This window comes from Dermochelys coriacea, chromosome 5 (genome assembly GCF_009764565.3).
Source record: "Dermochelys coriacea isolate rDerCor1 chromosome 5, rDerCor1.pri.v4, whole genome shotgun sequence".
Lineage (NCBI taxonomy): Eukaryota > Metazoa > Chordata > Testudines > Dermochelyidae > Dermochelys > Dermochelys coriacea.
The window spans coordinates 44,784,955-44,845,902 of record NC_050072.1 but is presented as its reverse complement, the minus strand read 5'-3'; the positions used below and the strand labels follow the sequence as shown (position 1 = coordinate 44,845,902).

The following is a 60,948-nucleotide window of genomic DNA, read 5'->3' as shown; positions in this document are numbered from 1 at the left end:
TAGAATGTTCAGGGATGAAGTACTTTAAACAATAATATTTCACTTGCAATCATAAAAAAAAGTATAAAATGTTTATTTTACACAGTGGTTCAAATTGATTTTTCAGCCTCCCCAATAAACAAGAACACAAAATAGTGCAAGGGCAAAACTTGCAATTCTGTTCTTCCCTACATCCACACTGCTAGCATGAATACCAGTAGTGTTTTTTTTTTTTTTTAAACACAAAAAAGTTCTCTTGATATAAATTTAAAATGATAGCATCTATTTGCCTTGGTGTAGTAAAATTATGGTTAGAAATCAGTTTTATACAGGTGAATAAATATTAAACTGTATATTCCTTTTTGTATCTAATGAACTCTGCAAAAAGCCTTTACTTCATATGCAGTTTAAGTTTTACTCTTCATAATAAACGTGTAAACACACACACACACACACACACACACACACACACACACACACACTCTTCAAAATCATTTTGAAGGAAATAAAGTGTTTTTGGAGGCAATTTTGTTTCTCTTGCAAAGTGTTTTCCTTTCCCCTTAATTTTGACATGAACATGATTCTTAATTTGACATTCCATACTTTAGGGAAGGTCTGGAATACTTTTGTGCTCATCCACACATGTAGAAAGATTTCTGTTTAATAATCAAGTACAGTATTTCAGATTTACATTATTTCCACATATACAGCAAATGTTCTAGTCCATCTTATTTCCTTTATAAAAAGCACCCTGATCCAGTCTTAACACATTAAGCTTTTTTAAAAAATTCAAATATATACTATATTTGTTTCTGTACATTTATGTGCAAGTTCTCCTGACAAAATAATACAAATATTGAATACTACAGCTTATATCCCAGTGGTGAATGTATCTTCACATCACATGATGTAAGTGCCATCTTTGTAGTATTTCATGGATTCCATTTGTTGTGTCATAGAAATGACTTCATGGAATCCTGTACTGAGGCCAGACATATGTTGAAAATAGGCTTCTTTCTCCACCTGGACAGTTAAATTGTTCACTCCAACATCTTTCAGAACTGCTGTTACCTGAGCATAACAGAAATTCAATATTAAATCTCTAACTTGTGATTATACTCAGAATGGTAGTTACAAACACAAGCAAAAGGTCACATCAATTTCTAGATACAACATTTATTATGGCCCTGAGAAGAGCCAGTCAGAAAATTAAAATGACTTAATTTTTAGCTAGAATTTCTGGGGAGAAAAAGTCAAGCACTCAAAAGTTAGGAATCGCACAAGCAACCTTAATGCTTAATTGAGGGGGCTGAATTATGATATATCCTAATATGACTCCATATTTATTCCCTCAGAAATTCTGCCTCATTCAGTGCAAGAATGGACATTACGTTTTATCCTCACAGTTCAATGTGTGTCCTCAAGCCTTATTTATTGCACCCTATTCAAATCCTGCTCTGAATAAAGAATTATTAATTTCCTCACCGGCTTTACTATAGTACTCATCACTATGGTATCCGAGTGTTTCACAAACAAACTATCTTTATAACACCCCTATTTTACAGATGGGGATCTCAGGCACAGAGATTAAGGTAAAAAGAATTCAATAATTTTGGGTGCCCAATTTAAGATGCCTAGGATCGGATTTTTTTTCAGGGTACTTAGCATTGTATAGGACTTTATATGCTCCCATTGACTTCCATTGCACCGTGAGTGCTCAGGACTTCTGCAAATCAGACCCCAGGGTCTCAACGCAAGTGGCACCCAGAAAATGAGGAACACACAATTAATAGTGACTATGAAAGTTTGATTCAAATCAGTGGTTTTCAACCTTTTTTCATTTGCGGACCCCTAACAAATTTCAAATGGAGGTTTGGGCCCCTTTGGAAATCTTAGCCATAGCATGTGGACCCCAAGGCCCAGCCTCACACCCCAGCTCCTGCTCAGTTTCAGTCTTGCTCCCATGTCCTTCCCACACACCATTTTTTTCCCTGGCTCCCAGTTTCTTGCACTGTTTATCCAGTCAAAAGCCCCACACCCAAGCTCACTCCCAGCCCTCTAATCTACTTCTATTACCCACACTTGTCCCTCCTGAATTAGGCTGCTCCCTCCTCCATGCTGCCTGGGTGCCAGAAAAGGAAGCTTCAAGAACACCCCTGCTCTCAATTTCTAAGCCTAGTACAACAGCAACTCCTGGCAGCTACGGGCACGAGTTGCAGGGAAAGTACAAGGAAGGAGCTGGAGCATGCTCAGGATAGACAGAATCTTTGGAGAATTTACTTGCCAAATTAAGAAGTCTCTACTTAGCATGTATGAACTAGATTTTATTTCCCAAAGGCTTATGAATTGGGTGTTTTTTCATAGCAACAATAAGAAGCATATCTCTGATAAAAGACCACCTCTCTGCCAAATCTAAAGTCCTTGCTTTAAACCTGGAAGTGCTAAAACTTCAATAAAACAGATGTATGATGTTTTGTTTTTAACTCAAGGGAAACCATGGTAAATCATTTTTGCTGAAACTTATTTGTTTATTTATTTTTAAAGTCGGAGGAACACATCTAGCATGGAAAGTTTCAGCCCGAATCGTTAAAGTTTGGTAAAGTGACTAAAAACAGGGTTTTTATAATGAGAAGTGTCTGACAACCTCAACTACAGGCAGAGCTGGTAGCAATGCCTAGAACATAAAGATGGCCTGAAAAGGTTTTCTCATTTTTTAAAAAACATTATTAATTCAGGTCTCATCTAACTTGGAACAGCTTACAATGAGAAGAGAACCAGTGAAATTGTATTTACAAGAGTAAAAAAACTGAGCTGTTGAAGTAGTAAGGGATTTTTATTCAGACTGTTTAAAACCTTTGTTAGTACCTATTTAACTGGACTGATTAATGAACATTTTGGAGACAATGTCGTAAAAAACACATCACTCATGCCCCTTCATTTAAGGTGAGAGTTCCTAAAATACATCTCTGATTCCCCAGGAAGTCCTCCAGCAAAACAAAGGAAAACAGCTTAACGCTTCTGATATTTCTAAGATTAAAAACAAGCAGAAAAAAGCCTCAGACCACCCCTCCCCTCTTTTTTTTTTTTTTTTTTTGAGGAATTCATTTAGGCTTTTGTTATACCATGAAAAAAAGAAAAAAAAAATACAAAACTAGTTCCCCCCCCAAAAAAATCCTTTTGCAGGTCACTTTTAAAGCAAGACAAAAGAAACTGGCTGATCTGTTTTCAAATGTCAAAGGCCTGCCACCAAACTTTTTATAGAACAACAGCAGGAGGAGGAGCAGAACAATACTGACAAGGCCTGCCCTGGAACATCAGCTACTAGCTAGAGAAATCATTAAAATAGCAGCTTCAAACTTAAGCCTACGATTGAAATATTCATGGTTAATCTACAGGGGGTAAAAATATGAAGAGCCAACAGATTTCTGGAAGTGTTATACAGTTACCTGCTGTATAATTCTCTGTTCCATGACATCTGATATCACCTGTACATGTATAGTACCTGCCACAACACTAGCAGAGTGACACCAGAAATGAGGATCTCTGTAGGATATTAAACCATCTATTTTCTGGATCTGTAAAAAATTGCATTAACAGTAAGAATTACTTTTGCAATATTCTACTTTATGCCTTCCTGCATACTTAGATAGCTACCAAGGCAATTATTTCATGCAGTAGGTACTATTATACAGTAAAATAAACTGCCATCATTTAACATTATACACAAATTTTGTTATACAGAGAAATCTGTGGAATTGGGACAGTTTCCATCATTGCCAAAAATAGAAGGCAAAATGAAAAATTAGTGGGTAGGGGCTAAAAAGGAGGGACAAAGACACTGAAGTGGAGTCCCCAGCTGGTGGCCGGACTATAATAGCATCAAAGGAGAGACTGGATTTGGACACTCAAACATTTCTAAGGACCTATCCCCATGATAACCAAGATAAACAGGTACTTCAATATCCTCGTTGGACTTAATATGGAACCTTATTAGGTTATTTATTGTAATATTTCTTTATGAAGTTTCATACTGGTTATTTTTTTTCTCCCCACTCTTAGCATTTTGATTATTTTCTGGTTTTGTTTCTTGTTTTTATTTATTGCATCTCAAGGTCACTCACACTTGAATTCCCTCTTCTGCATCTCCCAGTCTCCTTTCCATCTCCTTTCACTAAATCATGTAAGTCCACAATCCTCACTTCCTCCTTCTTCCTCTCCATGGATCTCCCTCACCCAATTTAATTCCATCCTCTCATTCCCTGGTGGCTAGAATCTATTATCCCCATTCCCTGGTGATAGGCAGTGTTGAATACCCTTGTTGATGGAGTCCCCCTTCTACTCTTGTTGCTGGTGTCCTGAAAGTTCCCACACCAGTTTCCTGATTTACAAAGCTCTCTATGTACGTCAGGACTATGCCCATGGGGGTTCTGGGAAGGGCACTCAGAAGAGTCAACACTGGGAGCAACAATTAGTGGATAAGAGTTAATAATGGGAGTGGAGTGCTGCCACAGACTACAGATCTTGACTGATTTAGTAGGAGCAGAAAGCAGTCTAGACTAAACGGGAAGGAAAAAAATCTGCAATAAAACTGCAAATGGGAAGAAGAGAACTAGCTTCAGTTTTGCAGTCCCATTTGCTACAAGCCAACCTGTCCCACAGTAGACTGGAAAACTATCCAAACTGCAACTGCATTGCAGCCCAGGAAAGAATACTGCAGTCAAATGAAATCTGGTCATACTAGGGTTAAAAGAGACCTCTCCAGCTTTTATGAGATTTATTGGGTTTCATAATTAAAATTAAGTATTAAATAGTTCTCCCTCATTCTGCTGGATAGGTTTACAGAGTTACCAAGTTAGTCTAGGGTTCTGAGCTGTTCATAAAAGCAAAAGCAACATATGGCTGCCACTGTTATTTAAACAGTTGATTCCACAAAATTCATGGATTTTTAAAATTGCAAATGATAAACTAATAAAACCAAAAGATTCAAGTATCTCTATAAAACTGATGAACTTAGACAAGAAATTTGGGACGCCCAAGAGTCTTAGACAAAGATAACTGGCACAATGAGGAATGATTGCATTTAAAAGTTAATAAATGCAGTTCTCAAACTCACTATAAATCTAGACTGGATATAAAAAAAACAAACAAAATACAAGTTTAAGTTCCGACCTTTTCTAGCGCAACGTGCAGATCTTTCTCACATTCTGGTGGTAGCCTCAGCAAAAGTACTTGACAGGCATCTTTTATCAGTGGGATAACACTGAGAAAAATTAATGTAGCAATAAAGAGAGAGCACAGGGGATCAGCTATCAGCCATCCAAACTGTTGAATAAATATCGTAGATATGATCACACCAACACTACCCAGGGTGTCTGCCAACACATGTAAAAACACACCTGAAACAAAATAAGACTTTGAATGATTGAGTACCTGCATTTAGTTGCCATCAGCACATGGACTATATAACACGAGTATTAAAATAAAATTTTTCAGTACAGGGATCAAAATTCTCTCTTGGATCTCTGGTCTTGGACCTATGGTAGAAAAAAGTTTACTGATATGCTAAATAGTTTCTAATGCTGGCAAGTATTAAGTTGGAATAAAAACACAAAATGATAATGTTCTAACCCTGCTGTGATTTACATCTCTCAAACTGCTGCTGCTAGGATTAATGTTTTATATCATTTGAACTCTAGTACTCTGTTTGCATTTAGAAGGTACAAAACACACACTAATAGTTTGAGAGATTAATCCTGGTACTTCATCTCCCACTAAAGAATACGCAAGTAGCGAGAAGCTGAGCAGACTTTACAAAAAATAAAAAAATTCAGATGGGTAGAATAGTCTTCTAAGCTATTTGGTTGCATTCAACGTCTCAATTAAAAATATAGCATTGTGATAGTTAAATGCTTGAAACAATACATTTTACACACTAAAACTTCTTGTAGTAGACTCAAAGGGACAAATATTTGGTAGATATGGAAAAAATACAATATATAGCACACTATCAGGAGGATTCCAGCAAGTGACCACACTTATTATATATATATATAATATATTAAGTGTGGTTACTTGCTGATAATATATGATACACATATTATATATATATATATAAAATAATGCTGCCAGCTTTGTGTTTTAGGTTAGTCTGATCTTTAACAAAACTGACGAGAAGTATTATTTTATATTATGAATCAGTGACAAACACTGTTTACAAAAAAAAAGTTTTGTAGAAATTGTGTTGCAGGCTGGTTCGTAAAGGCAAACTATGTCAGCCTCAATGTCCCATTGGTCTACTTCACTCACAACCATCTCTATGACTTTGTTCAGACTACTACCAGTGTTAGCAACACACAGAATGACTTCCCAGTCCTGGCCCATCCAGTCACTACTCTCTTCCCTCAAATCCTCTCAAAATTCGCTTCTTCCTCATGGATCATAAGTAGCAAGTTAATTATTTTTAAAAACCCAACACTGTAGCTGAACCAGAAATTCAAGCCTATAGATGCTATCCCAGTGTGACAATCTATACTACTATGCTCATCACTTTTCATACAATTATGATAACACTTGTACAAAGTATGCCTTGTGAGGTGCAATTTGAAAATTTATAATCTGCTGAACATCATTGTCCTGTTGGTGTGGGTAGCATCAGTGTGTATGAAGTTATAAGATTCTATTGTATGATTGTTACTGTAATATGCTATACTTCTGGGTAATGTCCACAAATCAGTTTTTCAGAGTAAAAGGCACTCTGGCTCCAGCCAAGTGTGAAGAGCAATCATCGGCTTAAGCAGCTGTTCTTCAGCAACAGGAATTGTAAAGAAGAAATTTACAATTCACCTGAGGGACATCTGGCAGGGCATGTATGCAATATAACTTCTGATCCCAGGACCCAGGAAGGACTTTTCCAGTAAAAAGGGTCAGGATATAAGAAGGGGGCAACGGACCCCGATCACCTCTCCTCCCCCATCTCTACTCACTGCAGCAAGAGTGTTTGAAAGACAAAAGAATCATCATTGAACTGGGGGGAGTGCTCCTAACTGGAAGGTTTTCCAGTTAGCATGGACTGCTGAAAGTTTTGGGTGAGAAACCCTTTTGCTTTCAAATCTTATTTAGCTTGATAAAGTTTAGGATTTAGCTTGGTAAAGTTTCCGTGTTTCTCTTTTATTTCCCTTGTAACCAATACCGACTTTTATACCTTTACCACTTATAATCACTTAAAATCTCTCTTTAGTTCATAAACTTGTTTAATTCTTTTTGTCTAAACCAGTGTGTTTTGACGGAAGTGCTTGGAGATCACTACTCAAGTTAACAAAGGCTGGTGCATAATCATTCTTTTTGATAGAATGATAGACTTTTAATGAGCTTACACAGTTCGGGGAGAAGGGGAGGGAGTCCAAAGCAGTGCAAGACACATTTCTGGGGTCCAATGCTGAGACTGGGGGATTTGCGGGTGTTGCCCTATATATAGTTCATGTGTGGCTGGAAGAGCATTCATATTTTCAGCTGGGTTTGATTTTGCATGCTGAAGGTTGCATGTGCAGGCCAGAAGTGGTTGTTCTGATGGCAAATCAGAGTAAAAGGCACCCCAGGCTGGAGAGTTAAGGGGACACAGTGGCTCCCCAGTTCAGACTGTACCATGGGGCATGTCACACCATAAGTGACAAGTTAATTATTTTTAAAAAACCTAACACTTTAACTGAACCAGAAGTTCAGGCCTACAGATGCTACCCCAGTACAAATAATTAAAAACGTGAATGTGTCTAAATAGAGTAACTGTTTAAATGTATTGCTGTTAACCTTGGTTCTTCCACTCCCCATCCCTTTCCTAGTTATTTTAATCAACCAGCTGTCATATGCCATCTAAAATTAGATGCAGGGACTTTGGAGTTCTATTTGGTCTTTAAGATATGTAGTACACTTTGGGTACTGTAAAAATATGATGGATCAAATAATAATGAAAAGAAATAAATATTAAGAGCCTCTAGGACCCATACCATCACAAATCTGAGAACATTAAGTGTGAGGTAAGAAGCTAGTGGAATATCTCAAATTATGTTTATTCTTTAAAACATTTTACCTAGAAAAAGCTTTTCCAAAAAGCTCTATCTGTGCTATGTAAAAAGACTGCCAGAAAACAAGTTTTAGAGAGATTAAGAAAAGTGGACAAGGGATACTTTGATGTAAAGGTTTTTTGAAGGCTCGGTTACTTTTAAAATTAAACAATTTGTACTTACCTCTCATGTTGGCATTCATGCCTCCTCCTGAAAACCCATGAGAGTGTCCATGACTGTGATTGTGTCCGTGGTCACTGTGGGAATGGCCATGACTGTGTCCATGTCCATGACCATGGTGTGAATGGTTGTGATCATGTGAGTGACAGCCTCCACGAGAAGCCCCATGAGAGTGGGCATGGCTAAAGGCACAGATACCAACAAGGTTTACTATCAGCCCTCCAACCGAGACTGGCTATGAGAGGGAGAAAAGAGAAAAAAAAAAACACCCTTTAAATCCAATATTTCTTCCTAAACGCTCAGATTTGCTAGAAAGCTATATTTTTTTTCTGTTAACAGCATCTAACACACTTCCGTAGCACATCCAATTTGCTGCAGTTAACAATGACAATAGCAGGAGGATTCCTTTGCTGCTGAATGCTCACAAGTGAAACTTCTCTTCATATGAAGGATTTCTCTTTTCCTCTTAAAAATCTAGTATCAGCAGGTACAGATAAACAACTTTCAAACTTATAAACTTGCTTTCAACTGAGCGAGACTGAGTTTGTCTACTTCTCCCACAAGAAGCAAAGCTCTGAGGATAGAGTGAAAGTTCTCTCTTAACTCCCCAGAATCACTTATCAAGTAGAACATACAGGAACAGTTAAAAAGGACCTGCATGCTTCATCTTAAATTGTAAATGTTTTGGGGTAGGGACTATGTTGCCTTCTGGGTTTGAGCAATACGTTGTGGGTGCTACCACAATACAAATAACTCTCCACCACTCTTGCATGAAGAGACTGGAAAATTAACAGAAAAATGCCAGCTAGGAAGGAGACAGAAAGAACGCCCACCTGCTAGCAGAGGGTACAGGAATAGGAAGCTTTCCTTTGGAGAATGTGGCTACAGAACTCATCCTGAAAGCAGTATGAGAGATAGGATAGCAATGTTTTTAAAATAGGTCTTAACTCCAGATGACTGTCTTTTAAATTACACTATTAAAATTTAGTATTTAAAAAGTGTCTATACAAGCACTAAGAAAAGGAGTACTTGTGGCACCTTAGAGACTAACAAATTTGAGCATAAGCTTTCGTGAGCTACAGCTCACTTCAGTGAATGCATCCGATGAAGTGAGCTGTAGCTCACGAAAGCTTATGCTCATATAAATTTGTTAGTCTCTAAGGTGCCACAAATACTCCTTTTCTTTTTGCTAATATAGACTAACATGGCTGCTACTCTGAAACCTGTCATTATATAAGCACTGAAGGTCAATGCCTTCAATGGGAGGAAAGAGGTAACTTCACACTTGTTCAAAAGACAAAAACCATAAAAGTAAAATTTATTTTTGTTTAAGAAGTGAAGGCTTAAACTTAGGGAAAAAAAGCAAAAATTGTGAAAAGACAAGATCTACAGTTTTGATTCCATGATCCAGCTGTACCCATACATACATCAATGACTGTTTTAAGACTACTTGCGGTAATCAGAACCAGTGTTCCCTAGATTTTTTTACGTCCATATGTGGAATGAATTTTGTTATGTGCCCCGATATGGGGCAGAAGGTTTGGGGAGGGGGGAAGGGAGAAAGAGACTACCACTGGGGGTGCAGGCTCTGGGGTGGGGCTGGGGATGAGGGGTTCGGGAGGGGGCTCAGGGCTGGAGGAGAGGGTTGGGGGGAATGCTCTGGCTGGGGGTGCGGGCTCGAGGGTGAGGGCAGGAATGAGGAGCTTGGGGGTGCAGGCTGCCCCCCAGCCACAGGTGGGGAGAGAGGACTCCCCTCAGCCCTCTCTCGCTGCAGCAGCTCAGGGGAAGGGTGCCTCTCCCTGCCGCAGCAGGTCCCTGCTGGAGCCAGCGGGGTGTGGTGCCTCTCCCCACTGCAGCCCTGAGCCCCTGCATGGGGCTTAATAGGCAGCTGGGTGGCCGCGCAGCTTAAAGGGAACTTAGATCAGCACCTTTTTTGAACAGTAAGCCGATATGAAATCTGATCTATGGCTCCTTCACATCTCTGCTGAAGCCTTGAGATTTGTTCCATCCAATTTGAGCCTTGCTTTTCTTATAGGAAAAGCACAAGGTTGAAAGATTCCCATTGAAGTAAATCAGTGCTACTCTTTCTGCCCAAAGATTGTTACTGAACATACAGCACTTTTCTCTCCAGGAACTGAACTAATACTTCTATAATCATCCCAGATCTTACTGGACTGGGGATCAAGAGGCCGGAATCTGATATTGCTAGTTAATTCAATTTCAGTGAAAGGTAGTTAAAGTTACTGGGCTGATTCTAACCTACAGAAATCACAGAAACAGCCAATTATACTAACACAATTATATGGTTTGATGTTTTTGCAGCTGACTATGAAATTACCATTTTTCCAGCGATCAAAACCCTTATCTTGTTTTAAAAAAATTTGGTATCCAGCAGTATAATATACTGTATGCAGTAATAAAATAGAGCAAGGATAAGATACGTTATTATAGCTATACAATAACACACTAAAGTTACCAAGTACGATATATTTAGATGCTTCTATTGACCAACTCCAATGACCTGCTTGAACTGATTTAAAATGCATGTTAACTACTTATGGCTCCATCATGGTTTTAACTAGAGGCACACCTACCATACTGTATCTTAGCTGACTTTAGAGGTAACTCCTCACTTAAAGTAATCCCGGTTAACGTTGTTTCATTGTTATGTTGCTGATCAATTAGAGAACATGCTCAGGTAAAGTTGCGCTATGCTCCCTTATAACATCGTTTGGCAGCCGCCCGCTTTGTCCACTGCCTGCAGAAAGAGCAGCCCATTGGAGCTAGCTGGTGGGGGCTTGGAACCAGGGTGGATTGGCAGGCCTGTTCTCCCCCCCCCCACCCCAATCAGCTCCCTGCTCCCCTAAGTTCCCTGTGAGACAGCCGCCCAGCAAGCTATCAGTTGCCAGTCAGTTCAGCTGTTCCTCCCCCCACTGCCCTGTGCTGCTCCTGCCCTCTGCCTTAGAGCTGCTCCCAGGAGCCTCCTGCTTGCTGTGCAGAAGGGGTGGGGGGAAAGAAGGGTGCTAATGTCAGGGTGTCCCTCTGCCCCTTACTCCTAAACCTTACCTCCACAGAGTGTGTGTGTGTGTGGGGGGGGGGGGCACGACAGGGCTCAGAATGGAGGGAGCTTGCTGGCAGCAGCTGCTGTCTCAACTTGCTGATCTACTTAAAAATGCAATGTACTTAGAGTGGGGTAAGCATACTTAAAAGGGCAATGTGTCTCTCTCTCTCACGTACACTGTGTGTGTCTGTCTCTCTCTGCCATGCTGTCTCCCCTTCTTCCATTCCATTCCATGTAGCCTTTTGTCTGGTGAAAAAAATGTCCCTGGAATCTAACCACCGCTATTTACATTAATTCTTATGAGGAAATTGGATTTGCTTAACATTGTTTCACTTAAAGTAGCATTTTTCAGGAACATAGTGTTAAGCAAGGAGTTACTATACTCAATAGTTTATTTTGTAGATAAATGGATCTTCCTTCCATGTATGTAATAGGAGGATCAAATAATTAAAGCCTCGTTCACAAAGCTAATGACACTATCCCCCTTTCCAACCCACAAATGCCATTCATTGTAAAACTAAGATGGTAATATAAGGAATTACTTCTGTAATTTATCTATTTTTGAATAGGTTGAGATTTTTTTTTTATTTTTAAAACAGGAGAGGATAACATATTTAGAAGCAGGCAATTAACAGTTTTTATCTTTAGACATATGGACTTTTAATTCTGTTAGTCACTATATAATAGAAAGCAAAGAAACATTTTGAAGTCACTGAAAATAAATGCTTGACATTATATAATCTGAGTCCCACTAAACAGATAAGTGGATCTTAATTTTAAATTAAGGAACAAATATTCAACAGGAGTAACAAACTGTTTTTAACAGAAGAAAATGAAAAAAAACTTACAGTTAACATATTTGTATCTATGTCTGGAGGATCTACTAGTCTGGCCACAGACTCCATGAACACGAAGAAAGCTATTACCATTAGAAAAAGGCCATTAATAAATCCAGAGAGAATTTCTACACGGCCATACCTGAAAATGAACAAGTGTAATGTACATTTAAGAAAGATTGAGGAATAGCTAGATTTAGCATATTTGAAAATATTATTTGGCTTATTCATGCATTTAATACAGTATTTTCTTTTCAAGTCAGTTTGATTTTTCATAATGTTAAGACAAAGTACCATAACAAATATGTTACACAATTATTTTCAGCTCTGTCCTGTGGTAACATCACAACGTGGTAGGTGCTTTCCCAACACAGCACAGTCTCTACCCCAAAAAGCTTACAATCGAAGACAAAATAAAAAGAGATGGTAGGTAGACAAAAAGGGATAAAAGATGGCCATATGATAATTGGCCTTGTCCTCATAATACAAAGTTTCAGTGATACAATTAAAAAAAGTTCACTATACTACACACATTACGGCTGATAGTTGTCAAGCTGGCTAGGGAATTTAGCCACACAATTCTGCTAATTTCATTGGGAGTTACATGGCTAAATACCCCATTAAATTCTGAATCTCTCAGCGTGTACACACACAATTCCAAATCCCTTCCTGAAATCATGCTGATATAACTGCTTGTATTTTTCACATGTAATACCTCATTTTTTTTTTTTTGAAAAATTGACTGATCTAGACTAGCACAATGGGTTCATAACACTGGAAGACATTTTTGAGGGGGAAGGAGAAAGAGGAGGTATAATAAAAAGTGTTGAAATATTAAGTGCCATGAAAACATTTCATATTAGGAACATACCCCTAGTCCCTTGTGTTTAACAGGAAAAAATGAGGACCTAAAACTAACTAGCAGCATCTCTTCAAAATAATTATGTAAAAGTCAGTGTACATACCCATATGAAAATATGCGGGTTGCTTTCCATCTAGTCATTAGAGCTGCGAAAAGTCCCATAACTAAAGCAGAACAATCAAAAAGCATATGAAATCCATCTGAGATTAGACCAAGGCTATTGGTCCACACTCCATAGAAGAGTTCCACAAAAGTGAAAGCCTAAAACAAAAGAAAAAAAATGTTGATTTTTTTCTTGTAACACATTACGAGATTAAATTATGCTTTTATTTTGCATATGCAGTTGGCATGAAGCTCTGCCATAAGAGCACTACTAATTTTAGAAGGTTTAAATATTTCTGCACCAGTTTTACTCTAGTCTACAAAACAAAACAATGGATTGTAATATTAAGTTTTGTATTAAAAGTCAATGTAAATGCAGACATTTTAAAATTCCCCCTCTCTTCCGCACAAACAAATGTAATTTCTATAAAAGCAAGAGCATCTGTATGGGAAACTAGAATTCTTTATTTACAAACACATCAATATAAACAGTACTGATCAGGGAGTTTCATGCACACTGCCATGCCAATGTAACAACTCTGATCTGATCTCTTGGGCTGAAAGAGCAATATCATCGGCAAACCCATCTAGTCTACAGTGTGTCTATCAAAGCAGTCAACATGGGAAACAGTTCTCGTTAATTATGATGGTAATTATGTGGACATCTGGAAGCCAGACAGTTTACCAATTCATTTGGTGGGTGCTTTTTTAAGATCATGACTTGTCCATCCTGGAGGATTATGAATATCTGAAAATTGGACAGCTGCTGTTCATAAATGACTTGTATCAAAGCTAGAGCACGCCTTAAGTGGTTAGTGAGTACCTCAGACAGCTGGTATGACCAACCAGCATATATTGGATACATTAAACTCCTGCAGAAGAAAGTACTCTTCCTAAAAAGTCTTAACACAAGCCCTCTTACTCAATAAGATAATTGTCCTGATTTTGAATTCCTCCCAAGCAAGCATTATTTGTAACATATCAAAAGTTTGTCTACCCAAAGACTGTCACCTAATGGATGGTTTGTTATCCACTGAGCACGTTTCAAAAAGCCATTGCATTAAGATGTAGTTTAACAAAAGTGTTTTTCAATCACTACAAATTTTATTTATGGAGGTTGCTTTATAGAAATTATGTCAATTTTCTTTGCTAACTAATAGTTTTATGTAGTTTAGGAATTAGTCTTGAGGAGAGGAAGACTTACCTCATATCTCCTTCTGCATGACCCATTGTTATCTTTAAATCTGTGTCTCTATAAAACCAAGCTATCTTCCTAATTCTTCTCCAGTTCCTTCTTTCTCCATTAACTTCCCCATCCTCTACATTCATATCTTTGAAGTCATCTTTGGGTATATCTACACTGCAATTAAAAATCTGCAGCTGTCCCATGACAGCAGACACAAGCTTGCAGGGCTTTAGTTGCTGGGCTGTTTTATTGTAGTGTCCAGTGTCCTCCTGCCTGAGCTTTGGGATCCTCCCACCTCACAGGATTCAAGAGCCAGGCTGCAGACCATGCCCAGAAGTCTACACTGCAATTAAACAGCCCCTCAGCCAGAGCCTGATGAGCCTGAGTCAGCTGGCATGGGCCAGCCATGGCTGTCTAACTGCAGTATCAACATACCCTTTGACAATTTATTCCCCTCACATCCAAACTTTCACAATCCTAGAAAATTACTAGGATCTCATTTGCTAACATTTTTGTGCATTCTTTGATCTCACACCTCAATTACTATAATCTTAGTCCATGCAGCTTCCCCATTTCTCATCTCTATTCCTGTCTATTCCAAAATGACACTCTAAACTGATCTCCCTCTACTGCTGTTGTCATCCCCCTTTGAATGCCTTCAGCTAACTTCCCACTTTCTATCGTATCTGCAGGCACTCAAGCTCATTGCTCCTATTTCTAGGTCTTATGTGATCTCCCCTGTTCCCTCACTACATTTTTGATTTTGTTCCTACTGCCAATTACTCATTTTGTTTCTCAGTCATCTTTCATCTCCATCATCACATCATCCTGTCCCACACATCTGGAATTTTTTCCCAGTTCTTGTCCACCAACCACCCTCTCCACTTCTTCAAAACGATTTATTTCAGAAATCCTTCATACCTTGATCTCTGTCTTTCAACACTCATTCCTGAATTACTATGGTGTGTCTTGTGTGTATTGGATTGTAAGGTCTTCAGGGCAGGAAACAGGAGCCAGTCTTTGTAAATGCATTCAATGCTTTGTCAGGACATATTTATATTGCAGTAGAGCCCAGAAGAGTCAATGATGAGTGAGGCGCCTTTTGCTAGTCGCTATACAAATACATACAAGGTGCCATGACTATTCATATTAACCTGACAAGTACAACTGTAAGTCAAGTATCCTGACTCTCACAGAAGACCCAGCAAAAAATGTATCCGATCTCCATTACATTAACTATGCCAAAACTAATTAAGTTTTGTAAAAACTTAAATGTCAGAGTGGCTAAGCACTGGAATAAATTGCTTAGGGAGGTGGAGGAATCTCCATCATTGGGGATTTTTAAGAGCAGGTTGGACCAACATCTGTCAGGGATGATCTAGATGATACTTAGTCCTGCCTTGAGGGCAGGAGACTGAACTAGATGACCTGTCGAGGTGCCTTCAAGTTCTATGATTCTATGTTAAAGCTCATATTAAAAGTTGCCAGTAAATTTTAAAAAGATTGATCCTTTTTCTACTACAATTTGTCATTAGAGTTAAAAAAGTGCACTTACCAGATTTAGGCACAAGAAGTAGAAAATCTGTCTAGAGTCATACTCCTCAAGGATTTGTTTCAGTGACTCTTTAATAAACCGGGGTAACGACTGAGAACTATGCTGCAAAGCATCACCCATAAAATTATAGAGAGGAATGCCTTCAGGAGAATAGCCAATAAGAGTGCCTTTCTGCCCTTTCCTGGAGGGGGAGGACAGAATATTGGCAGCTGCAAAGAGAGGTAGATGTTTTTGTTGTTGTTTTTAACCTTTATGGTGGATTGATAATGCAAGTGTTTTATCAGTGATTAAAACTTCCACAAGCATATCAAGGTGGTGAAAGTCACCAGCTTCATTTTCAAGGCTAACACTATATTTTATTGTTATACTAGATTGGATCATCATTTCTACAAGCAGACAGATTTACTGTATCCTTTTTTGTAGACAATGAATTATGAATGTAGCTGTGGGTTTACAACACTGTGCTGTTCCCCCTCACCCCTGGAACTCTGGGGGAATTCTACAGAGAAATATTTCTGGTGATCTTCCAGTAATATATAAATAATTTTTAACTGGTTTATCATCATTTAAAGAGGAAAAAAAGGAATACGTACATAAAATGAAGAAAATGGCACTCACTACCACTCCTCCAGAGAGGACATGCTCTGTGATTTCATGGTGTGCTGGCTTGTTCATAGCTCGAAGCTGATCCGTTATCGGATGTGTCCAGAAGCTGCCAAAGAGCAGCGCACTAATCAAAATGAGCAGCGATCCATAACGGGCACACTTTGAGGCTTCCATCTTGACAGAACATATGGACTCCACATAAAAATCCAAGATCACGACGAAAAAGATAACAGTTACGAAAGGCATGATGAGAGAGGACCAGGATTCTACTTTACTCTGTGATAAAAACGAACAAATTCTGAGTAATATTGATCACAAGTTGGTAGATGTGTAACCTATATATAGTACCAGTTTATATATCTAGTATTTTGTCTATTGCATGTTTGCTATACATTAGACACTTTAAATAAACGGGTATTCACAGACTCCTAGATTTTAAGGCCACAAGGGACCATTGTGATCATCTAGTCTGACCTCCAATATAACAGATCACAGAACTTCCCTGAACTAATTACTGCTTCAAGTCCAATAGCTGTGGTTGAACTAGAACAGATCTTCTAGAAAATACATCCAGTTCGGAAATTAATGAAGTTAATTTTCTATAAAAATGTTTTCTATTGATTTAATTATCTCTAGATAGAAAGACAGTGGTGTAAAAGCCTCAAATTTAGAACAAACACGTATTCCCCAAGAAAAACAATATCTTCATCATCACTGTCTCTGTAAGGTAGTAGAGAAACCAAACTACTGTACACAATCCAATATATCCTCTTATGAGTCTTTAGAGAGCAAACCCCTGCCCCCAAAAATCACACAGACGAATGTATCAGAAACACTGTGCATATAAAAACCAATCTATTTTTCCAAGCAAAAATCTCAAGAAAAGTTGTTTCAATAATGTAAAATAAATTCTTGGAAAGGAAAAGGTATATGTTGTAGTTTACAAATGCAGTTGTTAGAATATCAGTCACTTTTGCTGATGAACACTTGCTATGCTGTTACCTCAGTTGTCAGAGATAGGACGATGACCCATGGGCATAACAGAAGGACGGAAACAAGATGAGACAAAGCTTGAAGACGCTTGGCTCCACCTACATCTACAGAGAGCTTTCGGGAAGCCATATGAAAAGCAACCTTGCAACACAATGCCAGTACCAGCAACAGCACTCCACCCTGGAACATAGATAGATCCTATTAGCAGTACTTAAGAGTCAACTACCTCAGTCCAATATAAGTAGCATTTATATGACAAAATATTAATATTCTTTTCCTTATTTCCTTCTTTTACTTATTAACATAAGACACAGACAAGGTATTTCCCTTCCCTCCAAAGATAAGCTTTATTTGCTAACAGCTTTATTTATTTGCTACGACTTAGTTTGCAACTCCCAGTATTTCTAACTGGAACTCCTTCAATTTCTCTCTGGCCATTCTCCCTTCTTCCACCCACAAAGTAGCACACTGGAAATGTTTGGAAATAAAATGGAGCCATCTTATATCACCCACACTCTTTGTATTTATTTATATTCATTCAAACCCTGTGTCATTTCTCCCAACCTTTTCTTTGGAAATTGTTCCCTAATCTTTACAAAATACATTTACGTGTACAAAATTAGCTTCTCATATTTCTTAGGTCTAATCTACCCTGTGCTGGGCTAACAAATTTCACTTAACTCATCTGTCTGGTTTATTTTTAAATAAGACCAATGTTTTCTAGCGGTGTCATAAATTCAGTATTTTCTTTTTGGCTTCTCATTTGTCAGTGCAGCAGTTCCAATAACAAGACTAACTAGCTGGACAGTTCAATCAAATACAGCAATAAGCCTCATACAGCATGATTCTAATACTTTACTCAGTAAAAAGCCCCACTAATTAAAATAGGACTACATAGAAAATTGGGGTACCACGCAACTCAAGCAAGGGTATCAGAATCTGGCTCTTAGGCTCCAAGTAGCATGGGAAAGAGACAGATACACAAGACAATGACTGATAAACACTAGGGAACAGAGGACTTGCCTATTAAGGATCATGCATATCTAAGTCACTGTTGAAATAAAACTTCAAGTAAAAAAGGAACAAATTTAATAGATACTTTCAGATTATGTATTAAAGCAAAATGCCGCTAAGTAAATAGTTGATAGGACATTTTGAATTAATGCAGTTCTCTTCACAGAATTTTTATGAACACATCATTCAATAATTCAGCATCTAGATTACAAAAGAAAGCAATTTTACCTTGTGATCGGCAACTCCTAGGAAAGCAATGATTGTATGAAGAACATGGGTAAGAGCACTGTCATGATGTCCCTCAGCTAAACAAATTAAGTTAAGGAAGATTCTCCAAATGAACCCTCTTCCAACTGCCCAATCACATCTCAACAGAATTAATAGGACCTCATTCTCATAAGGATCACAAGTCATTTACTGATATTAAAAAAAAAATGAAAACACAGCTACAGGTATACCGGAGGACCAAAAACTGTAAATACCATAGGAGATCAGTAGAGGAAACAATATACATTTAAAGAAAGTAAAATTTGAATCAAATTAAGCTTTGAAGTATTGATAATTCTAAAGTTTTTAACTATAGAAGTTCAAAAGTCTGTTGCTTCCGTAGGGAAAATATTAAAAATGGTGTTACCCGATGACAAAACTTTAAATATTTCACATAAGCTAGTCTTAATATTCATGTTAAATCTGGCAATTATTTGGACTAAGGATGAACCGGATACCAGAAATAAACTTAGATGAATTTTCACTGGAAGCATTACAGTATTTCTTTATCAATGAAATGTCTAAAGTATGAAACAGTCTATTAATAGACAGCTTTTGAAGAGTTTCCAAACAAAAATTTAAACTTGAGAAAAATTAATGAAATTGACAAATAAAAAGAGGTTTTAAATAATTTTAAAAAATTATTCCTTTTGAATAGGCAAAATTTATGTTTTAACTTAGAAGCATATGAAACTGGTCTAACAGAAAATGAAGGAAGACAATTGATAAGCTTGGGTGTGGATGAGAGACCGTGCAAAATAAATATGAAAATAAAGAATTAGAGTTATCTTAAGTTGGGTAAAGCGAATACAAGTTTGGTAAAGACCCTTACCAGCAAGTAGAAGGAAGTGTGTGAAAATAATGAGTTATAAGGCTAGAAGGAGATGTTGAGAGAAGTGTAAGGTTATGCATTTAGGAATTAATAACAAGAATTTTAGATATAAATTGGGGACGCATCAATTAGAAGTAACGGAAGAGGAGAAGGACCTTGGAGTACTGGTTGATCATAGGATGACTATGAGCTGCCAATGTGATATGGCTGTGAAAAAAGCTAATGCGGTTTTGGGATGCATCAGGAGAGGCATTTCCAGTAGGGATAAGGAGGTTTTAGTAGCGTTATACAAGGCACTGGTGAGACCTCACCTAGAATACTGTGTGCAGTTCTGGTCTCCCATGTTTTAAAAGGATGAATTCAAGCTGGAGCAGGTACACAGAAGGGCTACTAGGATGATCCAAGGAATGGAAAACTTGTCTTATGAAAGGAGACTTAAGGAGCTTGGCTTGTTTAGCCTAACTAAAAGAAGGCTGAGGGGAGATATGATTGCTCTCTATAAATATATCAGAGGGATAAATACAGGAGAGGGAGAGGAATTATTTAAGCTCAGCACCAATGTGGACACAAGAACAAATGGGTATAAACTGGCTACCAGGAAGTTTAGCCTTGAAATCAGACGAAGGTTTTTAACCATCAGAGGAGTGAAGTTTTGGAATAGCCTTCCAAGGGAAGCAGTGGGGGCAAAAGATCTATCTGGTTTTAAGATTCTACTTGATAAGTTTATGGAGGAGATGGTATGATGGGATACTGGGATTTTGGTAAGTAATTGATCTTTAAATATTCAGGGTAAATAGGCCAAATCCCCTGAGATGGGATATTAGATAGATGGGATCCGAGTTACTACAGAAAATTCTTTCCTGGGTATGTGGCTGGTGAATCTTGCCCATATGCTCAGGGTTTAGCTGATTGCCATATTTGGGGTCGGGAAGGAATTTTCCTCCAGGGCAGACTGGAGAGGCCCTGGAGGTTTTTCGCCTTCCTCTGTAGCATGGGGCATGGTTGACTTGAGGGAGGCTTCTCTGCTCTTTGAAGTCTTTAAACCATGATTTAAGGACTTCAATAGCTCAGACATGGGTGAGGTTTTTCATAGGAGTGGGTGGGTGAGATTCTGTGGCCTGCACTGTGCAGGAGGTCAGACTAGATGATCAGAATGGTCCCTTCTGACCTTAGTATCTATGAAAGTTTCTAAAAAGGTTGTAAATAAGTCAAAAAGAATCCGTCTTAAAAGGAGCCAACATGGACCCTCCCAACCCACATACCAGTGGTATCTTAAAAGCAAAGCCTATGTGAACCCAGGTGTAATGTAAAAGCTGTTGGTCAGCAGGAAGGAGGGGAAGAAATAAGGAGGAAGGAGGTTACAACTCTTATCTGGACAAAAACTGAAAATTAATGCGAACTGTCTCAGATTAGTTGTTAGCTAAAGTGGTAATTGGCTATTAGATCATTTGTTTGTTGAAGGGTATAAGAAGAGTTATGAATCTGAGGGTTCTTTGTCTAACAGTTCTGGAGCACATCAGGATGAGACAATTTTCCCTAAGTCTGGCCTAATTTGCAATTACTGTATACTGATCACATGCTTATGAACACTTTTTAACTGTATTGGGCGTAGTAACTGCTTATTTTTAGGCTGTTAGGCATGTTTAGAGCAATTGCATAAAATACTATTCAGACTTTGGACTTAAAGGAATTTATGATTAAATTAGAGTCTAGTAGTCTCCACATTAATATTAATACTTTACAATATAGTTAATAATTCCAACAGACCAGCTACACGAAGTTCAATGCAGATAAGACTGAAGTGATGAAGGTTTGGGGCAAGTCAACTAGAAGAAATGGTGGCAGTGATATTTATTCACTGTGTTACTGTTTTCCAGGAATCTTGTCTGTTACCTTTATCACCCAACAATGAATTCAATCTGCTCCAAACTGTGTTATATTTGAAGACTCTTAGGAAAGTTTAGTTAGTGAAGGACATCACACTAAGAGGTGTTTCACACAGGAAGCATATATCAACTTCCAACTGTAATTCAGAGTGTTGATCTTAACCCATCAAGCTCTTTACAGTTGGTTTTTTGAGCATTTTATAGGCCATCACTCTTCAAATTTTAATCTTGGGAGTTGAGATCACTTGAGACATTCAAGCAAACTCACTTTCTTCTCCCACATCTGAAAGGGCCCAAGATGGTTGATCTTCTGAACATGCTGGAAGACCCAAGTAGACACTCAGGTCAAAATTTTTAACAGAGGATGTCTAAAATTAGGCATTCCTACATATAGACACCAAAGCAGTGTGATTTTTCTGAGGATATGTTTACACTGCACAGTTAGTTTGGGCTGTTACCTTAGTTTTAACTTCCTTATTAGCCACATAGAAAAACCTCTAACTCAGATTTGGAGGTGCTTTAAGCATGGTCTATCTTACCTAGCTGAGTGTGTAGGTTAGAACCTAGGCTCCTCTTTAACTTGGGCTGAAACCTGCCAACTTTGCAGTGAGGAAGCATGCTAAATCACTCGAGTACCAACAGTCCTCTAATGCCCTTCCCACAATTCCTCCCAAAGGACAGATAAGCTCTCCTGCATCTAACAGAATGACTAAAAAAAGAATCTTTGAACACCTCAGCACAAGAAATCATGGGATGTACCCCAGACACGCATGGGATTGCGGAAACAGTGTGGATACAGCTTTGCAGTGGGGAGATTCACACCAGGCTAGGCTAACCCAGGTGCCAATCCATGCAGGTTAACTGCACAGTATAGACATACTATGAGGTGCTGAGCATCCACAACTCCAGGGACGTAGGCCTCAAACTTTCTTTGAGAGGAAAACTGAACCGAGAGGCTTCTATAGTTGAAGGGGCTGGGCAATTAAATTGGGATTTTTCTGTCATTATGTCATTTAGATTGTAATTATTTATAGCAAATTTATAGCTGATGCTGTTATCACTAAAGTAACTAATGACCGTGCATTTGACTGGATTAGTTGCTCAGAATGACTAGTTCATTTTCTTTCCAGTCATAAGTACAATGCTCTGGAGAGGAAAATGCAGTTGAAACAAGACTAACTTACACTTTTACTCCAAACATATAGTAAGAAAGGATACGATGTTCTGCAATTTTAGCCATGAGATCATCATTATCAAAAAGCAATAAGCAGATCACAGCAATGATGAAAAATGCAGCACCTCTTGTCTGGAAAGAGGACAAAAGGGAATCATTATAAAATGGCTTATTTGGATGACAAACATTAAAAGTTGCAAAAAAAAAATGCAAAGGGTGCATGCATGTAAGTGTGAACACGAGAAAAACAAAGTCAAAACAAAATCCTTAAAGCAAAAATTACATTTGGTGAAACTGTTCTTGCTTATATATATACACACACATATATAAACAACCCACCTATATTCAGCTTATATCAGACTTGTTAGGTGACTTTGGGGAAGTCACTGCAGTTCTGGGCCTCATTCCTCCCCCTCTCCCCCAAAAATCTGTAAAATGGGGATAATCATATTTGCTTCCTTTGTAAAGCACATTGAGATCTATAGATGAAAGGTATTATAAGAATCATTTGACTTGAGAATAGGCTATGGTCACTGTATGTGACCTTGGGAACGTCACCTAATCTCTCTGTACTTCAGTTGAAACATCCATAAGATGGGGATAATATTTTCTTGTCTCTCTGCTCACAGAGCTATGAAGCTTAATTTACTAGTATTATAAATCACTTTGAAGTCCTTGGTTGGAAAGTGCTATAGAAGTGCAAAATACTATATTTTAAGTTTTTTCTGCATACAAATGATAAACTTGCATCCCTTCATCATCATGAATCTCAAACACCTTTTCATGTTGTTACTCCTTGTATGTGCACCCGTTGCATATTTATTTCATTAAAAAAGGAAGTACATATTGTAGTTTCACCTACATTTAAAATTAAAATATACATAATTTACCTACCCCTTTTATGAATTTCAGTGAAACAATTAGGTTTACCTCTACTGTATTCCTAAATACCTGTAATATTTGTAACTTTATAAGGTATAACTATTTTCAGCAAAAAATATTTAAATACCTTTGTTGGTCCTCCTCCTGAACTCGTGAACAATACACTAAGCAGTGACACAACAACAACATCACTGTGCTCAAACAGCAACAATGTCCTACAAAACAAGAGACACCAATTTTTATCAGGTCCATTTCAATATGATGCAGTAGCTTGATATACCTGATTTCAACTAAAATTAAATGGAAGAGCGGTCAAGGATTTATTCAATGGCTTCAATAGGAACGTTGTACAATTCAAAAGAACGGTAGGGAACCTGAAGTCTCAACAGCTGGATCCCTGAACTATAGACTTTACCATGACGACAAATCAAATAAAAACACCTATTTTCTAGCTCAAACAATAGATCATGTACAGTAATTGAGTAGCAGTAACTACCTAAACACTTTTTAAACAGTAGCATGCTTTATTAGAGCACCAAGAATCAAACTTCTCAAGATGGAATTAATATTCATATTACAATAATGTCTGAAATCTGAAGTTCCCTGTTCTCTGGCTGGGAAAAGGACATTTTCTTTTCCTGTTAACTTCCGATTACTGAGGAGTTGATTTCCACTACTCTCCCGTCTCATACAATCTCCTCAATGCTGACAACGTATAGTTCTCACTTTTGGATCCTCATCCCCCATTCATAACTCCAGTGACTTCATCTACTGCTGGTAGCTTTCCCAAGCAGAAGTTTGAAAGTGACAGTCTGTCAGTTTTACAGATGTCCATAGTTTTCTTAATAGCAGCAGTAAAAGTGACTACAAGACATATCATTTTCACTGCTTCCGCTTGGGAAGACTTCTAGCATTCACAAAGGCACTGGAACTTTCAGCTGACCTGAGAACAGGGCAGTAAATTGATTCACATTTGGACATCTTTGCTATCTTAAGAGCTAAAAAAACAATTTTTAAGGCAAACAAAGCTTAACCTTTGCAGAATTTGATAGCTTTAAGCCCTATCTCCACACACTAACTATTCAGAGAGAGGCTTTCCTGAAGTTCTTCACCTCTGAAAGTCCCACTTCGTCATCTTTTTTCTGATCCTTTCTGAATCAGTCAAGATTGCCACTTAATGAACTAAAGGGAACACAACTGAATAATGCGAGGGACTTTTTCTATACAAAGACCTAAGAGTATTACCATCACCACAGTACGCTCAGCCCCTGCACGCTAAAAGAGTGAACTAGGATGTCCTGCAGCAAACCAGGAACTGAATAATGGCTGCTCATCTGAGGATTTATTTTTATAAACAAACAGAAGTACATTTCTCTCAAAACACATTTCATTTAAAAAGAAATTAAGTGTACAGAATTGATATTTCAAATAAACTATCAAACAAATTAAGTTAGCATACTTTATTTGTATAAAGTTTCAGGCATGTACATTACCTGAGAGGTCCACAAAGAGTGAGGCCAAAAAACCACAAAAGTGAAATGATACAGCCAACAACAGCATGTTTAACTATTTTGATCCACTATAAAAGAAAAAACATTTTATTAACATTTTCTGCCTGCTTTCCAAACAAACATCTTGCATTCAATTCACATACCAACTACTACATTAAAGGAACATTAAAATGTATGCTGTTGAGCATCTTCAGAAATTAAAACAGTCTGACTTGTCTTGACTACTTCACAATGCCCCATTATGTTTACTTTTGGAAAGACATTTTATGGCTGAAATTCTTTACTTTTATCATTTTCTATCACAGCAGCAAGTTCTTTCGATGTAGTTTTAGTGCCTTTTTTAAAAAAATCCATGGGTTACAGTAGTTAGGCTGAAGTCAAATTTACTTAGTGGTCAAAAAAAATGCTGACATTCAGTGTATTACACAATAAAATACATCTGACAAACATGCACAGTGCTAGATAAAGTTGTTCAACGTTACAAAACTAAGGCCTTGACCCTAAAAATATTTATATATGTACTTAATTTTATCCCAAGGAGTAAGTCTATTGAAGTCACCTGGAACTACTTACGTGCTTCCAATTAAGCATGCACCTAAGATTTGAACGATTAAGATTTTAAAAGTCTTAATCAGGAGATGCAGCTCATTTTTATTAAAACAAAACTACTTAGGATGTATTTTAGTGAGACAAGGTGGGTGAGAAGGTTGGTCCAATAAAAGATATTACCTCACTCACCAGATCTCTCTAATATCCTGGGACCAACAGGGCTACAACAAACACTGTAAACAATAGATGTATTTTCTAGTTTTAAAACCAGACAAACAACTAGATAAAGTTGGATGCGATTTTTATTTTTTAAATAATCCGCTCAAGTTATTCATGCGCCAAAAATCCAATATTTGAGTTAAGACCAAATTAAAACCTTTTAGCAGACAGAAAGATAGATTTTTCCTGATGTATGACAAAGCCAAGAAATTTGTTCCCCCTCTCACTTTCTTTTAAATTCTGTCATGAGCTTTCTCAAACCAAATTTGCCTTTAGGACATTTCCTGATACAATGGTTCAGATCCTTTATATTAAATACATTCCAAATTACTCTGTAATGGCACAATCAATTATTTTATTTATTTCATATAAAGATGAATGCGGGGAGAGGGAAGGGGTGATGACAAAAGTTCTTCCTCTCCATATTTCAAGCTCCATTCTGACAACTGCTTGGATTCCTCTGCACTGTGGGATCAACACAAAGGGGCTGAAAAGCTGATGGCCCAGACCCTCCCGCACAATACAATCCTCTGGGCCACCCTCCTCCTCCTGGTCCAGGAGGCATTCCGCTGGTTGCAGCTCAGGATCGATCTCTTCATATTTACAGCTATTTGCATGTTAGGTGGTAAAGCACAGAGTGCTCATGCAGGGTGTAATTTTCCATGGGACTAGCGCTCCTAAACCACTTAGATCATTTTGAAAATCCCAGCCATTTTCCAAATGAAACCAGAAACATCCCTTTCACTTTCAGTGAGCAACTAAATATTTTATTAGAGTCATTATTCATATTGTCCCAGAGTATCTAAAAGTGAGTGTTCATGCATTAAGTATAAGTCAACTCACCTGGCGCTTGGTCACAGTTTTTCCAGAAGAAAATGGCTTTTGAAACAAAACCATAAAAAATGCAGACCTGTTAGGGGAAATATTCTCCATCAGCGTACTAGTTCAAGTGCACTTTCAGAAAAAAGTTCAAATATAGCCATTTTATTATTCAGACTAGTTCTAGGCAATCGTTTCAACCCTTGTACAAGTAATTATTCTCCAGCTCCACTTGTATTTTAAATGAATGCTACCTAGTTTTTGCCAGAGGGAAAAAACAACAGTGACTCAATCTGTTTCTGTTCCCTGTAGCCAGGGGTGAAAGTAAGGCGGTATGGACCAGTATGGCGTACCAGTAAAAAGTAGCCACCAGTACCGGCCTGTACGACTGACTTTAAAGCACTTCTGCGGCAGCGCTTTAATGTCGCTGCCCCTTTTGCACCCCACATCGGCCACAGCAAAGGACCCAGCAAAGCCATGGCAGTGCTTTAATGTTGTTGCCCCTTTTGCCCCCCCCCCCACCTACCAATGGGGGAAAAAGTAGCAGCTGCCCTGGGGCCACGATTTAAAAGCGCCCAGGACTCCGGCAACAGTGGCTGGAGCTCCGGGCCCTTTAAATTGCTGCTAGAGCCCCAGGCAGTGCGGGTCAGGCAGCACAGACGGGCTGGCTGGGGAAGTTGACCCCAGCCCCACCCCTTCCCAGGGGGGCCAGAGCCAACCCTGTACCGGTAAGAGCTCAATTTTACTTTCACCCCTGCCCATAGCCCATTTCAGCTATTCAAGTAGCCATAAGGTTCAGTAAGCTTTTTGTAGCAGATGAATTTTAGTCCTGCCTACTTTGTCATCCACACAAGTCTGGCAGAGGACAGCCAAATGGTTGTTAATTCACACTTAGTATGGATCAAAATAAGTGAATGTGTAGAAAAAAATTGAGTTTTGAAGGGGAGCATGATTATATAATACTACTGTTACATTTTCATTTCTAAGGTGCCCCTATCTTGCATAAAAACCTAAATAAAGCCACTCACCCACACACCTCTACTAGAACTGGCCTGAAACAGTATACCCAATATCCTACCTTCCCAACAACCACAAAAAATAAACTAAAAAGAAAAAAAAAAAAGATTATGTTGTTCAGGAATAGTCAAGTGAAAAACCCCAAAGCGGAAATAAAATGGGAACATAAGCTAATTGAAATTAGTCAATGTTGTCAAGTTAGTTAGAGCACAGCTTTCACAACTCATTATGAGCCAAGCTTAAATTAGTATTGGTCCAGCTACCAACAAAGATATTAATGATGACAATAAATGTAGGAAGTAAGATTCTAGAGTAGAGGGCAGCTTAGCTTCCTTCCAAAGAAAAGGGTAGCACAAGGAGAGACCACACTGATTTCACTTGTAATTTTTACTTAAATGAAATATTCTAGATACAGATTTATTCTCTTTACTCAGTATTTGTCATTACATCATCTGTCTAAAAGTAACAACTATGAGCCCTTTAATGAATAAATTAAAAAAAATCCCCTTCTTCCCTATAGTTTCTCAAACTACAGTAAGTATGCTTAAAATATCAGGATTTAGACAGTATTGATTCCAATGAGGTATTCTTCCTCTTAAGTACAGGGGCTATTACTAGAACTTGCGATGATCATTTTAAATACATCTACCATTGTATTTCTATTATCAATTAAATGGTTAGTTTTGTAGCATCATACAGCTGTGCATCACAACACAAATCCTTTTATCACCCACGAATTACCCCCTTTATTTAACAAGAAAGTCAAAGCACAACAGCTACGCTCTAGACATCTCTACATCAGTACCTATAGATTCCACACTGAAAATGAAAATCTAAAAAGGAGTAAAGGAAAAGCAGGCCCAGTAGCTGGATAGGACAACACAGCATCTCAACTTTTTTTTTCCCTTGCACAACTATCTGTCAGGAGCTGTTGTGCTGTGTCTAAATGTACATTCCACCAGAAACAAGGAAGGTTTTGCCCCTTTAACAACCTCTCATGCAGCACACAAAAGGCACAAACTCCCTTGACTTATTACGAAAAACTTTTTGTTTCTTTCAGACTGAATCTTTTACAGACCCCATGGGAAGAAACCCAGGCATTCATTGCCAAAAAAACAAACAAAAAAACAAAAAAAAACCACACTATTCTCAAAAGAGAGAAGCTGCAGCAGTGTTTGTTATAAAAGGCTTAAACAGCAGCACACTTACCCCAGCTGTACTACAAAGATGAACTGGACAAGGTGGACCACTTTCAGGAGATCATAGGATTCAAAGAGTCCCAGAGCCTTTAGAAACTTGGCGAAACACAGCAGCGCAATGTATCTAGTCAGCCTGCAAAAGAACAAACGACCACAGGCATTTCCTAAGCAGGGGGCAGCACGGGCCGAGATCCACTCGGGGACGCAGGCTGGCTCAGAGGCCCCCAGCCCGCCCGGGCACGGGGTGAAACACAGCCTGACCGGGCAGCGCAGGGGCTCCCCGGCTGGCAGTTCCCAGTTCCCCCACCCCCGACCCTTCCTCGCGCTGGGAGCGGCAGTTACCGGGCGCTGGGCACGTCCACGGGCCCCAGCCCCCCGCCCCCGGCCAGGGCCTCGCCGCTGTAGGTCGCCTCCATGCCGGGTCTCAGGAGCCGCGGAGGCCGCCTCCCGCGCCGCGGGGCCTCCTCATCCTCCGCGTGCTGCGAGCTTGGGCCGGGCGCGCTCACACGCCGGGCTCGGGAGGGAGGCAAGGCCCGGAGGCCGCGGCCGGCAGCGGAACTTGCGCAAGCTGAGCCGGGCCAGCCACGTCCTCAGCGGCCGGAACCCCTCACTACAGCGCGGCGCGCGGGGGAGCGCCCGCGCCCCCCCCCCCCCTCCCCTGCCCAATGGACCGGCCCGGCTAGGGACAGGGCCCAGCTCGCGGCAGCGCCACCTGACGGCCTGGGGCGGATGCTGAGCGCACCAGCGACCCTCCCTCTGAGGAGCGCGGGGCAAGAGCCGGGGACGGGTCACTGGCACCGCCCGATGCGGCGCGGGCAGTGAGCGGGGACTCCCCTGACCGGCCTCCCCCTCGCCCCTGTCCCACTGACCCCCCTTCGCCCCCCCCGCCCTTTCCTCCTCCTCCTTCTTCCCCTCCCCCGCACCCTCACTGCCCCCTTGGCCCCTGTCCCACTGACTTCCCCCCGCCCTGCCCCACTTTTATAAGTCTAACACCTAACTGGAACAATACTAACATATACATGAGCTGGTCTAGTTTCCAGCTATGAATTTGCCAGTGCTCAGCGGATGCCTACAGCCTTGGCAAGAGCTGGCACCTGGTCTACCAGTGTCACAGGTCTCCTCTGCCCTGCACCCCTCTCACCCGTGCAGCCTGAGCCTTCCCCTGCCCCTGTGCCCCTCTCCATGCAGCCTCAGCCTCCACTTGCCCCTGTGTCCCCTCTTCCCCGTGCAGCCTGGGCCTCCTGCTGCCCTTGTGCCCTCTCTCCCCGTGAGACTGAACCTCCCCCGCCCTGTGTCCCCTCCTCTCCATGCAGCCTGGACTTCCCCCATCACTCTAAAGCCTGGGCTCCCCACTCTCCCAACAGCAGCCTGCCCTATGCCCTCCCAGGAACAGCCTAGCCTCTCCCTCCCCCATCTGCCCCCCACGTCAGCCTGGCCTCCCCCTCCCATCTGCCCCCCCAGTGGCAACCCAGGCTGTCCATCCCCCCTGGGGAGCTCCCTATCAGTCAATCCTCTTTCAGCTTTTCCTAGCAGCTTCTACCTCTCCTCCATTTCCCTGTGGGTCTGGCCTTCCTGGCATGGCTGTCACAGAGGACACGTGTGTAATTCGCAGCAGTTTGGTGCTCAGACCAAGGCACTACCAGGCTCAAGTTGAGCACCAAGAGCTCTCTCCTACATATGTGGGCCAGGTATGCTCACAGGGCTTATTTACATTGTGCAACATTGTAACTGACACAGTTGTGGAGGTTTGAGTGAGCTGACACAATGCTGACCATGTCAGGGTAGGCCAGGGCAAAGATTATGCAACGTGGTATCAACTAATCCTTGTTAAAGCCTGGTCCCAGGGAACTCAGACATGTTGGGGGAGGGATGCGTATGTGGGACAAAGCTGCACTGAGCAGGTGGTGGGCTGGTCGATGTACGATTATGTCTTGGCCTTACACATGGTATGGAGCACTTGCTTGAGCAAGGGTTGACTACTCTTCTGATTATGTTTGGATTTAGGACCTGATTCAGTGAGGTGATTAATTCTATTGCCAGTTCAAATGTCTCTGTAATTTGACATTAGATTACATTGCAAATCAAAGAAATCAGCATGTAGTTTTCTCACATAGGGATGATACTTTAACATCTGAGCATTCAAAATCATAGTCCACAAGCATTAAATTTTTCTGTCTTTATAAATAAGGTTACAGTTTTCAAAAATTAATAGAAAGGAAAAGCTGTGGGGTCAAAAACTTCATTAATCTTTTTTCAATTAAGATGGAAAAAAATATCTAACTACACAGAGACTTATATTTGGTTAACCTGCTAGCACAGAAAAATCTCGTGTTACATTAGGCCCTTTCACCTTTTCAGATGGGGGTTTGTTCTTTACTTTCATTAATTGCTTATTATATAGATCTATTTCTGTTGATTTTTGTCTGTGCAGGTGCTTATTTCTCAAGGCTGTCCATTGATGCTCCGTATCATTGTGTTTGCTGACATTTCAGACATGCTGTTAGATTCCTAAATTACTGCCAGGAATGTGACAACATCCACTTGTTTGTGGGAAAAGGAGGTGTACTGGTACATTTCACCAAACTTTTAATTAGTGCCACCTTCAGTTTGGCACCCATTGCCATATTTTGCAAAGATCACTTTCCTTTACAGCCTACTGTCTGCATGCTGATGTACAGTGGTCCTGTGTCCGACTGTCTTAGACTAGTATGAGAGCTTTGCCTGCACTGACTGATTGTTTCTCTTTCAGCCAGTAAGCACAGGACTAGCCAGAATAGTGATTTTTCTCAGTGTCCTGATTTATGTCACCCTGCTTCTTATGAGCTTCACAACTACTGTAAATGAGCAGCCTTTCCAATGGTTTTGATACCATTCTTCATGTTTATTTATACCATTCTACCACTAACTATGCCCACTGCAGCCTATGCACATGGGGTAGGACTGTAATTTCATCAATGGTACAGTGCAGCAAGAGCAACCCTCCTGTAATACAGCTTTGTGCATATCTTTTCCTTTGCATTTTTGTGGAGCACTTTCCTTTTATTTAAAAGGAATGATCTGGCCCTGTGTTTATCTCTGTCCTCTTGTCTCCGGGATTGAATAGAAATTGACAAGAATCACATAAATAAGGCACTGGAGATAGCACTTCAGATAAATTGATTTTAGTCATTTTCCATTGCTGCAGCCACTTCACCTCATCTAATGCTACTCAGAAACAATCAACCTGCATGCAGAACTGGCTGGAAGGAAAAAAATCATTTGAGATTTTGGGGCTAGTGTGTCTCTTTTGTGTTTTCTAAAAGGATATAACAACACTGAAGGGGAAGCTTCCAAGAAGCACTTGTAAAGCATCTATGCATGTTTAATCAGAAGGCAGTTGACCTGATAAACATGTAGATAAGTGAAACTAATGCATTTATTATGCATCAGATTATAAATTCTCCTTTCCTACAAGATTATTTCAAGTAAATTTATTGCTAATTAGGATACCTCATAACTGGGCTTTGCAGAATTTGATATTTTAAAATAATTTTGACCTATAATAATGATATTTATTTGAAAGCACTTTTAAATATTTGTATCTTAAAATTTTTACTGTTGCAGAAAATTATGGCGTTTATGCATTTTTTATTTTTATCAATTTAAATTTTTATTTTAATTTAAATTAAATTAATTTAAATTAAATGGCAGGAAAATTTTGTGGGGAGGGGGAAGTCAGTCAATTATTTAATGACAGCAGACACTGAGATTCAAAAAGTTAAAGCTTTATAACTGTTAAAACAAAATTGTTGACATCACATGTCAAAATTTAAAAAGGAAATAGCTTTAAATCAACAAATCATACCTGTTCATTTGCTAGTAGTCCATCTGTAACAAGCCTAATTCAAAAGTCTAAATCACTGGATTTTGTCTCTAATAAGTTCTCAGGCAGCATTTTTCTTTCTTTGCCTATCTGTAAATTTTGATGATTATTGCTAGAAATATTTTTATTGGTTTGTGTGCATACAGTGACATCAACATTTAGTGACATTTAGTGACAAAAATCAAAACCTTCCAAACCTACTAATAATATAAACATCTCGTTTTCCTGAGGATCCCCAAAGGGGTGGTGAAATATAGTCTGTTGCCAGCATTACAATACAAATGATATCAGGCAGGACACTAGGGTTGCTAAGTGTCCGGTTTTCAACTGGAAATTCTGGTCTAAAAAGGGATCTGGCAGCGTCCAGTCAGATGTGCTGATCGGACAACAGTTACCGCAGGGCCGGGGTAGGTACCAGGTCATTAACCTGTCCAAGTCCCAGAGCGGAGGAGCCCAGCTGAGGGACAGTGGAGATGATCCAGCAAGCAAGGGGGGATCTTGTGGGGAGAGATGGGGTCTTGGGTGTCCAATTACCAGCAATTGGAAAAGTGGCAACCCTACAGGACACCCAGTCTAAAATAGCAGACAACATTGAACTGTCACATTTACAATCATAATGGAGAATACTTATGCAAATCTTAGGGCAGTAAAAGGAGTAGACTGTAAGCGCTTCATTGTTTTTGCCCCTGATTGGGGCTTCCTAAGTGCTACTGCAATGTTAATTAACCACAACAATATTTAATAATGCGTTTTTTCAGCACCATATTATCTTGTTTGGATCATGACAAATTGTACCACAGTGCCAGCTCTTTCTCTCAGAGAAATTGCAGTGTACAGGTCAAAAACATCAGCCCTTGTCTCTTAACCCTTCAAGCTTTAGAAAATCTGAGATATTCAACACCGGAACTTGCTTGGTGTTAAAAAGAAACATCAAAGTTTCCAGCTGTACTGTTTTCTGATATGTGACTTTTTCATTCAGTGAATTGCACTTTTAAAACTTTTTATTGTTCCTGGTGCTTTATACACAGCACCGTACACCAGAGGATTTAAGTCACAAGCTGCTGTTGTAGCAAAACTAAGAGTGAAATTGTGAGTCACTATATTTTAAAAATGGTAAAAATATGCAGCATTTAGGACAAAAAAATTTTTTACAGAATTTTTTTATGCTTTCACTACTTCTTAATTAGATCTTCTGTTCTTGCTTTTGAGTATAAACTTATTTGTCTTTAAACTTGAACATGATACATACAGCTTTCCTTATCAAGTTTTAAAGCATTTTGTGATGAGGTCTAAATTACAAGTCCCCCTAGTACTCAGCTGGCTTTAGATTTTTTCATGTATTAAACAAGATTAGAATTTCGTGCACCCTATGAGACTGGAGGGATTTTCTGTCTGTTTCTGTGGTGTATCTGTTGCCTGTCTCTCACGCACACATCTCTATCAAACAGGCAGCCAGCCCCCAGATTTGCATTCAGCCTCCAGTTGATTGTCTCCACCCACACAGCTCAGATTCCTGGCATGTGACTTGTGATATGAGTAGTGGCATTTATTTTTTCAACTATCTTATTACTTAAAGGAGTTTTATTGTTATTTACATTTATTCTGAATGAAGCACAGCTGTTATTCCCACCAGCTTCACCAAGTTTTTACTCCCAGCGTAACAATAAAATCTTCTCACAGGGAGTACTTCATCCCCTAATGAAAAGTAGCTACATCTTGGATAAGAAACAAAGTATTTATTAGTTTACAGCACTGGTGGTTCTCAACCTATTTATCATTGTGGGCCGCATCCAATACTACCTCTATGGCCCTGAGGATGTCACATGGGCTGCAGCTCTGTGCTGATTGGGCTGCAAGTGGCCCACAGGTTGAGAACCACTGGCTTACAGCAACACTACAGAAGAGTTTAGGACAAGAAGTGAAGATTACAATAACCAAATGAAACTTCAGGGGGAATTTAGTGAGTAGGATGTAATTATCCAAACTGGATTTGGGCTAACGCCCTGCGTTAACAACACTAACTCTTGCAAAAAGTGCTGTGGAATTTTTAATTTTTAATGATCCCAAGAGGTGAGGATCTTGGTTTTAGCTCATCCATATGGCATCTCCAGCAGCGTGGTACCTTCTAACACCATTTTGAGGCATTGGGTCAGTACTTACTCTGGGAAAAGCATCCAAGTAGAAATTTCAGATCAATTGATAAATGAACTGGGAGAGGGGCAACAGTATGGACATTGATTAAATATTTCTCAGGGCCCTTCAACAGGGGCAGTGTGTGGAAAGGTCAGAAAAAGAGAGATTCCAGTCTGCATTTGTTTATCTTTCCCACCCTTAATTCTATTCCTGTGAGTACCGCCTACTGAATCACACTCAGCAGTCAGAAAAGGAGTACTTGTGGCACCTTAGAGACTAACAAATTTATTAGAGCATAAGCTTTCGTGAGCTACAAATTTGTTAGTCTCTAAGGTGCCACAAGTACTCCTTTTCTTTTTGCGAATACAGACTAACACGGCTGTTACTCTGAAACACTCAGCAGTGTTCAGTTGTTTCTTGGAGATCTTCTACTCAAGCATCAACCCAGCACAATACTGTTTAGCTTATGAAGCATGATGAAGGTATCAGAGTACATAGCAGTATGGCTGCTGGAAAATGAAAGCATTACAGAAATGGTTATGCTTTACAGAAATAATAGCAATAGAACCCGATCATCTTGTTGCATTCATAAACAGGGACATTATTAAAAGATTTATTTACTTATGCAAGGTGCAATTGACATGTCATGAGTCCTATGTCCAGAAGGGGGAGATGTTAACAAACAGCACAAAGTTTAGGTAGAGAATTATAAATTAGACAACTGGAAGACAGTAGCTGGAGAGTTGAAAAAGTTGGTGAATGACTGGGAGTTGAAGTGAGACATACAGTGGCTGTGGAAAGGTGGGAACAATGGGAAAAAGGAAGAACAAACATCCTGTTTCAAGAAAGTGAAAATGGGGAAAGGAAATTGAAAGGAAGTAGATAGGTACTGGGCATATTTTAAAAGGACCAAAAACAGGAGAAAAATCCATACTAGCAATAAAGACAGAAATATTGAAAATAAAAGCTTTTAAAACAATGAAACAACAACATTATAAAGACAATGGAATACAGGAATTCTTTCACAATATTGCACAAGGATTATAATAGATGGGTATGTATTCCACGTATAAGTTGTTCAGTCAATGCAATCATTAAGTATTTTGTTCAGAAAATACCTTTATAGCTTTGTGTTTATTGAGTAATGGCAATTTGGACATCCGATCCACAAAAACTTGTTGGGATTAACTAAATAACCAGAGTGGCAGAGGATGTCTGTCTCTCTCTTCCCTCTGATTCAGAATAAGGGGACACAGAGTTTGCTATGACTTCACTTCTTATTCTTCTTCCCATTCTAATGCAACCACGCACACTTGCCTTTTTCAGGTATGAAAGCACAATAAGCCACTGCAGAGAAGCATGCAAAGGACTACATTCCAGGGACCTTGGCTCAGTTCTTATTGCCTGCATCCAGTAATGAGATCTACAGCAAGTGGTGGAGAATTCCAGGATTGGCATCTGTTCTAGGGGGGAGGAGGGGAATGGGGGGGGGCTGTTTCTGAAAAAGGATTATAATGACTTTGTTTACTGTGCGTCTGATTCTCGTCTCACTTACACTGTTGTAAATCAGGGGTAACTCTGTTGAAGCTGGTGGAATTATACTGTTATAAGTGAGAGAAAAATCAGGTCCTATACATTTAATTTGTTTAGATAAAGGAAACCATTTAATAAGAAAGCTTTACGGTTACTTTAAAATCTGACATTTTCTGGTTTATAAAGCTCCAGTATTGACTCAGAAGCAATAGCAGATTGAGAAGGCAAAAGATTTGATGCAAAATCAGGAAAGCTCCTGAAAATCAGTCACTTGAGAGGATTTTGTGATTTCCTGTAATGTGACATAACCCATTTATTGTGGTTTTACTGGGAAATTATCAGTTGAGGTCAATGTAGCAGAAAATAAAACAGTAGAGAAAACATGCTCAGACTTGCTGAGATGGTGTTTGAGCTCTGTTCCTTATCAAATCAGTAGCAGACTATAGTGCCAGATCAAATTTACATAAAGCAAATCCTGCTGCATCTATCATCCCACATTTTAATGTGTGTTATTTTCTGTCAGTTTAATTTCATATTATCAGAAAACTTTTGTTTAACAATAAACTGATCTTGGTACTTGATTTTATAAATACAGGAATATACCACTGATTTTCCTTTCTTTCCTGCCTGCTCATATACACCGTGATACTCAGCAGTACTAAGCAACTACAATAGTCTTTGGCCCAAATCCTGCCTTCCTTGCCTAGGGGAGCTCTGATACTGAGTGGGCCTAGTGGAAGGCATAGAGAAGATCCTCAGCTACTCTGCAGTCTGGACCTGCTGCATGCCAGAAGGGGGGCAGATTACCTCTCTGCCCCTCCATCTACCTTTTGAGGATCCTGCTGCTCTATCTAGTACAAAGGAGCCAACAGACTCCTAGGGTTGCATGAACCCTTGCATTGCAGCCTCCACAGGGAAGGCAGAGGGATGAGGAGGGGCTCAGACACAGCACCCCCCCCCCAAAACTGGTATCTGTGAGTGGGGATTTGGTGGTCCCTAGGGGCTCTGATGCTCTCTCTTGTAATTGTAGTGTCCTGCAAAAGTGGGTTCCCTTAATTTCAAAATTTCCAGGCTGACAGCTCTGGTTTGGAGCTGCCAGATGGCTTTACTGGCAAAGGACAGCAGTATTTTCCTGATTCGTAGGCATTTGGAGAGAGCCTAAACCATATGCAGAACCATCAGAAGAGATATTGCCTCTCTGTTAATTCACTCCTTAGCAACCTCCATGGACGTATAGGACAGTGGGGGTGGAGTTACAGGCTCAGAGGGGTGGGCAGCTTTGAATCAGCTTTGCTGCTGCGGAAACCTGCCCTCTCAGGATGGAAACTTGCAGACATGCAGGGCCCTGGCCACCAGCCTGCACACCTGATCAGCAACTGCTTCTGAATTTGACTACTGATGTTAATGTGAGATGGGAGCTCAGCATCTCTCAGGATCAAGTGCTCAGTTTATTAAGAAAACATTAATAATTGTCTTTAGCCAAGGCAGGAACTCATGAACTTGTGCTAATAAAACACAGAGCAATTTAGTGACTTTCCAGAGGTCACATGGGAATCTATGGCTGAGTTCGCAATTGAATCGAAACCCCTGAGTCTCAGTCCAGTTCCTTAGCCATGAGACCAAGTTTCCACTGTGTACCAGTTTTTGATTTGATGTATAAACTGAAATAAATAATTGAAATCCCCTCAAGTATTTTTGTAACTTTGCACTGTAAACTAACTGGGTGCTGAAACCAAAACTCCTACTCCTTTTTTTGTCTGAGTACACCTGAACCATTAGAAATGTTTTACTTCTTCCCTTAGAATTGACAAGATACATGTTTGATAATACCCCTTTTTGCTGGCAGAGCTGAGTTCTGCCCTAGGTAACCTGTGAAGCAAGATCAGTGTCAGCAGAGACAAATGACACTAACTCTGAGTATTAAGGCTGTAGCTTTGATTTGGTTGTATCTTACATCATCTCTCCATTGTGATATTTATAATTTCAAAATAATGAGGAGCACATGCTGTCTAGAAACTGAGCCTCATGCATCTGTCTGCACTAGCTTTTTACTTCAAATTTCCCACCCTTCCAGTATCACTGGCTGTAGCAATGGTGGGGAAATTAGAGTAGGAAAGCCACTGGCATTGTATATAGCAACTTTCTAGACTCTAAGCAGCTTTCGATGACTTGGTAGTTAAAATAGCAGGTGTCAGTCTACACTAGTTCTCCCACAGTTAGTACCCTGGTTGCACTGCACTGGTGGGAAATTTGAAGAAAACTAACAGGGTAGACATAGTCACACAGAGTCTATTGTCAGGACACAGAGATAAATGAAAGCTGTAGAAAAGAGATAGAAAGCAGAGCTCAGACTACAATCTATTTATGATATTCCTGTTCATATTTTATTTCCAATTATTTTAATATTGTCATAAAATGAAGTCAGAATCCATGTTATACATTCTTCTCCCCTTCCGCAGACCTCAAGAGGATCAATACTGCTTTATCATGATACAGAGAGAATAGACGACCATTATCCATCATATGCACTTTCTCTCTCTCTCTCTCCGTATATATATGAATGAGCTTGGGTCCAGATCCTCAAAGGTATGTAAGTACCTAGCTTCCATTGAATTCAGTGGAAGTTAGGCCACCTAAATGCCTTTGAGGATCTCAACCCTGATTCCCAGTGGAAGCAGAACATATACTGAGGTCACACTTCTGTCCCTGACAGAACATGTTATTGGCCTTCGGAAATATCTTCATGAAAGCACTTAAGGTGAGAAGAAGGAGAAGGAAGGAGAGAAATATTGAGGCATTGAGAATAAGGGAACATTTTAGTATCAAATAAATAAATAATTATTAATACTACTTTGGATGTCGAGAATGACTTTGAGATCCTCAAAATCTTTCCAAGCATTAATTAATCAACCAATTATTTAAGCCCACAAGCCTGTGAGGAATGCAAGAGGTATAGGGATCACTTTACCTGCCACTGAAATGCAGCCCCCTCTGTGGTAGAATATGGCAGCTGTTTAATAGTAAATATCAGCACTTCACAACAGAGTAGGATGTGAACTGCATATAACTGAAACTGCCAGGCAGATTATAATGACCAGAACTGGATCCTGAGAAGGACATCCCAGTTCTTCTAAAAAGTGCCATGGGATCAAAGTGGTCAGGACATGGGTTACATCTCATTTAAAAATTATACATCCAGCAACCATGTGCTCCCTAATACCATTCTGGGACTTTGGTTCGGTTCTGACTTAGAAGGGAAAGTGATTCATAAGAACACCACCAGCACCACTTCCTCCAGCACCACTTCCTCCAGTTCCTTGGAGGTCACCCATCTCATTGCTGAGGCCAACCATACTGAGCTTGTGAAATTTAATGGGATCAAAGTAGGGTGGAACGGAAATCTTGCTTAGAAAAACAGGGAGAATTGCTTAGGAAGAAATAGGAATAAGAAAATATAGGGGTTGTTAGGAGAAGGAATTATAGGGAACTGAGGCTGTGGTTGAAGAAGGAAGTAATGGAAATGAAATCTGAGGGAAGAGATGCTGAAACATGGAAGGAAACAAGAGAGGAGAAGAAATGTTAAGGAAGACATGGATATATTGTGCTAAACTCCATCTCCTCTACCTCTCTTCCCTTCAAAGCCCGATGTGCAGCTCTGATCTCATTTTCTCCTACTCCTAACTGGCTCTATATGCTCCCATTTTGTCAATGGTACGTGTTAGAGAGAGAGCATTTGCATGCTTGGGCCTTCAGAATCTATGCCACAGACAGTGGCTGGGATTGAGCTTTCATTACATTTGGCTTGACAGGCTCTATTTCCCCCTCAATTCAAATAATTTTTCCTTTTACCACCAAATATCCATCCAGACAGGTGACAGCCTCCCTCTATTAGATGAATGCTGCAGCAGAATCCTACAGCCAACAAGCTAGACCTTTATAAAGCCATAGCTTCTCACTCAAATTTGCTAATGATGGATGAGTGTGGGAATGACCAGAAGCAATTCCTTTTTTATATGACAAAAAAAGCCCTAGCAAAACTTCCTTGAATTTATGTGTGCAGGTGCATGTGTGTGTGTGTGTAAAGTGCCAGTGCACATTTTGCATAACTATCTAAGGTTTTGTATTTGTTACATACTGTAAAAACTAGACAGGACATAGCCAGCAAGATGATGCCCCAGATAATTGTACAAATGTGTTAAATCATATGTTCCTGTGAAACAGTTTGTTTCTTTATGCTAGTGGTCAGGAAATTTATTGTAACGACTCTAAATTGTCTCAGCGTGCCATGATACTAAACATGGTGAGCATCTCGCCTTGAAGTGGCTTTTCTTGCTTGCAGGAGGTGAATTTTTAAAAAAGGATTTAGTCAAGGGTATTAGAGCAGTCTAAAAATCACTGAGATCAGAAGCACCACATACACTACTAGGTAGATAGTTACTTTTTATAGAACTCATGTGCAACGAGACAATTACAGTCTAGGTGCCACAGGTTAAGAGCGCTAACAGTGAAAGGCAAATTTCACCATTGGCATAAGGATGTTCAACTCCTTTGAAGTTTGATAGAATTTACCTGTTTATGCCAGGGCTGAATTTGTCCCAATATGTTAAGAAAAATGGGAATGGGAGAGAAGGGGGTTGATAGAATTTAGAAAATGCTTGCAAGCTGCAAAGAAACTATTTTAAAACACCATAACTGAGGTTTAAACCAAATTAAAAACAACAACAACAGTAAGAGGACCAAAAATGCCATGATGGCTAAACAACGGAGTAAAAGAGGCAGTTAGAGACAAAAAGGCATCATTTAAAAATTGGAACTTGAATCTTACTGAGGAAAATAGAAAGGCACATAAACTCTGGCAAGTCACGTATACAAGTATAATTAGCCAGGCCAAAAAAAAAAAAAAATTTGAAGAACAAGTAGCAAAAGACACAAAAACTAACAAACCATTTTTTTAAGTACATCTTAAGCAGGAAGCCTGCCAAATATTCAGTGGGGCCACTGGATGATCAAGGTGTTAAAGAAGCACTCAAGGAAGACAAGGTAATTGTGGAGAAGCTAAATGAATTCTTTGCATCAGTCTACACTGCAGAGGATGTGAGGGAGATTCTCACATCTAAGCCATTTTTTTTTTACAAAAAATGACAAATCTGAGGAACTGTTCTAGATTGAGGTGTCAATAGAATAAATTTTGGAACAAATTGATACATTTAACAATAATAAGTTACCAGGATCAAATGCTATTCACCAAAGAGTTCTGTAGAAACTCAGATATGAAATTGCAGAACTATTAACTGTGCTATGTAACCTATCACTTAAATTAGCCTGTGTACCAGATGGCTGGAGGATAGTTAATGTAATGCATTTTTAAAAAAAGGCTCCAGAGGTGATCCCGGTAATTACAAGCCAGTAAGCCTAACTTCAGTACCAGGCAAATTGGTTGAAACTATAGTAAAGAAGAAAATTATCAGACACATAGATGAATGCGATTTGTTGGGGAAGAATCAGCAAGGCTCTTGCAAAGGGAAATAATTTCTCACCAATCTATTAGAATTCTTTGAGGGTTTCGACAAACATGTGGACAAGGGTGAACCAGTTGATATAGTGTAGTTGGACTTTCAGAAAGCCTTGGACAAGATCCCATACTAAAGGCTCTTAAGGAAAGTAAGCAGTCATGGGATAAGAGGGAAGGTCCTCTCATGGGTCAGTAACTGGTTAAAAGATAGGAAACAAAGGGTAGGAATAAATGCTCAGTTTTCCCAGTGGAGAGAGGTAAATACCTGGGTCCCCCAGGGGTCTGTACTGGAACCAGTGCTGTTCAACATATTCATAAATGATCTGGAAAGAGGGGTAAAGAGTGAGACGGCAAGGTCTGCAGATTCTACAAAATTATTCAAAATAGTTAAGTTCAAAGCTGACTGCAAAGAGTTACAAAGGGATCTCCCTGAACTAGGTGACTGGGCAACAAAATGACAGATGAAATTCAATGTTGATAAGAGCAAAGTAATGCACATTGGAAAACATAGTCCCATCTATATACATACAAAATAATGGGGTCTAAATTAGCTATTACCATTCAAGAAATATCTTGGAATCATTGTGGATAGTTCTCTGAAAACATCTTCTCAATGTGCAGCAGCAGTCAAAAAAGAGAACAGAATGGTAGGAACCATTAGGAAAGGGATACATAAAACAGAAAAAAAGCACATCTACACCTGGATACTGAATGCAGTTCTGGTCGTCCCATCTCAAAAAAGATCTGTTAGAATAGGAAAAAGTACAAGGAAGGGCAACAACTGGGGTCTGGAACCGCTTCTGTATAAGGAGAGATTAAAAAGACTGGGACTGTTCATCTTAGAAAAGAGATGAATAAAGGGCAATAAGATAGAGGTCTATAAAATCATGAATAATGTGGAGAAAATGCATTCGACAAGAACCAGGGATAATCCAATGAAATTCATAGGCAGGAAGTTTAAAACAAACCTAAGGAAGTACTTATTCATCCAACACACAGCCAACTTGTGAAACGCTTTGACAGGGGATTTTGTGAAGACCAAATGCATAAAAGAATTAAAAAAATAATTAGTTAAGTTCATGGAGGACAGGTCCATCAGTGGCTATTAGGCAAGATAGTCCATGACACAACCCCATGCTTTTATGTTCTTAAATGCATTGAGAATAAAGCTAGCTTTTCCAAACCTCAGATAATCAATTTTGTTCCCTGACTCCTGAGGCAGTTATAAGCTATCACTCTGATATCAGAGTATTTTTTATGGAGAGATGTGTTGTGTCTCACAGATTCCCAGGCCAAAAGGGACCTTTGTTGATCATTTAGTCTGACCTGCTGTATAACACAGGCAATAGGACTTCTCCACTATAATACCTAGAGTACATCTTTTAGAAAAAAACATCCAATCTTCATTTAGAAATTGTCAGCGATGGAGAATCCACTACAACCCTTGGTGAATTGTTTCAATGGTTAATTTCTCTCACCGTTAAAAATTACACCTTATTTCCAGCCTGAATTTGTCTAGCTTCCACTTCCAGCCATTGAATCATGTTATACTTTTGTCTGCTATATTGAAGAGCCCATTTGTTCCCCATGTAGATACTTATAGGCTGTAATCAAGTCAATCTTTAATCTTCTCTGCATTAAGCTAAATAGATTGAGCTTTTTGTGTCTATCACTCTAAGGCATATTTCCTAATCCTTTAATCATTTTTTGACCCTTCTCTGAACCCTCTCCAGCTTATCAAGATCCTTCTTGGATTGTGGGTACTAGATCTGGACACAGTCTTCCAACAGCAGTTGTACAAGTACCAAATATAGAGGTAAAATAACCTCTCTACTCCTACTTGAGATTCCCCTGTTTATGAATCCCAGGATTGCATTAGCTCTTTTGGCCACAGCATCACACATTTTGAGACTTATCCATTAGCCAGCTTTTATCCATTTTGTCTCAATAGTTCTGGTTGAGCCTGACATGAGGCTTATTTTCTCACATCTCTAACTTTTGGTTACAAACCTGAAACCACTTGACATCCACAAAGCCATATCTTAACATGACATAGTTTGATTCTTATGTCCACTAAGTCTGCCTTATGCCACACCCTGTGCAAAGCAGTCAGAAGCTTGGCATACCCAACTTCTTGAGCATTCTTCTGGTGTAGGGGAATCTTTGGGTGGTCTAGTCCTACATCCCCCCCTGTTTACATGGGAGTGGGGGGCATAGACAAGGCATTCCTGTGCTTCACTGATCCCTGGATGTAGGAAGAGCCCCTGGGAGCTAGGACAGCTGGGCACAAAGTAACCTGTAGAGTAATAGATGAGATGGGCAAAGTTAGACAGTGAAACATTCAAAGTCAGCGTAATTGGTTGTACTGCAGAGATGGGGAACATTTCAACTAGGAAGACAATTACAGTGGCCTAGGAAAGCTCTGCGATGAAGGGTGTGCTATGGTGCAGGGGGGAGCATGGAGAGGCATGTGTGCTTATAATAAAGGGGAGTACTCTGGGCCTCATTCTACCATTCTTACACTCAATTGCACCTTACTAGGTGAATAGCCCCCTTGAAATTGAGATGGTCTTTTTCTTCTCATTCCCACTCCAAAAGCTTTAATGGCATATTGCTCCCCATTGCACATTGCCCTAGTATTTGCTACTGCATCCTACACACAGATAAGCCCTTTAGCTGGATGTTTCTGCTGAAAGGATCAGAAGTGAAATATTGTCATAGCTGGGTTCAGAGTTAAAACCCCAGCGCTATATTTGAAGCAGTTCAGACCTCTCTTACAACTATTATTTGAAGCTATTTGCAGAATCAGGAAGACAGCAATGCACAGGTTTGCAGAGAATTCCTGTTGGGAAGGTTAGCTCTGCCACAACATTGAATAGAAACCATATATTTTTTAAATGAAAGCTTAGATTCTGGAGCGTAATTATGTGGCAAGTGATAGATTCTGCAGCCAAGGAATCACTGAACAGATGGGGTCTTGGATACTGGTGTTTGGCAACCACTGTTCTAAAATGTAGGGTCAGAGTCTCTGTTCTGATCTGACCCCTTTATCATAAACAGCACAAATGGGATGGGTTCTGGCTGTAAAAAACTAGCAGAAAATTCCTCTGGCAAGGGGAATTCCCTACTGGCACAAAGCCAGCAGAACCACCTCCTAATGCGTGCTGTCCCATCTCCCTCTAGGCATAGGGATATGGGTGGGTGGGTTTTGGGAATGGAGAGAGGGAGTCATAGTTAATCTCAGCTCTGCTAATCCCCTACTGATATAACTCAGAGCAGTCCCACAACTGCTTTACATCATGCTGGTACTAGGCCAATATAGAATCAGGGAACTATATAAACAGCTCAATGCACGTCATCCTCTTCTCCGTGTGCTGAGCAGAGGTCAGAGATGTTCTAAAGATGAAGTAGGTTTTGCTTTATAAAAAACATCACCCCAGACTTGGTATCATTCTACTGACAGGCTTCATCCTTCAGGGACTCTCTTATAAAACATAGTTCACTGAAGGGCATCAACACATTTACGTGTGTTGACACTGTTATATAGCATCATTTTTTATTTACACTATTCAGAGTTTTATTGTGTTACAGAGACTAAGGTTTCAGGGCATAGGGAAGGGGTATGAGTTAGAAAAACAAGCAGTATCACAGCGCAAGTCACGTTTCTTTACTGTAAACACAAAAATTCTTTGCTAACAACACAATATGATAAAAGCAAACTTTGATAAAACCAGAACTCAGGGATGGCTGATCCAGTGCAGATAAAATAAAAGCAATGCTGAATCTTCAAACCATATTCAGACCAGACAAAACCCAAAGCTTTCTTGGCTGTACTGTGGGGATCAGGTACATTGCAACCATGAAGGCAATTATATCTTCCTATTTTTTTGAGCTGTGTAAAAGATTTGGTTAGCATTTTTTTTTCATTTTTGTATCCCTGTGCACTTCCTCATTTCAGACATTACCAAAGTGGAACAAAAGTTCCATGAGAAAGACTGTTATTGTGGTATTTCCAGCATAGCTGAAACACGGAAGTGATGGAAAACTCCTGAGCAAATCTGATCATGTGAGAGGGTCTCAGTCTCATTTCCAAATGAGGTTTGGATAAGTTCAACAATGTTTTAAATCTTTTTCCAGGTTAATGGAAGCTCCATGAATACAAACACTGAATTTTCTGTACTAGACTATTGAGTTAATAGGTTTATTGAATGTATCTACCCTGACAGGGTCGGGCCAGATGGCTATAGGAGAGTAATAGAAGGCAGATATATTAGCCCCAGGCTAAGTAGGGTCCCTTTTCCCTGGGTAAGGGAACAGGGAAGGTTCCAGAACAATCAGGAACCTTCTGGAGACAATTAAGACAGGCTGATCAGAACACCTGCAGCCAATCAAGAAGCTGCTAGAATCAATTAGAGCAGGCTAATCAGGGCACCTGGGTTTTAAAAAGGAGCTCACTTCAGTTTGTGGTGTGTGTGTGAGGAGCTGGGAGCAAGAGGCACTAGGAGCTGAGAGTGAGAACGCAGACTGTTGGAGAACTGAGGTGTACAAGCATTATCAGACACCAGGAGGAAGGTCTTATGGTGAGGATAAAGAAGGGGTTGGGAGGAGGCCATGGGGAAATAGCTCAGTGAGTTGTAGCTGTTGCACAGCTGTTCCAGGAGGCACTCTAGACAGCTGCATTCCACAGGGCCCTGGGCAGGAACCTGGAGTAGAGAGCAGACCTGGGTTCCCCCCAAACCTCCAAACTCCTGGTCAGACACAGGAGGAGTTGATCTGGACTGTGAATTCAGAAAAATGGCCAAGCTGAGGGCTGCTGTGAAGCTCCAAAGCGAGCAAATCCGCCAATAAGCGCAAGACCCACCAAGGTAGAGCAGGAACTTTGTCACACTACATTACATGAATGCATCCGATGAAGTGAGCTGTAGCTCATGAAAGCTTATGCTCAAATAAATTTGTTAGTCTCTAAGGTGCCACAAGTATTCCTTTTCTTTTTGCAAATACAGACTAACACGGCTGCTACTCTGAAACCTACATTACATGTGTATCTAAATAACGGTGATTAAAATCCTATGGTCTCATTTACATGAAGGCCCCTTTATATCACTCTAGCAGTATAAACACGTTTTTAAAGTGGGAGTCAATCACATTTATATAAGGGCTAAACATTATTACATACAGATCAGTGTGGTAAATGCAATATTTCTGTTTTACAAATGATAATCAATATAGAAATTTTTAATTTCCTAGTGAAGTCAATGGAAATTTTGGGTGTGCAAAGAATGCAGGATCAGGCTCTTCTTTTGTGATATCTATATTGTAAATTCAGGTTCAAGTGGTACCTAAGGGCCAAATTCTGATTACATGGAAGTCAATGTTAGTTTTCTCATTTACTTCGGTGCAACAAGAATTTGGCTCTCAATCTCAATATGCACTGTGTCTTTAATAGTTTTGTTTCTTGCATATGTTTAAATTACCAGAGATCATAAGATAGGCATGAGGAGAGGGAAAACATAATAGGGATGGTTTAATTTATTTCTGGGTCTGCCAAACATTTGTGTTGATAGTATTTTTATGTTCTTAGTTTTCATTATAAAATAAACAATAACACTGATGGGAGATTTCCTAATTTCCTGTTAATAGAGTTTAAATTGAAATGCATTTTTCAATGGGAATGCTGCCCATTTAAATTATAGATGGCAATTATGTTGCTTTTTTTTTTTTTTTAAGCTCTTCTCTTCTGGCTGGAGATCCTTGAGTCATAAGGCATTTATAGCTTCCATAACAATATATAGCAGTGATAGGGCTGCCATTTTTGCATCATATTGTATATATGTATAAAGATGTTAACAGCACATTGCGATTATAACAAAATAACTCTGCAGCAGTGCAGAGCAGGCAGTGCAACACACTTCATGGAGAGCTGTGTCTACAATGCAAAACACAACTCTGACGGGAAATCCTAGCTCCACTGAAGTCAATGGCAAAACTCCTATTGACTTCAACAGGGGCAGGAACTCCCCCAGTAGGAAAAACAAGGAGAAGGAACTGATTAGAAAGGAGAAAACCTGATGACCAATGTCCAGAAGAAAGAAAACAGGAAAAGTACAGGACGGCTTAATGAGGCTTTAGTTTAACAACACATTTTATTCTGTTCAGGTTTGATGTAGTGTGGCAGTGATTTTTCAACTCTGAATTTATTTGCTTGTATTGGTTTTGCATCACTGTCATAATTTTATTGATTTTTTAAAAACAGTAGTATCGTTAAAGGCTGGGCAGGATTGAATCTGGGATCTCTGGAGCTTAGTGCATGAGCCTCTATTGCATGAGCTAAAAACCAACTGGCTATTAGTTAAGGCTGTAGAGTAAACTCATTTTATCTCCTCATTAACTGGTCTCAGTGCCACTAGATGGGACAGAACACCACACCCACCAGGTGTGTGGGTTACACTATGAAGCTTGCTGCAACTTAATAAATGTTCAGTACCCTATAGGTGACTGAAAATGGGATAATCTGGGTATTCCTTTATTGGTTCATTTTTGGTATAAAGGATCCCTCCGATTACCGATGCATTATAATTATCAATAATGTGTCCTAATTGTTCATATGGAGGTGGATATATAGTAATCTATACCAAACTTGTTAGGGTGCCATTAATCAACAAATCATTGACAAGGTAAATACTTATGTCTCCTCTTGTGCCTTTGGATATGAAGGAAAAAGGATGAATGTTACAGAACTGTTATGGGGGAATAAACAAGCATTGCTGATTTCCTGGGGAGTTTGTATATTTTATTTGTGATGGGGCCACATTTTCTTTAATATCTTTGCCCATCAAATTTAATAGGTACGTATCAGAGAACGTTTTGCTGGCTGCATACCAATTGCCAAAGCAATTCACAAGATGCACATTCAAGATTTTATGGAAAGGAAAAGAAAAATTGTTTGGGGCAGTTTGCATGGATCCTGGGTTTGGATTGCAAATGGAATCCTAAACTTGCTTGGAGAGCAGACTTAAAGGCTCAATCTTCTCTCCTAGGACAGGAGTAGCAGCTATGCGGCACATTTGACTGTTGACAATGGAAGATGTGTTAACCCTTCATAACCTCAAGACAAAAACTGGGTAAGAGAAACCTATTTTATCATTTGACATAGGGATATGGTTATCATTTATAATCCAACATACTTGTAATTTGCATTCTAATACAGTGTATTCACTGAAGTGTTGGCTGTTTTAGTGATTTTCTTAGTTACATTTTCAAGCTCGGTTCAATCTTCCTTTCCTAATGGGGTATTTAGCCTTTTGCTAAAGTTAGCGATTTTTAAATAAATGTTCTCTTTCTATATATTTTCTCCCACTTTGTGAGACTGTTTTGTTTGAGCTAATAGAAGCAATAGACCAAAAACGGGGAGGGGACAGGAGAGAAAAATGAAGCTAATAATCACATTTGAAGCATGCTACTCAATATTATAGAGTGATGCAGTGAAATGTGCTTAGCCCTGGTAAATTTAAACACTGACTCCGGGACAAAGCCTTAGTTGCAATATATTGGTTCAGCTCCACGTACTTCAAATTTACACGACCAGAAAATTTTACCTTAAAATCTGCTCATCCCTGGTGAACTTCAAGCAATCAGCTGGGCAGCACAGCCCAAATCCTTTTGTCTCTATTACCTTACACTGCTACCAGAGCCACTCATATTCTGTGTCCACTGGCTCACAACAGCACACTGCAATACGGTAGAGGCACAAAGGCCCTTAGGCACAAAAGTTAGATGCACTAAAACTCTTTACCCTACTGCCACTCATGTATGTGCTCTAACTTTAAAGGTGACTGACTAGTCCCACTGGTATTAATGATTATGCAAGGGCTTACAGGTAAGCAAATGAATAAATATTTGAAAGACTATGGCCTAAAAACCTCACAGTATCGGCCCTTAAATGAAGAAGGAAAAGGCATCACAAGCTGTATTTTATTCGTTTGACAAATGTATTTTCGTTTTAATTATTTATAACATTTCAGAGGTTATTAGTAGACATGCTAGGTGCTGCACAAAGGCATAGTAAAATATTCGTGCCCCAAAAGACCTGCAGTCTAACTGGGCAGGTAATAGTAAAATAATATTTTATCACTCCCGTTTTACAGCTGGGGAGCAGTAGCACAGTGGCTACTTACTGATAGGCACACTCTCATGACCAGGTGTGATGTTACCTCTCTCTTGCTGGGCTACAGAGTAGCAGCCGTGTTAGTCTGTATTCGCAAGAAGAAAAGGAGTACTTGTGGCACCTTAGAGACTAACAAATTTATTTGAGCATAAGCTTTCATGAGCTACAGCTCACTTCATCAGATGCATTTGGTGGAAAATACAGAGGGGAGATTGATATACACACACACAGAAAACATGAAACAATGGGTTTTATCATACACATTGTAAGGAGAGTGATCACTTAAGATAAGCCATCACCAGCAGCGGGGGGGGGGGGAAAGGAGGAAAACCTTTCATGGTGACAAACAAGGTAGGCTATTTCCAGCAGTTAACAAGAACATCTGAGGAACAATGGGGGGTGGGGTGGGGAGGGAGAGAAATAACATGGGGAAATAGTTTTACTTTGTGTAATGACTCATCCATTCCCAGTCTCTATTCAAGCCTAAATTAATTGTATCCAGTTTGCAAATTAATTCCAATTCAGCAGTCTCTCGTTGGAGTCTGTTTTTGAAGTTTTTTTGTTGAAGAATAGCCACCCTCAGGTCTGTAATCGAGTGACCGGAGAGATTGAAGTGTTCTCCGACTGGTTTTTGAATGTTATATTCTTGACGTCTGATTTGTGTCCATTTATTCTTTTACGTAGAGACTGTCCAGTTTGACCAATGTACATGGCAGAGGGGCATTGCTGGCACATGATGGCATATATCACATTGGTAGATGTGCAGGTGAACGAGCCTCTGATAGTGTGGCTGATGTGATTAGGCCCTATGATGATGTCCCCTGAATAGATATGTGGACAGAGTTGGCAACGGGCTTTGTTGCAAGGATAGGTTCGTGGGTTAGTGGTTCTGTTGTGTGGTGTGTGGTTGCTGGTGAGTATTTGCTTCAGGTTGGGGGACTGTCTGTAAGCAAGGACTGGCCTGTCTCCCAAGATCTGTGAGAGTGATGGGTCGTCCTTCAGGATAGGTTGTAGGTCCTTGATGATGCATTGGAGAGGTTTTAGTTGGGGGCTGAAGGTGATGGCTAGTGGCGTTCTGTTCTTTTCTTTGTTGGGCCTGTCCTGTAGTAGGTGACTTCTGGGTACTCTTCTGGCTGTGTCAATCCATTTCTTCACTTCAGCAGGTGGGTATTGTAGTTGTAGGAATGCATGATAGAGCTCTTGTAGGTGTTTGTCTCTGTCTGAGAGGTTGGAGCAAATGCGGTTATATCGTAGAGCTTGGCTGTAGACAATGGATTGTGTGGTATGATCTGGATGAAAGCTAGAGGCATGTAGGTAGGAATAGCGGTCAGTAGGTTTCCAATATAGGGTGGTGTTTATGTGACCATCGCTTATTAGCACGGTAGTGTCCAGGAAGTGGATCTCTTGTGTGGACTGGTCCCGGCTGAGGTTGATGGTGGGTTGGAAAGTGTTGAAATCATGGTGGAATTCCTCAAGGGCTTCTTTTCCATGGGTCCAGATGATGAAGATGTCATCAATGTAGTACAAGTAGAGTAGGGGCATTAGGAGACGATAGCTGAGGAAGTGTTGTTCCAAGTCAGCCATAAAAATGTTGGTATACTGTGGGGCCATGCGGGTGCCCATCGCAGTACTGCTGATTTGAAGGTATACATTGTCCCCAAATGTGAAATAGTTATGGGTGAGGACAAAGTCACAAAGTTCAGCCACCAGGTTAGCCGTGACATTATCTGGAATAGTGTTCCTGATGGCTTGTAGTCCATCTTTGTGTGGAATGTTGGTGTAGAGGGCTTCTACATCCATAGTGGCTCGGATGGTGTTTTTAGGAAGATCACCAACGGATTGTAGTTTCCTCAGGAAGTCAGTGGTGTCTCGAAGATAGCTCGGAGTGCTGGTAATGTAGGGCCTGAGGAGGGAGTCTACATAGCCAGACAATCCTGCTGTCAGGGTGCCAATGCCTGAGATGATGGGGCGTCCAGGATTTCCAGGTTTATGGATCTTGGGTAGCAGATAGAATACCCCAGGTCGGGGTTCTAGGGGTGTGTCTGTGCGGATTTGTTCTTGTGCTTTTTCAGGGAGTTTCTTGAGCAAATGCTGTAGTTTCTTTTGGTAACTCTCAGTGGGATCAGAGGGTAATGGCTTGTAGAAAGTGGTGTTTGAGGGCTGCCTAGTAGCCTCTTGTTCATACTCCAACCTATTCATGATGACGACAGCACCTCCTTTGTCAGCCTTTTTGATTATGATGTCAGCCACACTATCAGAGGCTCATTCACCTGCGCATCTACCAATGTGATATATGCCATCATGTGCCAGCAATGCCCCTCTGCCATGTACATTGATCAAAATGGACAGTCTCTACGTAAAAGAATAAATGGACACAAATCAGACGTCAAGAATTATAACATTCAAAAACCAGTTGGAGAACGCTTCAATCTCTCTGGTCACTCGATTACAGACCTGAGAGTGGCTATCCTTCAATCAAAAAACTTCAAAAACAGACACCAACGAGAGACTGCTGAATTGGAATTAATTTGCAAACTGTATACAATTAATTTAGGCTTGAACAGAGACTGGGAATGGATGAGTCATTACACAAAGTAAAACTATTTCCCCATGTTATTTCTCCCCCCCACCCCACCCCCCATTGTTCCTCAGATATTCTTGTTAACTGCTGGAAATAGCCTACCTTGCTTGTCACCATGAAAGTTTTTCCTCCTTCCCCCCCTCCCCCCCGCTGCTGGTGATGGCTTATCTTAAGTGATCACTCTCTTTACAGTGTGTATGATAAACCCATTGTTTCATGTTTTCTGTGTGTGTGTATATCAATCTCCCCTCTGTATTTTCCACGAAATGCATCCGATGAAGTGAGCTGTAGCTCACGAAAGCTTATGCTCAAATAAATTTGTTAGTCTCTAAGGTGCCACAAGTACTCCTTTTCTTCTTGCTGGGCTAGCGGCCCCTGACAATGGTACCTCCTGCATGGTGGCAGTTTCTCTGCCTGGTAACTCTACCCTCTGGTAGGTCATCAACTTTAGTCCTCCTCTTCTGGGGTCATAATTGTCCCAAATTAAGAGTCCAAAAATGCCTTAACAGAAACAAAAGAATCTTTTTGCCCTCTCTGGGTCTCTTTCCTAGCCAGTCTTCTGCTCATTCTGCTGCCCCCTTGCAGGACTTGACAGCCCTGACAATGAGTATGAATGCCCCCTTCCATGGGGCTGGTAGGGGAACCAGTCTCATTCCCCAGCCCAGGGACCTGTATCAAAGAGCTAGGTTTGCTCCTTTATCCTTGGCTGTGATTTTCCCTGGGCCACTTCCTACCTCTCTTTTCAAATTCTCTGGGTCTCCCAGTCACTTCCCTGGTTTATCAGAATCTTCCTCAGTCCTCTCAGCTTAGAGAGCTTTTCCCCCCTCACTCTCTTCCATGCAGCTTCCTTTCTTGCTCTGAGCTTTCTCCCCTGTGGGCTCTTGCTCCCTCCAGTCTCTATAGACACCTCTGCAGTCTCCTTTTATACAGAAATCACCTGATCTCTCACAGCCCCTGTAATCAGGATTGGCTTAGGCTCAGGCAAGCTACCCTGTTATAGGAACCAAGGCACAGAGAGATGAAATGACAAGGCCATTGCCAGTTACAGGACTAAATGGACCATATTGATGCAGTACAGCAGTTCCTGTGTTCTAACTGAGCCCAGCTCAGTCCAGTGCCTTAACCACAAAACCACCCTTCCTTTGGGTTTCAGTTAAGTTCAGTGGAGTTACTTTAATTCACACCAGCGCAAATGAGAGCAGACTCAGGCCCTTTGTAGCTGGCCCCACTCTGTATTACAGGTGGCATCAACACTGAGGATCCAAATTTCCCTAATCTTTAGGAAAAGTCAGATTCAGAACCAGACCTGGCTATGAATTTTGGCCTGTTGTCCTGTCTTCAATATGCACCAAGAAAACAGGCATTTTGAAGTCATGATATGGGCTTGCTATGTCATTTGATAATAAATTGCTACATATTTCTTCTCTCTATGCTGCCTACTGGATGAAACATACAGCTATCTGTGGGTATTACAGTGGCAGTGAAGATGAAGGTCAGTACTGATTGTCATCTACCAGCAAGATTTTAAAAGGGGTCTTATGAATGAGTTAGGGTTCCCCATCAGCTGGGAAAATTTTATTGCTACCACATTTGGTACATATCTGGGGGGTCATCACCAGGGTGATGTAGATGCCAGAAGTGGTGCAGTTTTTCTGTATCATGTAAACATTACTGAGCACCTAATCTGAATTTTTTTTTAAAATCACAAAAAGCGCCATAACTTGAAGAAAATAGTCTAATTGTGACCAAAATTGGCAGATCGGTTCTAAATATAATTGGTAATACAACTATGTACTCAAAATAGTACTGTTTTGGAAAGTTTTGGAAATATTTAGCTTCAGATGATATATTTTATGCATTTTCCCGTACTTTTTTGCCTTTAGTTAAAGCAACAGTCAGTAGCCACACGACAGCATGAACTTGTTTGTACCATGTAACACATGAAAATATTTGTCATTATTTGTAGAATGGACTGATTTGAGAAAAGGTTTTCTGTCTATTCTTTTTACAAAATTATGCAGATAAAAAGACCTCCTACCCCCTAATTATAAAATGACAGACTTTCTGAGCCAATCACTCCACCAGCTCATGGTCATTTATGTTACCCAAGGAAAAAGCTGTTCAGATACATAATCTTCCCAGAACAGAAATGTAACGGATTTCTCCCAACTACCCATGGATCACATAGTGGCAAAGAGAGACAATAACAAGTCTCTAGAGCTTGAGACATTTGCAAACATGATTTCAGTAGACTTCCAGGGTGGTCATGTGAATTGTGCTAGATGTGTTTATATAAATGTAGTAGAAGCCAGACTTCTGGAAGAGAAGCCAGATATATATCAGACCCTAAATGATAGTCAGGGAGCAGTGCATCAGAATGCCAGGCCTTTCAGTGGTGTATGGCATGATATGGTCATCAAGCAATCTCTCATCAAGGACTGTGGGAAGCATCAGCACTTTTGCACAAAAGATAAGGCTCTGACCAAGTATTACCTGACTGCACATATTAAGGCAGCTATGACAAAACAAATGTGTGGAATGCTGCTTTCAGTAACACTCTCTGCAAAGAAGCTACTGCCAAGTTCACAGCTGCAGAAGGTATGATAAAAGTTGTGACTGAAAGAATAACAAACCATTTTAGCATCGAACCTGGAACAAGCCCAGACAACAGACAGTCACGTGTACACATTGCAACATCTGTTGTGGCCCTACCTGAAACTGCAGAAACTTTGTGCATGATAAGAATGACGCACAGAAGTTTGCAACCAGTAGGCTACAAAGGGGTGAAATACAAGTTTCCCCCTGGAATTTCAGTTTATGGGAAATTTAGAATTGTTTTTGGTTTCATTCTGTCCCCAAATGGAAGAAAATTTGAAATTGTGAAACTCCTCCAGAACAAAAAATCTAGTTCCTGCATAGCTCTAGAATTAAGTTTCATATAATCCTTGGGTAGTAAATATTATCTCCATTTTACAGATGGAGAAATTGAGGCATGGAGAGGTTAAGTTGTACTTTTTTAGTATCCACTAACTTTGGGTGCCTAAACTTGGTCCTGAATTTTAGAGGGGCTCAGCACCCACAATTCCTATTGAAGTCAGAAGGAGCTGTGGATTTTCAAGGCCTCTTAAAATCAGGCTTTGTGTCTCAGGCTGTGTACCAAAAAATTGAGGCATTGGAAATTAGTGGAAAACTTTTTGAAATTTTAGACCAAAATTACTTGTGCTCATCACCCAGAAAATCTATGGAGGACTTCAGAGTAGAACTCAGGCCTCCTAATGTCCAATGCCTAGGCTGTAACCACAAGACTGCATGTTCCATGACCCTCCCTGACCTTCCATCTGCACTGATCATGTTCCTCCATTCTTACAGACTATAAATTCCAGATAGGACACCCATGCAGCCCCTTTAGATTAGGAGAAGATTTTTGGAGTGGGATGCCACTAAGAGTTCTAGTCTCATCACTTCTGCTGTCTGGTGTTAATAATGCTGTGTTTTTCACAGAACTTCTTACTGAGCATGGCCTCCTACCCCTACCTTAGGAGAAAACAGAGATGTTGTACAAGATCACTTCTGGTTGTGCAAGCCTCTAGAGAAGTGTCTTTTGCATCTCCCTTTAGCGGTTGGTCCAGAGAAGGATGACAGCTTACTACTTCTAACAGTTAATTTAACTCAAGTGGTAGAGAACACAAAGGGCCTTGGTTCATACCCTGGTGCTGACCCTTGCAGGGGATAGCAATAAGTTCCATATGATGGAATTTCTGTCCTCTTTTTCAAAAGTGAGGAAATTACATAAAATAATAAAAAGCTATGTTAAAAGAATGTTAAAGTTGCAAAGTCAAGCACTCTAAAGCTAAAATTTACAGTGACTGAAAGGGACTAAGGGACTAGACTGCGACTCAGGAGAGTTGGGTTTTATTCATAGCACACACACTTCTTATTTAATGGGTAAGATGGTAGCAAAATGCATTTTACAAGGGCAGCAAATGAAGGTTGCAAGGGCAATCTTAATTCCGGCATTTTCTATTTTTTCAATGCTTGACATCGCAAGCTTAATATTCTCTTAACACTTGTTTTAAAATATAATATTATATATTGTTTAAAAAAGTATATGGGCCAGATTATGTTCCCCTGTTGCGTTGTGGCCCCGTTTTAACCCAAGTTAATTGAGTGCCAATTAACTCAAGTTAACTAACATGATTGTAAATGTTAGTCTGGACCTCCACTACAATTTGTTGCAGAACACAAACATTTGTTGTTTACTCTCAGCAGTTTGCTGGCTGCCAAAGTCTATGAAATTCCACCTGATGTGGCCAACGGGATGAAAGCTGTGATAGAAAGGCTTTAGCATCATCAAAGGAACAAAAGTTTTTTCCCTGATAGTTTTTTCCTACCTGGTTATATGATTACCAACATGATGGAAGAAGGTAATGTGGCTAAGTAGCTCTGAACCCATTCACTCAGTCACTCATACATTTATATGCACAACCTGGAATGGCTGTAACGATTAGATCACCCGGCACCTCCCAGTCTTGCCTATTTTCTAATGCTATTTTCACCTCCTGTTTAATATTCTGATAGAGAAATCACCAATATGTAAAAATTTTATAAACAGATCAATGTACCATAAAAGATGACCATTAGGAAGATAAGACCTCCCTTGCTTGTTGGCAATTATTTTATGATATTTCTGATTAATGATTTCATTTTAGCCATTACACTGTTCAGCAGTCTTCATTTGTTAGTGTTGATTATGGGACTTCATGCCTTGCCTGAATCTGAATAATTTCGACCAACAAATGTGAATTAAAATCAATAGAAATGTCATTAGCATCCCAGAACCATGAAAGATAATGCAACCATTTCTCATGCATTCAGTTTATTAAAATCTGCTAAAGTGTGAAGTATGTATGACAAGTAATGATATTTTAATCTTTCACCAAGATTACAATTTAAAGCTGATTGATTCCATTCAGTAATTATAAAATCAAAATGATGGAAGATTGTAATCAAGACAGATTCTGTCTCACACTTTGTGATGCCTCCATGCAAGACAAAATTCTCATTTGCATCATTTCTTTTATCTGAAAAGAAATCAAACTCCTCTTTGCTCCAGTTTAAACCTCCTGAATGGCTAGATAATAGCCTTTTTTGACTCCAATGAGAAAAGAAAAGCATCCTGTCCCCATTGACTGAAAGATTGTGTCCCCATGTGTGCCAGAGTTTCTTAAAAACAGCTCATCTCTATTTTCACTAAGTACAGGGTTCCTCATGCCCTCCTATGAGAAAAGTTGGCAGGGCCATCACTTCATTTTCCTTCTTAAGTGCTAGACTGTATCTAGACCTAATGCATTCTTGCCTTGGAGTAAGGGCTGCCCACACTGTATGGCTGGGTTAGGGCTACCTACATTGCAGCTCTGGGTGCAGGGGTGAGCTCAAGGGCTGTGGTGCTCCTCTAGTACTTCCCCACCGCTACAACAAGGGGTGGGGAAATGAGTGGAGCCAGGACTCTGCTCCACCCCTTCCCTGTGCCAGCCAATGGAACTAGCCAGGAGAAAGGCGAGGGAGTAACTTGCTCCCTGAGAAGGGATAAAGTAAAGTACTCCTCTCCAGAACAAAAGTTGTTTATTTTCTTAATCACTGTGTAAGGTCTCCTCCAAAAAGTTGTAAGTTTGTGATTTTTCCCAAGATGCCTTTTCCATTTGCGTTGCCACACCTTCTCTCTTTCCTGGATGGGCATGTAATTTTCCTTTTTTCCTGGGGTCTTGTATCTGGCATGCTCACTGCTGGCTCATCGGTTCCTCTGTCTTCTGGAATGCTGTCCTCAGGTCACTAATATAAGACTCTGCCACATCACGCAACTGTGTAGGTGCAGGGAGCCTTGCCAGTACTTTCTGCCTGAACTTCAAGGCACAGGGAAGCATGAGTTTGCAAAGTCCAAAAAAATCTCATAAGGAAAGTAATGGATAGTTGAGGGCTGGCTGGTGTTACAGGCAAATATGAAAAAAGGTGACTTTGTTTCTGAGTCTCATTAGTCTTCACTGACTAAGATTCTAAGCATAGACCCGACAGTGCAGTTTACTCTTTCCATTCCCACACACAGGGTGGGCAACACTGGTCCTCGTCTTGGTTATCTGGAGAGGCTGCCAAACTTTGAGTAAAAACTGTGATTCAAATTCCTTCCCCTGATCACAGCAGATGCAGCTTGGTGGGCTGAACAGCAAAGCTACAAGTTTCATCAATACATCCGTAACTGTCTCAGTCCTTTTATTCTTCAGTGGTTGCGACACCACATATTTGGAGACGACATCATATACTAGCAGCAAACACCAATTTCCAGCTGGTGTTTCTGGTAGTGGGTCTTTTAAGTCAATCTGTGTGAACTCCTAGGGCTTACTGAGTTGGGGAATTTCTCCTAAAGGAATTCTGCCTCTCCTTGATAGTGCTTTCCTTTCTTAATGGGTAAGACATTATGGGCTGGGTCCTTTCCTATCTGCAGTTATACTCAGCCAAAAAAATCAGTTAGCTACTTGGCTCAGTATCTTTTCATACCTCAGGTGGCCAGGTGCTTTGTTACCATAAAGACACTACAATACCATTCTCTGTAAACTTTCTGGTGAGACAATCCTGTTACCTTCATACACCAAGAAGTTGGCAGCCGGATCAATGCATAATCATTCCTGAACCGCATTGAACCTCCCCAGTCTGTCTCATCTTCGGTAGATCTTCTCCAGGTCCTTAGACTGTTTTTGACAGATGTCCTCACAAGACCAGGCTGGTCTATTCTCACTGCCTTCTCCTGATTAAGAGCATTTGCCACCACATTTTGATTTCCAGGTTAAAGTGCACTGTGATTGCATATTCAGTTAGTTTGTGAATTCCTCTCCACAGGTGTCCTTCTGGGTTGCGCTCTGTAGAATCTGCAGAGGCTTACAAATCGCTGTACCTCTTCCAGGTCTGTAGTAACCTTCTTTGCTTTTTTAACATTCAGTTTCTGGGGTTGGCGCTCCAACCCATTCTTACTGACTATATGTCCTATGAAGATGATGTGACTTCTAGCAAACTGAAATTTGTTTCCTGCAAGTTTAAACCCTGACTCCTTAAAAAGCTTTAGGATCCTTTTCACTCCTTCCCGACATTCATCCCATGTTGTGTGGAAACAAATGAAGTACATGAGGATGTCTTCAATTCTCAAAACTAGGGTTAGATCAGATACTGCCCTCTGAAACATCGCTGGTACATTTATGAGTCTGAAAGGCATTCTGCAGAACTGAAACAGCCCATAAGATGTCACAATGGCATTTTTTTTTGATCTTCAGGGCCACTTTAATTTGATGGTGTCCAGATACCAAATAAAAATTACAAACATATTTTGCTCCTGATGTTTTATCCAGGGTGTCTGCTTTATGGAGGAGTGGATAGCCAGCTTGAACTGTCTGTGAATTAACTCTCTTATAATCAATGCATATCATCAAGTCTAAACTGGGCTTTTTCACAACTATAGTTGTGGTTGCCTCAAGGTGATGCAAACTCATCAATAAGACCGTCCTCCAGCATACGATTTATCTTCTCTTTCACTGCGAGCTGATACACCAAGGGAATCCAACTTGGGGGCTGTCTCACAGGAACACTCCTTGGCTTAACCACAATCTGATGTTGCACCTGATCATATCTCCCAAGCTGTTCATTATTCCTGGAGAACACATTAGGAAATTATACAAGCAGCTGTTCTGATTGCTTCTTTTCATTGCCTTCTACAGTGGCTTCTGTCAAGTCAACCCCTAACTCTTTTATTGATTGGGCTGCTTCACAGCTCCTGTTCTCTGCCCCATGAGAGGCTTTGAGACACCAGCTACACTGGACACTGTCCCCTAGTCTAATTTTTCACTAGCTGCACTTCCTGATCAGAGGTATTAATTGCTGTTACCCAGAACAACCCCTTTGGTCCAGGTGGAAATAGAGTTCTGCAAAACTGCATATAGATAGCTCCAAACAGGTTCACTGCAGCAGTGTTTTATCCTTAGTGGTATTATTGCTTGAGGACCTGGCTTCACCACCACTTTCTTTTGAGCCACCACAGGGAGCAGTTTCTCTGTTACCCTGTAGGCATGGTAGAGGCACCTCTAAGGCCCAAGAGTTGCTCCCCAGTATCCACACTTCCTCCTACCCACATTCAGCAGGGATATATGAATATTGTGCAGAGACAAGTGTGTTCCCTTAACACTCTAGAAGTTTTTGTGAAGCCCTTGGCTGAAATCCATGCCCAAAATAACAGCATTAGAAATACTGGTTGCCACAACAAAAGTTCCATTTAGTACACAGAGACCTCCGAGTTCAGAGGAAGCTGGTTTTCTCTTGTTGTCTGCAATGACTGATGATA

At 40.1% G+C, this 60,948-nt stretch overlaps 1 protein-coding gene across 3 annotated transcripts; it reads right to left on the bottom strand.

Annotated features, from left to right (window-relative positions):
* Positions 1–219: 219 nt before the first annotated feature.
* Positions 220–29,652, bottom strand: SLC30A5 (solute carrier family 30 member 5). Of its 3 annotated transcripts, XM_038403058.2 has the most exons (16): positions 29,129–29,652; positions 28,797–28,919; positions 26,595–26,661; positions 24,966–25,051; positions 23,600–23,687; positions 22,635–22,722; positions 18,660–18,736; positions 17,427–17,597; positions 16,412–16,700; positions 15,819–16,027; positions 13,079–13,236; positions 12,126–12,255; positions 8,220–8,451; positions 5,149–5,375; positions 3,426–3,554; positions 220–1,050 (listed from the first exon to the last, which is right to left on the bottom strand). In XM_038403058.2, the coding sequence occupies exons 1-16, from the start codon at positions 29,200–29,202 to the stop codon at positions 880–882; spliced, it is 2,319 nt and encodes a 772-aa protein (XP_038258986.1). In that variant the 5' UTR covers positions 29,203–29,652; the 3' UTR covers positions 220–879. The 3 variants fall into 3 exon arrangements, with proteins under 3 accessions (XP_038258986.1, XP_043370581.1, XP_043370582.1); XM_043514647.1 differs by lacking the exons at positions 220–1,050; positions 3,426–3,554 and adding an exon at positions 5,410–5,513 and having other exon boundaries at positions 5,176–5,239; positions 29,129–29,508; XM_043514646.1 differs by lacking the exons at positions 22,635–22,722; positions 23,600–23,687; positions 24,966–25,051; ... (1 more) ...; positions 28,797–28,919; positions 29,129–29,652 and adding an exon at positions 20,711–21,735 and having other exon boundaries at positions 18,660–19,596.
* Between the last annotated feature and the right edge of the window lie 31,296 nt (positions 29,653–60,948).

Excerpts from the sequence above, each read along its gene's own strand:
- SLC30A5 (XM_038403058.2), bottom strand. The coding sequence starts at position 29,202 with ATGGAGGCGACCTACAGCGGCGAGGCCCTGGCCGGGGGCGGGGGGCTG. Across the intron at positions 22,723-23,599 it reads CAGGAGGAGGACCAACAAAG|ACAAGAGGTGCTGCATTTTT; the intron begins GTATTTAAATAT and ends TCCTCTTTCCAG. Across the intron at positions 12,256-13,078 it reads ACCCGCATATTTTCATATGG|GTATGGCCGTGTAGAAATTC; the intron begins GTATGTACACTG and ends GTTCATTTTCAG.